General features: G+C 32.5%; 2 protein-coding genes across 2 annotated transcripts; one reads left to right on the forward strand and one right to left on the reverse strand.

Moving 5' to 3' along the window:
- The first annotated feature begins 22,858 nt into the window (after positions 1–22,858).
- Positions 22,859–50,326, forward strand: LOC143074519 (uncharacterized). The gene is made up of 12 exons (XM_076249939.1): positions 22,859–22,922; positions 33,542–33,591; positions 36,117–36,205; positions 37,004–37,134; positions 39,226–39,307; positions 41,474–41,616; positions 42,149–42,394; positions 46,077–46,196; positions 47,019–47,192; positions 47,990–48,114; positions 49,688–49,839; positions 50,151–50,326. Exons 3-12 carry the CDS (start codon positions 36,141–36,143, stop codon positions 50,254–50,256), a joined length of 1,344 nt encoding a protein of 447 aa, XP_076106054.1. The 5' UTR covers positions 22,859–22,922; positions 33,542–33,591; positions 36,117–36,140; the 3' UTR covers positions 50,257–50,326.
- A 2,310-nt stretch (positions 50,327–52,636) lies between these two features.
- LOC143074520 (matrix metalloproteinase-18-like) lies at positions 52,637–61,723 on the reverse strand. Its single transcript, XM_076249940.1, has 7 exons — positions 61,531–61,723; positions 60,389–60,486; positions 59,883–60,016; positions 56,203–56,278; positions 54,896–55,035; positions 53,591–53,833; positions 52,637–52,869 (listed from the first exon to the last, which is right to left on the reverse strand). The coding sequence occupies exons 1-7, from the start codon at positions 61,630–61,632 to the stop codon at positions 52,688–52,690; spliced, it is 975 nt and encodes a 324-aa protein (XP_076106055.1). The 5' UTR covers positions 61,633–61,723; the 3' UTR covers positions 52,637–52,687.
- Between the last annotated feature and the right edge of the window lie 10,366 nt (positions 61,724–72,089).

Below are 72,089 nucleotides of genomic sequence, written 5' to 3' on the forward strand. Positions count from 1 at the left end.
CGTGCATCTAACAATTGACCCGTCATCGTTATTTATGAAAAAGATAAGCCTGAAAAGAATACGCAATTACAAATCAGTGTAAATCTTTATAACTATGTTATCTTAGTAGTTTTGTCTTAAAGATAATTCCCTGTTGATTAAGTCCGTATATTGGGGACATGCATAAAAGGAACTGAGATAAATAAACATCATTCAAGCAAATTGTAAGTTAATGTTGCGAAATTTTAAGGGCGGGTAGTTCGGAGCATCCCGGTGTCATATATTGCAGTTCATTTTCTCAGTATCAAGATGCCGTATAATTGCTAATGAGACAACTCTCCACCAAAGTTATAGGCAACCGTTCGGCCTTCAACAATGAGAAAAACACATACGTATCTTTGTTTACCTCTCTGCCTTACTTTACGTGGGGGAATAGAGGCTAGAGCATAAAAAAATATAAATTTAGAATAAATGCACAATTTACAGATTCTTGATTGGAGACTTTGGAAGATTGTCAATCCAGTTATAATTCGTTGGATATGATTTTTTGTAAATATCCGGGTACCATGAACTCTATCCCCGATGAATGATCTTTTCAATAGGAATAAAGGCAGACTTTGGAAAATAAGGAAATCAAATATCCGCAAAAATGCCAGTTTTCTAAATTCAACAAAATTGGTACTCACAAAAATTGATGAATCCACAACTGATTGAGACCACTGGTGAAATATAGATTATCTTAATTTTCTAAAAGACCACTGGTCAAATATAGATTATCTGAATCTTCCAAAAGACAAGTTTTGACAGTAAAAATACTGTCTGAGCAACGGATCAGCAAATTCTGAGAATAAATTTCATTGTCTGCATTTGTTCCATATATACTTAGCACTCACAACACTGTATTATAATTACAGGCAGTAGGAAAGTTAAGAGTTATCTTCTTTGTAGAAAAAAAATAACGTGGATGTGTCTCTATACATGCATAATGACCTATAATGGTTTTCTTTTATAAATTGTTATTTGGATGGAGAGTTGTCTAATTGGCACTCATACCACATCTTCCTATATTTATATAATCTAACAAAGCCAGTAGATATACATCAAGTGTTTTGTTCTTGCTGAGCATAAATATGTGCGTTGGGCGGATACTTAAAATATGATCTGCATCTTAATATTGGAAGGAAAACAAACACAAAAATAATCAAGTTTGTTTTAGAGTCAGTAGCTATGGATTTAACGTTTAACTCATTTCAAGAATAATAATACCAGAGGGACATCAAACTCATAGATCAAAAGTAAACTGACAACACCATGAATTCAGTTTCAGGTAGAGAAGCCTTGTATCTGTCCTTTACACTCTAACAATTATAATGCTAATAAACATTTCGAAAATACGATATTTGCGCAAAGAGCTTTTTCGAGGCGGACACACCACATGGATTAATCTAAAGTTACAATATGATCAACAACGTTTGCATGATATTGAAAAGTTCACGTGAACACTGCAAAATATCTGACATATTTAGTGTAAATTTAAATGTCAAACAATATTCAAATCCTGGTATATACGAGGAGTTTATTTAGTTGTTCGTTTACAGTGTTCACAACTGAAAGACATTTTAATCTTGAGTTATGTGTTGATATCAAATTGAGAATGGAAATTGGGAATGTTTCAAAGACACAACAACCAGACCATAGAAAAAACAGCAGAAGGTCATCAACATGTTTCATACGAAAATTAAAACGGTAGCACCTAATTGACATTACCAGCTATAATTATAGGTTTAGATATACAGGTCAATAAAAAGAAAGAAAAAATTCAAACTTGGAAACATGGTGAAGAAAAACAATCAGTATGTTCAATTTTCGAAAAGTTCAAATAAATTGCCTTAAATAAACTTATCTTGTTTGTTTTTTTTTACTTTTGATTGATATTTACCCCTTTTCCGAGTCTACTTCTAAGGTTCCTATAGAGCCATTTGTACTGAAATTAAGAATGGATGTTATGTCTGATCCGTCAAGGTTCGATCTCACTAAATCAGTGTGGTTCGACAAGTATAAAAAATCGTTGATAGAATCAACTGCAATACTAAATGAATAATATCCTACTTCTTGATGAAAAATAACTTCTGTGTCATTATCAACGGATGGATATTTGACCCTGAATGTAATATAAAAAAAAACATATACATTAGATAACAATTGCGCAGTCTTGTCAATATTTGCACATCATTACACACTTGTTTTAAAATATAAAACATATGTTCATGTAAAGATATTCAGTCTAAATAAGGACTGAAAGCTAAATTAGGCTAAATTGAAATATGCTGATCCATACAAAAGTCATGTAGAATATATATTTAGGGCATTTTGTCATTTAGGCACGGTCATATGGATTCAAGTCTTCCTAAATTAAATTGTTGGACCTCAGGCGATGTGTCAATACGTAATAATAAGAAGAAAACACGCAGAAAAATGTTGGGCTCTTAAAAATACTTGAACTTTTTGTTTGTGCTTTTTTCTGCTCTCATTATATATTTTAAAGTAATAAAGCTATGAACGTCGGTCCATATAACACAACTAACCTAAGATAAAAAAAAAATAGTGTATTTTATCATTCTGCGTGTTCTACGAATATTTGTTCACAAACCTGGTTATATTTCCATACCAACTCGACCAATATATGTAGTTCTTTGTTTCATGGTAGGCAAAATTATATATATCTAACATATCGTCTTTGGCAATTACTTCAAAGTTTGTTCCATTTTGATCCATCAACACCACTCTGTCCGATGATGCTACTAGAACTCGTATATCTAACAAAAAATGAAATTGTGCTTTAATGACTGTAGTATCGATAGAGCAGACTGTATCTCTCAAAAAAGGTAGAATTATTTTCTCTGAGCAATAATCTGCTCTATCCCCCTTTCAGATATGTGTTATTTATATATTGTTAATAAATTTCAGACAGCACTAAATAAAAAACTGGGAACACAACATGTATAATAGTATAGCTTCATTACAAATGTTACAAACAAATATTATTCAAGAGCTAGCCAAATGTGTCATGCTGAAAAAACTGAAATAACTGAATATAAAATGAAGCTTTTATACTTCCAGAGGTGCAGTAAAAAACCAAGACTTGTAACGTGTCTTGGTCTGAATCGCTGAAATTAACCTGTTTAGCATTTAGCTACATTTTATATGCAAGAAGACCAAGAAGTTCGTTTCTATGCATAGCACACACCTGGTTATAAATTTACGTCATTTGTTAAAAATATATAACAGGAAAATATTAACAGTAGTTTAGTGTACAAATGCCATTACATCGATTATATTTTGAACATAAACAAATTTAAAGATCATTTATCGATCGGCACAACTACATTGTACTAAACGTCAGTGATTTGTTGCCAACTACGTTACAATGTATGTTTAGAATACCAGGAATTTCGTCGTACTCCGGAGTACAAAACTTGTTACAAATATAAGTCATTTAAATTAATATAACAGGAATGTATAAATAGACGTATTCGGTTCACCCTATGCATTGGTCTCAATTTAAACAAAAAACAGATATCTAAAAAATCAACTGACACAACTGTTGACCTTTATATATGTTCTGCCAAAATCATCCCGAATCTGAATTAAATCTGTTGACAATATAATAGAAGATCTTGGTTATATTTCAAAAAAAGATAAAATCAGTATAATATACAAATTGAATATGTTACAATGTATTATTTACAAAATCTTTAAAAACAAATAATACGTTCCAATAATATATTTTACCGATTCAATGTGTTTACTCAAGACTTCCTTCTTTCCTCTTTGTTAAATACTAATGTCCCTTAATTCCATGACTTCACTAACTTAAACACTAATCTAACATATGGTTATAATTATCAAGAGGATGGCGTCTATTTTAAACGAAATTTTTCAAATCAAATATTTTTTAAAAGTGAATCTTCCTATTTAGAAAAAAATAAAAAATATTCATATAATATACATGTTCGACAAATTTTTATACGGTAGATTCGTTCTTTTCGTGAGTAATTTTTTCGGTGTATAGGAGTAAAATGTATCTTCGTTGATATTTTGATCGTTGGTTTAGCCTACACGCTAATAGAACGTTTTATTTCGTTGAGGTGTAATTCCACTTGATGTTGTCCTATCAGTCTTTATATAAAATTTGCACTTTAAAAAAAATGTGCAAAATTTATCTTTGTTTCAAATAAAGAAATACTTGGCATGAGTAAAGTTTTATCCTGTTTTGTATTATAGAAGCAAATTCACTGCATATAACATGTATAAGAAAACAACTACCACTGGAAGTTAACCAATCAAAGTTTCCCGTTTATGTACCTGTGTACCAGCTTTTGTAACCATGTTACCTCAAGTTTCCAAATTATTCTATAGAAACTTCAAATACAAAAAATAATGTTGCTTTTAAATACCCAATATATATAATTATTATGTTATCACCCAAAAATATTTTACTGCAATGAAATGTAGGATTATTTACCTGCAAATATCAAATTCATGAGATTTTTTTTACCTATTTTTGTATTCAACCGGATGTGATATTCTATGATTTGGTGGTATTAATAAAGCTAGGTGTAATACAACCATTGATTTTCCCCTTTTAGTCTTTGCTAAATTTGCACATTTCAAAAATTGTGCAAAATGTATCTTCGTTGCAAATAAACAAAAGAAATACTTGGCATGAGTAAAGTTTTTTTTCTGTCCAGTATTATAGAAACAAAATCACATAACATTTCATTGCATATAAGAAATAATCATAACTGGTAGTTAACCAATCAAATTTTACCCTTCATTTACCTGTGTACAAGCTTGAGTAACCATGTAACCTCAAGTTTCCCAAGTATGCTATAGAAACCCTAAATAAAAAGATATGTTTATGACCCAGAAATGTTTTACTGCAATGAAATGTAGGATTAATTACATACAAATGTCAAATTCCAGAGAACATATTTGTTCGACTTTTTTTCGTATGCAACTGGATATGACGTACTATGATTTAGTGGTATTACATCTAAAACGTTTAAATGTGAGGCTTCCATTTATCCGCGAAATCTCGTAATATTGGTAATCAACGAATACTAATGTATCCACAATAGATTATAAGCAAAATATATCATATACTGAGTAGATATACGAAAATGTGGTATGAGTGCCAATGAGACAACTCTTCATCTAAGTCGCAATTCATAACATTAAACCATTATAGGTCAGTGTACGGTCTTTAACATGGACCCTTGGCTCACACCGAACAGCAAACTATAAAACATTACTAGTGTAAACCCATTTAAACAGGAAAACCAACTGTAAATCAATGTTAAAAAAACGAGAAACGAGAAACACATGAATCACATAGACAAACGACAACTACTGAACATCAGATTCCTGACTTAGGATAGGTGCAATTAATTATTAATGGTTATTAATTGCGGGAATTAACGTTTAAATGGTACCAAACATTCTTTTATATCGGAAACAATAGTGTAACATCACGACATATAAAGATACACTATAAAATATCAATTGAAATGGCTTATATAAAAAAGGAGATGTGGTATGATTGCCAATGAGACAACTGTCTACACAAGACCAACATGATACAGAAATTAATATAGGTCACCGTACGGCCTTCAACAATGAGCAAAGCCCATACCGCATAGCCAGCTATAAAAGGCCCCAAATGACAATGAAAAACCACTCAAACAGTGATAACTAACAGCCTTATTTATGTACAAAAAACATTCAATTTTTTGGGGGTCTAGAATTGACACCTAACATCCACGCGTTCAAACATCAATCCGAAATCCGATAGCAAAAAACAATCATATTCGGATGACTAGTACTCCGTATACATACATGTACTATTAGTATTTTATAGTAATTACATTATACAAAATATTGATCACATGATGATAGTATTACAAGAGTTGAAATTGCTTTACACCAATCCTACACTCATTTAGTGTTTCGGCGGTTTTTTTATTATATGCTAATGATACATGTATAACGTTTATGAATAGTTTTAAGCATTGTTGGCCCACCATCATCAGGGATTTACCTATCAATTTATTTGAATTTTGTCGATGTCAATATATCTGCTATATTTTAATGCTTTTTATAAGCTATTATTGGTTTTCTTGAAAATATTCCGTTGCAAACCGCATCCTGTTTTAGTAGATCCCAATGTTTACTTATTGAATTTCGTTGCGAATACTGAAGGAATTTCCTTTGTGTGTTTTCAATCTAAAATTACGTAATGAAATTGTTTCACTTTGGAGTATTTTTTTCAGTTTTAATGTAAATGTCATATGAAAATAAAAACTTCACAATGAAGCAGTTTTTGATATTTCATTTTTCAGAATGAAATTGAGTATTCATTAAGGTGGGCATTTACAATTTTATACTTTGTCGAATAAGTTGAAAGACAATGTCCTTTTCAAACACAACGACATACACTTGTTTCTTTTAACTTTATTGTATTTTGATGAGTTGGTGATGATAGAGTTGTCTGCATTTTGAACAAGAAAGGCAAAATTCAAAACGGAAATTCCGTAATCAAATAGCGAAATCAAAAGATGAAACACATCAAACGAATGGACACCAACTTTCATTATCCCGACTTGTTATATAATTAAGTATTGCGTAAATGATTGTAAAATATTCAAATTTTAAACGAAGATATTAAGTCAATAAACAAATATGTTATCGACATGCCACAATAAACAGTATATCAATTTTAAATAGTCAAGCGGTTTTGAAAGAATGTCTATTGCTGGATTTTATTGATATGCTGATATGCACTGAGTACTAATTTGTTAAAAATTCATCAAACACTGGCATCTGTACAGATGTAGCATAATAGTTGCACTGTTCAAAAAGGTAATTTACTTTATCTCAGTAATACAATACAACACTGCACAATCAAATAACGGAGAGTACACATGTGATACAGTATAATCTGTCTACCTGTTACTGTTATGCACGCTTTCTTTATAAGTGTTCGTTCTTTTTAATTAAATAAGTTTGCTTTTTATTTCATTTTTATATGTTTCATTATTATTCCAGCTGTAGAAACTTTTTGGATTGTTAAAGCCATATAAAATGTTGATATAATTTACTTGTGTAGAACAGCAAGTTCGAACTGAAGGATGTAAACAAAAAGAGATATGTCATTTAATTCAAAATGTTCAAATACACTGAAAACAGTACATTGCGCAACGATATTTGCAAATTTATTTAGACTAAATATGAGTTAATTCTTTAGGTCTACATCTAAAATATCTAGTGACGACATATTTCATTTTCTTAAGATATCCTTTAAACATATATTATATACATTTTTAAATTTCACACTTATTATTTTCATATTTATTTTCATAATTTTTTCATCATTATTTTACAATAAACGGAAATACTAGGTTCACCTATGGCAGTCATAAGGGCATCACAGGTATGACTATTATAACACAATTTTGATTTACCGTATATGACATATCATATGAAAGTCATATGATGATCATAAGATTTGTCCTAATATATATTCTATGACATAAACTTTGAATAGCAGACGTACATTTGCCCGCTATTGGTTTCAATAATGGCATTTGAATCAAAACAGTTCGAAGGCCGTTTTTAGTGTTTGATCGGTCGAAGAAAAGACGAACTTTGATCCTCAATTCAATTCTATTTCAATTAAAATTTCTGTTTGAAATGTTTCAGGTTAGACGCGTTTGTCTTTGAAAATTTATTTATTTATTTAAGCATATGTGGTGTACACAAAAGTATGAAACAAAAAGAAGGAAAAACCCAAATTGTGCAGTGCCGTCAGGGGGATATGAATTATTTATTTTTTCTATAACGAATCCAAAAAAGTTAAAAAGGCCAAATAGAGTACGAAGTTGAGGAGCATTGAGGACCACAACTTCTAAAAGATTTACAAAATATAGCTAAGGTCACCTATCCTTGAGGTAGAAAAGCCTTAGTATTTCGAGAATTTTACAATCTTAGTATGCACCGATGTTTGCATGATACTGTTAAACAGAAACATTTATGTAAAGAATCCAAAGAAGCAACACAAACTAGACCTACATGAACATCATTTGGAGGAAAACACATATTGGATTCTTCTCAGTTCCTTGAATGGGATGACGAAAGTCTTTCGTTAATACTTTGTACATGTTTTAAAAATTAGTATTTTCTAACAAACAAACTCTACCTATAGAGGCTTGAAAAAAACATTGACTACATCAGGCAAAATTTGGGAATTTGTTTGATTTAAATGATTAACTATTGTTGGTTCTTATCCGTATTTCCAAAGAGGCAAAGATCATTATGATAATGATGCTTTCACAAACAGCTTGCCGTACACATTTATCATGATGTGCCAACGCATTTATGTTATACTTGTCTATAAACATAAAGGTTCGATAATGAAAATAAAAACAATGTCCATACACTTGTTAAAACTCATCAAATAGTATTGGCTTTTTTCTGGAAGAAAAGTGAGTCTCCATTTCTTATCATGATTTTCTTGATAGAGGGTTGCTGGTCACAAAGAAGCTATTAAACTAAGAGTTCCAATTTGTGAAGTTGAAATCATCCCTTCCTAAATTTTACGGACGCCATCACGAGTTGGTTGACCGTTATGGAATAACCGTTTCACAAATTATATCGGATATGTTCCTATCGTCGTAACTCCTTCATGAATGTGACCTACCGAATTAGAATATTTACCGAATGTGTTATAACATAGGCAACACGAAAGGTGCCACATGAGTAGCAGGATCTTCTTACCTTTACGAAGCACCTGAGATCACCCCTAGTTTTTTATTGGGTTCGTGTTGCTTATTCTTTGTTTTTGTATGCTGTGTTTGCTATTGTTGTCTGTTTGTCTTTTTTCATTTTTGGCCATGGCGTTATCAGTTTATTTTCGATTTATGAGTTTGACTGTCCCTTTGGTATCTTTCGTCCCTCGCTTTTATCTCTGTCAATCTGTTAACAGTTTACGTACTTCCTTTGGAATATATTGCTTAAGAATTACCTGTTTTGGAATAAAATTAGAAAAAACCTACCACCCGTTTTGACAAAAAAACTGCAATTACTCTTACCTTCTGCTAAAACTATGTATGTATTCAATACAAATGCTAAGAACCCGAAGAAATATTTCATGTTGAAGTGGATCTTGCTGAATGCAAGAAGACCAGGAAGTTCATGTTTATATGAAGTACAAAATTGTTTATAGGTATACGTCATTTAAATATTACAGGGATATCAATAACCAGTATAATGTTCAAATGTTAATCCATACATCGGTCCTATTTAAAACACAAAAAAATAATTTAAATATCAATCTTCGCGTGCTGCCAGAATCGTCCACAATCTAATTAAAATCTGTTGACAAATTTATCTGATCTTGATAAATATTTTAAAATAAGCTATAGTCACTACTATTACAATATATCAATCGGTTGTGTTGTAATATAAAATTTACAAAAACTTTGACATCAATTATTGCATTTAAATAATATATGTTACCCGATACTTCCTTCTTTCTACTTAAATGTTAACTGCCCTTAATTTAGGGACTTATTTATAATGAAGCTGGTCGTCACTTGCTGAAAGGTGATTTAATAACATTTTATGATTAGCAATATAAATGGTGTTACCTAACTGCACTGATTTATGTAAAAGCTAAAACGGTTGGTTACATTTGTTTAGAAGATCATATACCCTTAATAAAACAAAAACAAAATTAATAATTAAGTGGCTTTTTATTTTATATTATCAAATATTATGATAAGTGCCTAGGGAATAGCAGGGTTTCTTTTAAAATACAGAATATTCATACATTATAAGCGTTTGATACAATATCAATCTGTAGATTCGTCCAATTTCGTAAGCACCAATTTTGGTTGATTTTTTGTTTCGTTAGTGTTGCCAAAGTTTGAATAAAAGCCTTAAGAAAGTTGTATTTCTTTAAAGATTAAACTCGGGGTTGGCAGTTTTCCACGAAAACCAGGCAAAAATGGTATTCCATGATTAATGAGGAATCAACAGTAGATAAGTCGTAAAAAATAGATTATGTATTGAGCTTGTTTTTAATTTTCAATGTAAAATGATCCAAATTGGATGATCGTTTGGTTTTAAATGTATAAATTTCAAAATAAAAAAATAATAATCTCATTGGAGCATTTTTTTTCTTTTTCAATGTATAGAGTATAATTAGTAAGTTAGGCATTTGCTTTTTCCTTTGGGATGAGTGGGCTTTTTAAAATAATATTTTTTTTAAACAAAGAAATACACTTGTTATTTTTTTATTCAGATAATAATAGGTTTGTGTGCATTTTTAACAGGTAGTTATTGTTTCACATTTTACAATAACTGACTTCAACAGCTCATTAAGAATATAGTAAATATTTCAAAAGGTTTCGTGACAGTACAAGTAAACAAACAAAATATGTCCATTGATATTTTCTTAATAAATAAACCGGGAAGCGTACGTATTGCGCAAATAATTGTAAGAAAAATATAATTAAAATGTAACGCAACAATTTAATTGTGACACATACAATAAAAAAAAGTCAGGCTCACTGTATATTGAGAAAACATATTGTTGTTTTTTCTATGGTCGGGTTGTTGTCTCTTTGATACATTCCCCATTTCCATTCTTAATTTTATTTTTCACATAGTTTGTCTTTAGTGCCGTGTGGAGACAGTAGAAAGCCTCATTCTACTATTTAGTCAGCCGTCAGTCGCTACCCTGATATACCCTATCTTTTCCGGGTATTTAATACGAATAGCGTTTGACATTTTTAGCCGAACAGATTTATCTTTTTTACATAACTTAATTTATTGTATGCTGGTTCATATTCTGGACGCCAGTCTTTGCTCCTTTATAATATATTTCACAAACAAAAAACAAATATGAAGCTTAGAAATGGAAAACTATTAAATACTAAACTCGTTCAAAGGGTATCTCAATCTTCAAAATCGGTTATCTAAAAATACTACCATCGCTAACATTTTTAACAATAAAAATCGTGGTTACCCTTCTATCGATAAGTGTCATGCCAAAAAATGACTTACATGTCCCCGTCTTTCCACCAAAAATACGGTAAGGTCCACGTTTATTGGTCGCACATTTTCTTTAAATTTTGAAACTGATATAATTTGAAAAACATACAGTATTATTTATTTACTCACATGAAACAAACCGGGATGTGGTATTCAGTACGTAGGTGGACGATATTTATCTTAACGCACTCAAGAACGTCTGTATCGTTTTAAAAGACCTAATAAATTCAAAAGTATCATTTATCAACACCTTAAGAAGCACAATCATCCTATTAAATGTTTATCAGTTCAACCTTTAGAGGTAGTAAATAAGCAGCCTGGTGAATCTCATTCAAAGTTTGTACGATCACGGAAAATAATTGAATTAAATTGGATTTAAAAATTACAGACAGTCTATCCTCGTGGTCTTAATGATAATATCATGGGAATTGGTAATATATCAGGAACCGATTCCGTTAACATTTTGGATACAGTTTCTAAACCTGTTCGTAAAAGCCGTTCTCACGGTCTTAGAAAAAATCGCAATCAAAAAAAATTTCGGACCATTCATACCTATATTTCGAACTTAATTTTTATTTCAAAAAACAACGGCAGACATTATCTGTTAACAAAGCTCTGTTCATTACCGGTTAATAGGTTAAATAAAATTTTGGAGGATTGCAACACAATTTCATATAACAGTCCTAAGTATGAAATAGTTTAAATTATTATGGCATATTGTTATTCTAAACTATTTCCAAAAATTGATCGCCCTGAAGATCATAAAAAAACATTTTATCAAAATAAAGTATGTCAATAAAGGTTTAGATTTTGTAAATATTGCCGGTATATTTAACGACCATTCTGTTAAAGAACAACTTCCTGGATATTTTGACAATACTGAGCTCCCTCTTATTTGTTATATTTACAAGAAATCTACTCGAAAATTTGTGTTCAATTATAACCAATTTTGTTAAGATGTTAATATCAGTGAAAACACACCTACTTCATGTAATTGTATTAATTCCGCATACATTTATGGACCCGTTTCCCATGTTATAACAGGAGATCAGTTATTAATTGGAATGAGTGTCGTAATATCATCCACGACTCACTCCGTACTTACTGTTTGAAATGAATAAAACGGGAAAAAGCTGACAAAAAATCTTTGGACTCTTTTTTCAATTCAGTAATGAACATAGTTGGTATACGTATTCAACATTTTAAAGAACATTTTATTATTAACAATAACCACAATAAACCTATTTCTCGTATCAAACATAAACTAAAAGAACTAGCCAAGGAATTTGTGTTTGTCCCGGCCGATAAAGCTGATAATAATATTATTATTGTTTGACGTAAATTTTACATTGAGGTTCTGAAAAAAGAAATTACCAATTGACCAACATTCCAACTGACTCCATTTTCAGAAAACGACATCTATAACAAACATAAACGTTTAGCTTCCGCTTTACAATCAGAATCAAATACAATGAAAGTCCCAACTATGTATTGGCTTCCGAAGCTCCACAAAACACCTTACAAATATAGATTTATTTCGACTTCAAGCCATTGTTTCACAACTAAATTGTCTATTCTTCTTACCAGTACACTTGGTACAATAAAAAACCTGATAATAAATTGTTCAAATAAGGCTTTCAAAAATAGTGGAATTAATTACTTTTGGAGTGTCAGGAACTCGTTGGAAGTACTTGATCAATTGCATGCTGATATTGGTGATTTTGAATCTGCTCAAAGTTTTGATTTTTCTACACTGTCTACCACATTGCCTCACATTCTCATTAAGAAAAAAATCACCCACCTAATTAAATGGGCATTTAAAAAGTCAGAATATGAATATATATGTTCAAACTTTTAGGTCCTTTTTTAGTAGCAATAAACAAAAAAAACTATGTTAATTGGACATGCTTTGATACTATATGCCCCTGAATTTTTACTAGATAACATTTTTATTCGCCTTGGAGCTTCCGTATGTCGTCAGGACCTGTTTTTGTATTGCTATGAGTTACAATTGATGACAAAAATCAGCAAAGACCCATCGAAAGAACATCTGATAAACAAATTTAATAATACTTTAAGATATTTGGATGACATTTTGGCTCTCAATAATGACTACTTAAGTATTATACTAAAGAAATTTATCCTGTTGAACTTACTTTAAATAAAGCTAATACTTGTTCCCTTGTCACCATCTTACGGTGTTTATATGTCTCAACTTGTAAGATTCGCTCGTGTATGTAACAACGTTTTAGATTTTAACGTGAGAAATTTATGTATTACTGGTTTTCGATATCACAAACTAGTCAAAACATTTACCAAATTTTATCATCGGTATAAGGACATCATTCGTAAATATAGCTCAACATGCAGACTTCTTATACGTTTAGGTATTTCACATCCAATTTTTTATGGAAATATGCTTTATAAAGCACAAAAATGTCAGTATTCACCGCAGAAACTAACAAAACCTTTAAATAGACTTATTAAGAAGGGATATAGTTACGATACTGTTGTCAGGTCATTAAAAGAGTGCATATTTTGGCGTTAATATTGGTTCACTTATAGGGTCTTTGCATCGGAACTAAATACATTTATTCAAAAACCAGTTGTTGGCATGAAACGGGGTATGTTCTTCTCATATATGTTATTATGGTATGATACTAAACCCCTAACGGAAAGGGTTGTGCCTGTTATTCATATGATGAAATCATAATCTTTCAATCAGTTTAATTGAAGTCTGAAGCTGGCATGTCAGCTAACTGCTAGTAGTCTGTTGTTATTTATGTGTGATTGTCATTTTGTTTATTTTCTTTGGTTACATCTTCTGATATCAGACTCGGACTTCTCTTGAATTAAATTTTAAATGTACGTATTGTTATGCGTTTACTTTTTTACATTGGCAAGAGGTATAGGGGGAGGGTTGAGATCTCATAAACATGTTTAACCCCGCCGCATTTTTGCGCCTGTCCCAAGTCAGGAGCCTCTGGACTTTGTTAGTCTTGTATTATTTTAATTTTAGTTTCTTGTGTACAATTTGGAAATTAGTATGGCGTTTATTATCACTGAACTAGCATATATTTGTTTAGGGGCCAACTGATGAACGCCTCCGGGTGCGGGAATTTCTCGTTACATTGAAGACCTGTTGGTGACTTTCTGCTGTTGTTTTTTCTATGGTCGGGTTGTTGTCTCTTTGATACATTCCCCATTTCCATTCTCAATTTTACAATATCAAATAGAGAAGAAATATTCCCAGGACAACACTCAAATTCTGTTTTTGGTTTCATTTGTATCCTTTTGATATTGATCTGAGTTTTCAATAACAAGTTTTCGAGCCTTTTTATCGACACCACGCATTTGAAATACTACCACATAGTTGGTAGACATGTTGATCTCTCTAGTACACCCAATACTCAAAATTCTAATTAAAGCTTATTTCATGGTGTTAATTAAAGAGAGGCGAAAGATACCAGAGGAACAGTCAAACTCATAAACCGAAAATAAACTGACAACGCCATGGCTAAAAATGAAAAGGGCAAACTGACAAAAAATAGTACACAAGAAACAACATAGAAAACTAAAGGCTGAGCAACACGAACCCTGTCAAAACTGGAGGTGATCCCTAGTGCTCCGGAAGGGTAAACAGGTCTATATCCAAGCAACACTGATTTACACCTGCCAGGACATTTCCCCCTAGAGTGTCAGTGCAATAATTCAAAAAATGTTACATGTGTCTGTGTTTTGAATTTGCACCGATTTTTCCTTTCACTTGTACCGCTTGTGAACAGGTTGATTACAGGTGACTGCCATTTCTTACTTATCATTATAAAATGTACACCTATTCGATAAGCCTATAACACGAACATAACCGGTGTTCCCTGCTCACCACGTGATGGTGAGATAAGAATTTCCAGGAGCGGATCCAGTCATTTTTCAAGGGGGAGCCCCCTTGGATCCGCCACTGAAATCAAGATAATACAAGACAATCTAAAAGATAAAAACACTCTGTTTACAATCACTCAAATCACGTAGCAAGTACTTAGATTCTATTTACAACAGTCAAAAGCACAACATTAAAATCCATAAAGACAGAATATAATGAATTATAAATCTGTCCACGCCGAGTAGTTAAGATAGCCCACCAGCCTAGATTTTACTCCACCAGTTCTGAGCCAACAAACAACAGGGGGCAACAGTTATATATATGCATGTTATAATTAACAATTCGAATCATAAGTACAACTGCCTGACGGAAAAGGATTATGTTGATAAATTAAAATTAACATGTACCTGTAATTTACCTGTGCACAATCGGCGCAAATGAAAGAATCGAATCGACGCAAATGAAAGATCAAATCTTTTGAACATCGGCGCAGATGTCGTACCCAAATTTGTATACAGTTTTGCAAATAACACAATTTAATAGTTTTAAACGCGTATACTAGAACCTATGATATAATACATGTACATACAAGTGCTGTATTTGTATCAAAGGGTTGTAATCTAATTGCAGAAGAAATCTCATTTTCCATTTATTGCTATCAAAATCAGACGTTTTACCACGTTTAATTTATTTGGAAGTTTTGACTCTATACCACAAATGTAATATCTACTTTTAGCTTACCTCCTATACATTTCCAGGAATATGATTGGTTAAAAGCGTCCGCGTTCAAACCGTGTATATTTGTATTAGGTTAGTAGGGAGGCGGGGCTTATCTCATACACGGTTAGTAGTGGAGTTACGTCCCTTTATATTCCATATTAGGTAAGAAGGGGGCGGGGCTTATTTCATACACGGTAGGTAATGGTGTTATGTCCCTTTAACAAAAACAAAACAGTACTTAGAAAAAAACTTAAAAGTTCCAACAGACGAAAAAATTGATGATTAAGATTGAAATAAATTCATAAAACACATTTAAACCTTACAAGTCATTATTGTTGGAATCTGTTTTTGTAGGATCAATGGAAGTATTTTCTTAATGCTAACAGTATTGAAGACTTGCTCATTTTGAAAATCACTAGTCTTAATTTCACACGTTAAGATAGTCGGTAAGATAAATTCGTTACATAGTGTGCTAGTGACGTAATACGGTATATATGGGGTCAGTAAATTCCATATATACCGTATTGGGTCACTAGCACACTATGTAACTAATAATATATGGTCTTCTGATGTATAACTTCAATAAACTTACCTTCGGCTAATACTAGATGGAAGTTCAATATGGTTGCAACGTTCGCAACAAAACATTCTCTATTGAAGTGCATTTTGATGAATGCACGACGACACTCCAATGCGTTTTTATACGTTGTGGAAAAACGGTCATAATTAAACGTCATTTAAATAGTATGTAATAGATGTATATGAAAATTAAACTGTCAATTGTTCTTGAACAATTGAGAGGTCTTTCCTTTTGTAATGTAAAATACATGTTCAAACAGACGTAGAATGTATTGAAAAGCTTTAAAACACACTGAAAAACCTTTAAATAAGGTTAAAAACACCAAATTCGCTATATGGGACATGACCTTGACCTTTGACCTTTTGACCTTTGTCAAGGTCATTAGTCCCCAATGTCATTGCCGAAGACCCCATGGGTCTAGGACCTTTGGTTATATAGAAAAAGATGATTTTGTCTTTCCAGAAACCTAAAACAGGTGTTATGCCCCTTAAAAAAAGGTCAAATCTCTTCGGTCAAAATGCAACAAAGTTGTGCCGTAATGACCCAAACATTTTCCACTATTTAAAACTTCTGTAAGTATAATGGTTTCTGAGATTATCCCATAACAAGGTGTTAGGTCAAAGGTCAAGGTCAACATACAAATTTGACCTTGAGGTATTTTTCAAAGATACATAAATTGATGATGATTGGTGAAGATCCTAGGTGTCTACGACTTACGGTTTCTGAGTTTTGGTGGTCAACCGACACCGGTTAATTTTCATAGGGGCATAACCCTACCAATGAGTCGTTGAATCTTTTCGATCCAAATGTAACGAAGAACCAGGGTCTGGTCCTGAACAAATTTCACCCTTTGTTTTTTTTTCTACCTATTACGGTTACGGTGTTGGAACGATAACAAGGTTTATGGGTTTCGGAGGGATTACTCCGAACGGACAAAATATTTCGACTCACAGGGTGAGTTCTGGATAGGTATTCATTACACCGATACAAAGTGTGAACATGAAAGCGACACGTCTTACGGTTACGGAGGCTAACTTCGTCAAAGTTTGGCGGAACAAAAAGAATAATAATAATAATAATTAAACTGTCAATTGTTCTTGAACAATTGAGAGGTCTTTCCTTTTGTCATGTAAAATACATGTTCAAACAGACGTAGAATGTATTGAAAAGCTTTAAAACACACTGAAAAACCTTTAAATAAGGTTAAAAACACCAAATTCGCTATATGGGACATGACCTTGACCTTTGACCTTTTGACCTTTGTCAAGGTCATTAGTCCCCAATGTCATTGCCTAAGACCCCATGGGTCTAGGACCTTTGGTTATATAGTAAAAGATGATTTTGTCTTTCCAGAAACCTAAAACAGGGGTTATGCCCCTTAAAAAAAGGTCAAATCTCTTCGGTCAAAATGTAACAAAGTTGTGCCGTAATGACCCAAACATTTTCCACTATTTAAAACTTCTGTATTATCCCATAACAAGGTGTTAGGTCAAAGGTCAAGGTCAACATACAAATTTGACCTTGAGGTATTTTTCAAAGATACATAAATTGATGATGATTGGTGAAGATCCTAGGTGTCTACGACTTACGGTTTCTGAGTTTTGGTGGTCAACCGACACCGGTTAATTTTCATAGGGGCATAACCCTACCAATGAGTTGTTGAATCTTTTCGATCCAAATGTAACGAAGAACCAGGGTCTGGTCCTGAACAAATTTCACCCTTTGTTTTTTTTCTACCTATTACGGTTACGGTGTTGGAACGATAACAAGGTTTTTGGGTTTCGGAGGGATTACTCCGAACCGACAAAATATTTCGACTCACAGGGTGAGTTCCGAATAGGTATTCATTACACCGATACAAAGTGTGAACATGAAAGCGACACGTCTTACGGTTACGTAGGCTAACTTCGTCAAAATTTGGCGGAACAAAAAGAATAATAATAATAATTAAAAAGTCAATTTTTCATGAACAATTGAATGGTCTTTCCTTTTTTCTTTTATTAATTGCCTTCTTAATTAAAAAATATATGGTTTCTAAGGACTTTTATGTTCATAAGTGGTTGCTTAGGGCAAAAATCATTCCTAAGGTTAAATATATTAAAATAAGTTATTAAAAATGTCATATGTACTATTCATAGTTTTTAAAGTTAAAAAAATAAGTGATTGCTAAGTACTTGTATGTCGTTGCTAGGGACAAAAATGTCATTTCCAGTAATAAAAATGTCATATTTATATTATTCATAGCCTTCTAAGTTCAAAAATATATGGTTGCTATGGTGTTTTATGTCTTTGCTAGGGACTTGACCTCTGACCTTGACCTAACTTTGTAGATCTTATTATGCTGATCATTTTTGCAATTAAAAGTTTCTTTCTATCTGTAACCACTTTTGAGTTATAAGCAAACAATCATCATTTCGGACCCCAAAAACAGTTTTGGTGCTCTAGTACCATAACAGTTGGTCCAATGATTTTCAACCCAACATAACAAATGTAGATCTCGACAAGACACATATTTTCTCCGTTACATTTTATCAGCCATTTTTTACGGTTATTTAGTAAATCCGATAACAAGCTAAGGTCAAAATCTAGGTCATGACCTTGACCTTTGACATTAAGTCAATTTTCATGTTCATGTGAATTGATGATCATTGGTGATGATCCTAGGTGGCTACAACTTACAGTTTTTGAGTTTTAGTGGCCAACCGACATTTGTTAATTTTCAAAGGGGCATAACCCTACCAATGAGTCGTTGAATCTTTTCGATCCAAATGTAACGAAGCACCAGGGTCTGTTCCTGAACAAATTCCACCCTTTGTTTTTTTTCTACCTATTATGGTTATGGAGTTAGAATGATAACAAGTTTTTCGGTGTTAGGGGAGATAACCCCTATAAAAGAAATGTTACGGGGTCGTGCCCTCACCACAAGATAGCTTTTGGTCAACCGATACTAGATACCTAATATCATTTCAACATGTCGCGTACTTTTTTGGGGAAATTTCGTTAAAGTTTGGCGGAAAGAATAATAATAATAATAAACTGTCAATTGTTCTTGAACAATTGAGAGGTCTTTCCTTTTGTAATGTAAAATACATGTTCCAACAGACGTAGAATGTATTGAAGAGGTCAAGGTCAACCTTAAAAAGCTCGAAAACACATTAAAAATCCTTTATATAAGGTTAAAAACACTAAATTCGCTATTTTGGACATGACCTTGACCTTTGACCTTTTGACCTTTGTCAAGGTCATTAGTCCCCAATGCCATTACTGAAGACCCCAAGGGTCTAGGACCTTGGGTTATATAGTAAAAGCTGATTTTGTCTTTTCAGAAACCTAAAACAGGGGTTATGCCCCTTATAGAAAGGTCAAATCTCTTTGGTCAAAATGTAACAAAGTTGCGCCATAATGACCCAAACATTTTCCACTATTTAAAACTTCTGTAATTATAATGGTTTCTGAGATTATCCCATAACAAGGTGTTAGGTCAAAGGTCAAGGTCAACATACATGAAATTTGACCTTGAGGTATTTTTTAAAGATACATGAATTGATGATGATTGGTGAAGATCCTAGGTGTCTAAGACTTACGGTTTCTGAGTTTTGGTGGCCAACCGACACCGGTTAATTTTGATAGGGGCATAACCCTACCAATGAGTCGTTGAATCTTTTCGATCCAAATGTAACGAAGAACCGGGGTCTGGTCCTGAACAAATTTCACCCTTCGTTTTTTTTCTACCTATTACGGTTACGGTGTTGGAACGATAACAAGGTTTTTTGGTTTCGGAGGGATTACTACGAACCGACAAAATATTTCGACTCACAGGGTGAGTTCCGGATAGGTATTCATGAAACCAATACAAAGTTTGAACATGAAAGCGACTTGGTTTACGGTTACGGAGGGAAATTTTGTCAAAGTTTGGCGGAACAAGAAGAATAATAATCAGAAGAAATACAGTAAGGTCTTTCCTTATAGATAAAGGAAAGACCTTAATTAAAACTTTTAAATATTATCCCATGCATAATAGGTAATATCTATAAAAAAAACATTGAAAAAGAAGGTAAAAAAAACAGCGAATATGTGTTTATTGACATAACTGTTGATCCTTACAGTCATGGACTGCAAAAAAAGATTATTTATTGGGATTAAATCAGTTTTGAAATATACAAGATACTATTTTATGGCAAGAAAATTGATTATGTCACAATATAAAATTTACAGAAGCTGTTACATCACATAATAAATTACCGTTATATAATACCCGAGACTTTCCAAATACATCCTCAATCTTAATTAAATCAGTTTCCAAATATATCATACCCTGATATACATCAACAAACTACATACAGTATACCGGACCAATTGATTTTGACACAATGCTGAAATTTTACAAAAGCTTTACGTCAAATAGTATTTAATAATTATATGTTACCCATGACTTCGAAAAACATCCTTAATCTTAATTAAATCAGTTCTCAAATATATCATATCTGATATGCATCAACAAACTACATGCACAATCAGTACAGTGAATGAACTTATGGTGCCTTACAGTGTAACTTACAAAAGCTGTATATCAAATAATACATTTTTACTACATGTTACCAAAAGGACCATTTTATACGGTTTTTTTTTTAAGTCTTTGGGAACATAACTAAGTCTCCTTGATTGATTGCCATATCAACACGTTGAACCACGTCGCTCGACATAAAATGTAATTTAATGTTTTGTTAGAAATATGCATCTCGAGGGTCGTATCATTTTTCTATCAATTGAAATGTAACTATATTGCACTAAATTAAACCGAATTTAATAGGGTTCGGTACATTAAAGTGTCAGGATCACTATTATCATTACTATATAATTCATTCAACCAAAGGAATGATTTATTATCAGATAAAGTTGGATAGGTTGTTTTTTTTTTGTTTTTTTTTTAAATCAAACGTGTCAATACAATCCTATATTTTAATAACGCACGACGCCTCTTTTGCTTTTTTTAAACAATATTTTTATTTTATATAAGCGTTCGACTAATTGTCATAGATAAAGCGTTCAAAACATATCATTATTAAATTTATTGAATATAAACAAATTTTAAAAACACTAACGTATTTACTATGTATTAAGTAACTCTTAATACATGTACAATACATGATACGCTCAATTTGCCTATCGGGTCAGTTGGTAGTGTCGCCAACGGTAGTGGTGATAAAAAAAACACTGTGCGGGACAAATACGCAATTTCTGAATTGGCAAGTCTTACTTTGCTGTTTTACAAGTTACCTAAAATATTTTTTGGTCAAGTAATGGATAATTGAATAAATTAAATGTCTCCGTATGTCCCAAAATGTCACTGTTGTCACTACAGCTGATTAAAAGTATATTTCCCATGGAAAATTTAGAAATAGCACTTCTTTCTAACACAAACGATGCAAACGGATAATCGCGCACATGTTTTGATCATTTCTTTCAAACACACGTTTGCAAAGTTTACATAAACTTTGACAAACTATGCAAACGCTAAAAATGCGTCTGCAATTTGTCTTTTGTCGTTTGTTCGCACAAACGCTACATTTGTTTCTAACTTCACCCTGATTAAACGAATTTTTTTGTTTCTACGTTTGTAAAAAGTCTGTTTACCAACAACACGTGAATGCATTATTAAAAGTTCAAACAGGGTCAGTAAAGACTTATTACACGATTTATTTATTTCTTCTTTTGTAGAGTTTAGAAAACACCAACAAATGCGACGAAACTTTTACAAAATTTTGGTTAGAAAGAAATGCGGTCATGTATAAACCCACGGTCGACATAAGCGTACATTTTTGTGAAATGAATATTTATATGTTTTAAAATGTCAATTATTATTGACAAGTAGTACAAACTTGCATTTTTCAAATTTGATCTCAATGAATTGATACTTACTCACATTGTTGGTTCGAATTCAAAATCCTTCATTCCACCAGAAATGTATTTCATAAACAAGTGGTAATAATATTTATCAAAGGTACGACTACACGAATGTATAGTATATCACTGTTAGACTCAAGCTACCAAAAAAATAAACACATGATGTATATATTATGAGTGCATCTCTTTGTAATCAAAATTTTGTAAACGTTGTGTGGCGTTTGTTGTTGTTTTCTAAACGCTACAAAAGTTTCAAAAAATACATCGTTTAATCAGTGTTTACTGACTATGTTTGAACCATCTATAATGTATGCACATGTTGTTAGTAAACATACTTTATACAGCAGGGGACCGTCAGGCGCTGAGGTGTATTGCCATCGCCTTATTTTCCGCCTAATTTGCATATATTCATATATTAAAATAAGCTTTGGAATGATAACCAAGCTATACAAATTATAGATCCGCGGACATTATATAGTGCAAAAAAAAATTACTTATCGCTTCTTTTAAATTCATGTTTTCAATGGATACTCAGAAAATTTATTTTCATTAAATACAAATTAATAATATGGAAATATTTTGTCGTCAGAAATATTAGTATACCAGTCAAACTTTACAATCTTTAATATCAATGACGTACCGAAAAATTTGATGTTGCGGATTAATACCACGAAGGCGCATTCATCAAGAGCGATCTTGAAGAAACACGAGAGGCGATCAATACAGGAATTTATGCACAGAAAGGTTTTTATTTCAATTTTTTGATTTTGAGTTACTTGTTTAAAACCGTTTGTAGTATATTTGTCTATTATGGTAGCAAAACCAGGAATATTTAATCTTACACAATATGTAAATAATTTCTCTGTTAGCGTCCCCTGCCGCCATTTTGAAAATACCAGCTATTTGATTTGGAGAAACGAGAACATGCAAGGCCTTTAAATTTTAGTTTACTTTTTGTGTATTCTTTATTGCAACAATTTATTTTTTTTTATTATATCTCGGCAATCTTTGTTGCATTAGTAAGTATGTAAGTATGTCCCTTGTAAAAACTGGAATGATAAAAGGCGGATTTTGTAATGATTTTGAATATGTAAGTTATATGTAATTATTGGTTGATTTATTGTTTATATTATGTCGTATTCAGAGAATCTTCGTCTTACTTTACACTGAAGTCTGAAATGTCAGAGTCTGGGTAAATCACATTTTATAATACTGAATTACATTAGTCCAAATAATTATGACGTCTGGCAAGGCTATTTTAATTATTTTTTTCTGGGACGTAGGAAGGCGTCCCAGAAAAAAAATAAAACAGGATATCGTTACCATAAATTACTTAAAACCTTTACTAAATTTTTCCACAGATATATAAAGATTTGGTTTTGAAGTTTGGTTGTACCTGTAGAAAACTTATTTCAAACGGGATAGCACATCCTCATTTTTACGGAAATGTTGTTAACCGTGCCCAGAAATTTAGAAATGATCCATGTAAACTTGTCGCTCCTTTAAATAAACTTATTCTAAAAGGTTACCTATTCAACACTGTAATAAGATCATTGAATATTGTTTTTATTGGTATAAATATTGATTTTGTTATCAGTAAATTAAAAGCTAACTAAATATTACTAGTATGTTATATACATATACATATTCATGGATCTACAATCTGTCGATACAATGTAACTTGGTATTGCACAAGGTCATGTTTTTCTCTGGCTGTTTATGACGTCTTTACACTAAATCCAATGGATGTTGGATGTGTTCGGATTGATAGTTAAGTCTTAGATGCATGATTTTTTTTATTAGTTAGTGGCTTTGAACTAGCTGTCAGATAACTGCAAGTACTCTAAGATCTGTTAATTGTGTCTTTTTGTGTCGGGATGTATAAGTACCCGGCCACGTCCACTTGTATTTTTGTCCATCTGATGGGTTAAGCCGTTTTCAACTGATTTTTATAGTTCGTTCTTATGTTGTACTGTTATACCGCTGTCCCAGGTTAGGGGGATGGGATCCCGCTAACATGTTTAACCCCGCCGCATTGTTTATGTATGTGCCTGTCCCAAGTCAGGAGCCTGTAGTTCAGTGGTTGTCGTTTGTTTATGTGTTACATATTTGTTTTTCGTTCATTTTTTTAAATAAATAAGGCCGTTGGTTTTCTCGTTTGAATTGTTTTACATTGTCTTGTCGGGGCCTATTATAGCTGACTATGCGGTATGAACTTTGCTCGTTGTTGAAGGCCGTACGGTGACCTATAGTTGTTAATGTCTGTGTCATTTTGGTCCTTTGTGGATAGTTGTCTCATTGGCAATCATACCACATCTTTTTTATATTGCCAGACGTCATAATTATTTGGACTATGAATCACCATGAAGGCATGACAATGCATGATAGTGGCGTAATCGGTACACAGTCACTTGTTTCTGTCAATGTGGGTTTAAATATTGAATCTGAAACCTATGTGGATATAATGTTACTCAATTTACTTGAATCAGGCAGCTACATTTAAAGGAACCTATCTATTTTTAATTCTCAAACATAATTGTTATTACAAAAATGTACTTAAGCAACCTCGTTAACAGTTTAGATTTATATCAAATCGGATGAGAATCCAGGATTTTTAAAGGGGAGGGGTCTAGCAAGTCAACATTTGGGGTAAAACTATATTAAAAAAAAGGACTACACATTAACCATACATGAAGCTCCTTGAAAAGGGCTTGCCTTCAGCTCCCTCTTCCCCAAAAAAATCTGCCTCGGCAATGTTAAACCCTTTTACGCTGTATATACATGTAGCTGTACAGTGGAGCCTGCATCACCGAAAATCAACTTGTATTTTCATGTATAATTTGATAATTAAATTTCAACACATTTATAAAATAAAATACATTTTTTTAAATTTTGCTCTGACATTTTTTTATTCATTTATACATATAGGGACAACAGAGTTGGTGTATGTGGGTTCGATTCCCACCCTAGGCATTCATTTATATTGGCTGGTGCAAAGCGGGCAGTTTAGCTAAGTGGCCCCACGCTGACTCTGTTGTTCATATGTCACTTAAAAAATCAGGCAGCCTCGTTCAGGTCTTGCAATCTTTATTTTTCTTTCCGAAAATCAAACACAACAAAACCATGGTATAATTGTGAAAAATACATCAAAGATAACTATGGAATAATTTTCGGTTATTGATATTTATACTCTTGTTTCATTCTTATAGGTTATATTGTACAGCTTTAGGTTGATTAATATACATAATTTGTGTTTTAGGTCAATTTTGTCCAAAACTTTAATTGTTTTTGGCATAATTAACCTTGGACGCATCCAAGATCCAAAAGTTTTTATATTGATGAATTATATATCAGATTTGGATTATTTTAGTTACAAAACATTTTGGGTCGTAGGTGGCGGCCAAATCTTTATTCATAAAGATTTCAGATCTGAAAATTGCCCAAAATCATCACACTTTGACAAAATGTCCAAAATGGGCCTAATTTGGAACATAAAATGTACTTTTATGAAAAGAACTGATTTATGGAGCATTAAGACATTTGAAATAGACCCATTTACGAACCAAATTGTGAACTTTTTTGAGTTTTATGGTACAGAGTCTATTTTAGGCCATTTTGGGCAATAAGTGAGCCTTGTCCTTTGAATCAGTGGTTTCACCATAACCATAATACTAAGTATATGTTAGAAGATAGCACTTTCACAGTACATTGTTAAACTTAAAGATAATATATACCAACAATGACAAATATTAATGATGGAATGAGATTATATGTATACTGTTTTATATTGTCACATGTACATACATAAATGAAAATTAAAACCAAACTGTTGTAATTATTTATTCAAAAATAAACGAAGAGGGAGGTATGATTGGTAATCAGACACCGGCTCTAGAAAAAATTATGAAAAAGACATAAAGCTTACCATACAATATTTTTACAATCAGGAAAAAACTAAACATAAATCAGTTACAAAAAGCCATGAAATGTTAAATAATATAAACAAGAAAACTAATGGCCACATCAATGTACAAACAAAAAATCAAGATATACACCAACAAATTACAAGCCCTGTTTTACAGACTGCTTACTAAGGACCGAAACATTCATATGGTAGATGTGTTCTATATGTATGGTGCAAAATGTTATCATTGCTAAACCCAGTGGTATCCAAAGAATTTAATCCAGAAGAAAGTAAAAAAATACTAACAGTTGAAAAACTATCCAGATGTTGTGAAATTTAATTAACAAAAATACCATAAAAAAATACATCATTAGCGTAAGACTATTTACATATAAGACATTGTAATATTTACAATGAACCATTTAATAATTAGAAACCTATAGCTCTTGATTTTTTAAAAATATAATGGATAAATGATTTAAAGTGTTACAATAAAACAAAGATAACTCAGTGAAGCTATTTATGAACATTTAAAAAGATTGTGTGGACTGCAACAAAAATATAGAATAAGGGACAGTAATCTTGCTGGGTTAACATTAGAAATTGATCCACAAGCTAAATGTTTCAGAAAATAGAAGACCTGTATACTACATGTACAAACATTTTCAACAATTGCCATTTGTAGAGCAGGATCTGCTTACCCATCCGGAGCATCTGAGATCACCCTCAAGTTTTTGTGGGGTTCGTGTTGATCATTCTTTAGCTTTCTATGTTGTTTTTAGTGTACTATTATTTTTGTATATGTCTTTTTCAGTTTTAGTCATGGCATTGTAAGTTTATTTTCGATTTATGAGTTTGCAGTTCATCTGGTATCTTTCACCCCATTATTACAATTTATCTGTTTTAATATGATTGTCTTAAACCTCTTTTTCATAGTTCAGTGAGTGACTATATAGCTACTCGAAGAATTGTTTGATATGTTGATTCTCTATTATAAGTTATACGCTAACGATTTTCGTATGTACTTAATCTATATGGTCATAATGCCAATATAACAGTTCTTATTTGACCATGAGGTCGTTGATAATTCCACAAAGTTAAGTTTCCTAGTTCAAGTCAGTATCTCAGCTATAATAGCATATTATATTATGTGTACTCTCTTGTAAGGTAAACATATCTGTCCGGCAGGTATTATATAAACACCTGTCATTTATCAATAATTCAACATAACTTGAGGTCCTCTGATGTTCGGTACTTCAGTACTTTGATTTAAAAACGTAGAAACAAATACATTGTTTGATCAGTGTTGACTGACTCTGTTTGAACCATCTATAATGTATGCACATGTTGTTGGTAAACAGACTTTTTTACAAACGTAGAAACAAATACATCGTTTAATCAGGTTTAAGATTTGTAGCGTTTGTACTAACAAACGATGAACGACAAACGGTTGAAGTTAGAATCAAATGTACCGTTTGTACTTACAAACGATGAAGAACAAACTGTAGACGCATTTCTAGCGAGTGCATAGTTTGTCAAAGTTTATGTAAACGTATGTCAGAAACATATGATAAAAAATGAACGTTTTTTTAAAAGAAATGCACTCAGAAACAGATATTTTTTTAATATGTAGTTCCAAATTTCTCTTTTCGGTAAATGGACTGGGTTTTTTTTTTTTTTTTTGGCGCTTAAACTTTCGACTATTTTTTCTTAAATGTCCTATCTATATACGCTAAAATATTCTCGGCCGTTGATAGGGACACTATTTTGTTGAATGAATTAAACATGAATACACATCTTAACATTATTCGGTGTACATTAGGTTATAATAAAATCATCACACGGTTTTGTTCTTACACTCGAAACTCCGAGCCGGAATATGTACATGTACAGAAAGTATATTAACAAAGAAAATACCATAGTTGGCATTTTTTTTTTTAGAAAACCTGCATACTGTAATAGTTCTGGATTTTCAACAAATTTCAATTTTCCTAGGAGAAAACAATCAAAAGGAAAACATGTTCCATCATGACATAAAATATCTGTTCCAAGGGATAGCAAAATACATTTAAACGTTTAATGATTCAAATTAAAGACCCTGTAGTTGGAATTTTCTATTTTACACGCATCATTTTATAGTCAGAGCACACAAAGTTAGTAGTGGTTGTCCAGCATATAGTGGCAAATATATCTTTGTAAGCCAGCAAATTTAAAGTTCGATGTGTCAAGCAAGTATATAACAGCCATGAACTTAATTAAAGGCTGTATATGCATGGTAACCTGGACTTCTTCCGACAGACAATAAATCCCTCGCCAAACTTAAAAGGCGTCTTCAGTTTAGTCTATATGGGATGTATAAATACCCACCCACGTGCGGGGAAAATCGTTCAATGTCTTCTGTGTGTAAAATAACCATTGCAACAACTGTCTGGAAGGTCCATAGGCGGTTTCTTCCTATCAAAATAACCATAATTTTTTATCGTTCTGTGTATGCATTAAATTTTCCGCTGGACGCCACACAACAACATGTCCCATCATTCGTGTTTATTAGTGAATAGTCTGAAAGATTGCAATTTTCTAGGTAAATTTCACTGGCAACGAAATGTTATGAATGCAGGGAAGGCAAAACATGACGATGAATGGCTATTTTGCATAGACAATGACTTCAACAGATTCAAAAATCTATGTAAATCCGTATCTAAACCTCGTGTGTAATTATGTTCTTCGAACTTCAAAAATCGGCTCTGTTTATTTGCATGTTTTATTTTTTTATTTCTACAGTGCATCAACTCGTAAATGATCAAATCAAACTTGTAAAATATGTAAATGCATGTGTTGGCTGAAATAGTAATAAAAAAATTTTCATCGAAACTCTTTGCAGAAAATAAGCAAATATGATGATGAATCGCAATTTGGAATAAATTTAATATAAATGTTTTTCTGGACTTTTTTTTACTTAGAAGCATTTAAACAACAGGGCTGCAACCGCCGATTCCATTAGGAAAATGAAAGGTGTAGATAAAATTAGAACAATCAAATAATATACAATGTATATAATCCCCATCTAAAATCTTTAACACCGAGAAGTTAACAAGTGTTGTATATCCAACACCATTCCCTTTTACATTTACATACATGTATGTATACATGTACAACTGTTCAGAATTCTAACATTGTTATATTCTGTAATTAAAGCATTGATAAAAAATGATTGTTCATATTTGTTCAAGTGATGTAATCTCCATAAAGAGAAATTAAACAAATGAGTTAAAAAGTAATAAATGTATAAATTATAAATATTAACTTATTTTAAAAAGTTCAAACAAATTAATAACTAATTTTAAAAAAGTTCGAACACGGAATTGTATGTTTAAGGATAAAGTCATTAAGCTAATCGTTAGTTCCCGGAGCAATGTTTCGTTCGGTCGCACAACATATATATAAATACGGCTAATCTTCGTGTCAGGGACATTTAGCATTTAGCATTTTGCTCCATTTCATCAAGGCAATTCCGTTTATTAGCTGTGTGCATGCATTTTACAAGTGATTAATTCAAACTTTTGTCATTGATTTTAAACTGATTGCAAGTTCGCTTTGTTTCAACCTTTAGTTATTTAATGTGAATTGTTGCAAAATTCCAAACCTTTTATCATTTGGTAAATGTTATGGCTTATATTCGCACCCTTATCCGCAAGGGGAAGCACGAGTGGAAAGTGTTCAATTGGTTTTTTTCTTTGTTTGATCTATCTCTAAATTAATGGTCTTTGTAAACTGAACAGTACTGTTTGTATACTGCGCAGTTACACCACTGTAGTTGTTAATGTTAATGATGCCAAATCCTTTCATTTCTATAAACATGTAAAGAGGAACATTTTTAGTTTTAATTATAATAAATATATACAGCGGGTGATACCATAGCAACTATTATGTGTTGATCATTTTTTTTAAATTGTGTGATTTGATTAATAACAGAAATGTGTGCGTTGAAGAAATAAACGCAATTAATCAGGAAATTTAAAATTGAAAATAAAAAAGGGGAACATGAGTTAGAGAAAATAACCCGACCAAAGAGCATACAGCAGCCGAAGGCCATGCACCAACGGATCTTCAACACTGCGAGAAAATCGCGCGCCGGAGTAGGGCTTCAGTTAGCCCCTGAATATCTATAATACATTAATATATAATGTACTAGTTTAGTGAAAATGGACGTCATACTAAACTCCGAAACATGTAAATGAACCAAAAAGTTTTTAAAAATACAAGACTAACAAAGGCCAGAGGCTTCTGACCAATATTAGTGGTAAATAGTAAACACACTTGCAATACAACAATTATAATAACTTCAGCTTTTTTAGAAGATTTTGGTATATTGTTTGTGTCAGATCTATACATATTTCGAATCGAGACTTCGGGAAACTTCAAGTTTTTGAAGCAAATATAGATACACGAATATATAGTAACGCTTGTCCTCATACACATAATTTTCACCAGATTGAAAATATCGAAATTTGATCTCATATTAAAATCCAAACAAATCATTAACTCTTTCAGCTAAAAATATACCAAAACAACATTTCATTCATCAGAAGTTCTTTTATGAATTTACCTTCAAAATCCAGATAAAGCTGTACACAAGTTTGAAGGACATATACAGTTAATAATTTAAGTACAACTTAGGTCGGAGGACATTGACTTGGAGCTTCCGTCGTATGAATTTGTAATTCCTTTGATTAAAATGGCTTTGAATTAATTCATTCTGAGTGCATTTCTTTCTAACCAAAGTTTCGTAAACGTTGTGTGTCGTTGGTTACAAAAGTAGAAAGAAATGCAGTTTCATCAGTGTTTACAAAACCTGTTTGAACTGTCGTAAATGCATGCACATGTTGTTGATATAATACATGTATTACGCGGGAAAATAGCTTCAGTTAATCTGTAGAAGATGTTATAGACACAGATGACATCGCTTCTTTTGCATATTCAATGTTATTGTCAGTTCATCGTTTCAGCAAATGAATGTATGAAGATATGGGATGATAAAGCCTTTTTATTGAAAATAGCAGCAATACTTATGTACCTAAATATGAGTAATTTAAGACATTGATTTGAGTTATAACAATCAAGAACATACCTTTTTTAAGCTGGAAAAACATGTTTAGATAATTCATTAAATGTTATAGTTAGACGGAAATGCAGCGTTTGTACTACGACAAACTGTAGACGCATTTTCAGCGAGTGTATAGTGTGTCAAAGTGTATGCAAACTTTGCAAACGTATGGTAGAAACAAATGATCGAAACATTTGCGCGCCGAACCGTTTATATCGTTTGTGTTAGAAAGAAATGCACTATAGTAGAAACAGCGCGATGACATTCATAATTCTATTCCAAACTGTTTCTTGTAATTCAAGGACAACATATTAAATGATTCACCAGATCGACAGACAAAACTAATGTTGATGTAAGTAACACTATATTATATTATTTGTATGCACTGTATAGGCGCAGGTCTTAATTAACAGGTATGATGGGGTCTGTGACCTAGAGAGAAAGTTTAAGCTTCGAAGTAAAACAGTTTCTTAATATTTTCTAAATCTATTTATTAACGAATACTTTAAGAAGGGTCCCGCACTCAGTTATAAATTATGCCAATGCCAAAGTACTTACTACTGGGGTAATGATACCCACGAGGAATATTATAGCCAATGAACATCGATATCGACACAGAACTGTAAAACATGAAAATAACACGTCATGCATTTCTTACGTCATGAAACGCTTCTCTGAATTCTCCATCCTCAGAAAAGCTCAAAGCCAAATATTGAAAAGGGCTCGGAACTTCCTTACCTCTAAAGTGTTTTATAAATCGCGCCTTTTCTATTGGGTAGCTACATTTCTCTCTGTTCACGAGAATCTGAATTAGCTTCTGATTTGCAAACCTGCAGTATGTAAAGTTGTAAACTGTAAATTATCTTTTCGATTAAAAGAATTCGTTCAGATTACTAAGACAGTGGCCATAATAAGATATTAACAAAAAAAAAAAAATCTAGCCCAAAGTACACTGTCACAACAACGTTTAAAAAATGTTCTATAAAGAAATTGTAAAATTATATTGAGGAAAACATTCCAAACATTTCATCTAGTCAGACAATGTGGCTTGCGCACTAATCTATACCATCTAAACGGTATTCATTCTCATTTATAGCATTAAACCAAAAAAAAAATAGTATGTAAATCTCGAAAAGAATACGTCACCAATATCGTGCGTAACGTCTGCCTCAAGAAATGATCTGAGGATTAACCGAGGTCTAAAATCGTCATCCATCACCAGCTTTAACATCACGGAAGTACTTAGAATATGATTGGCGATATCAACTTGGGGTCAATATAACATTGGTCTTCAACTATGAGCAAAACAAATATCGCATAGTAAGCTATAAAAGGCAACGAAACGAACAATGTCAAACATTTCAAACAAGAAAACTATGTGCAAAACAATAAACAAAACAAAAATATGATATACAGCAACATATGACAACCAATGAATTACATCTTCCGGATTTGGGACAGACATACAGAGAATGTGGCGGGGTTAAACATAATTATTTATTGGCGCCAACCGCCGTCCCCTTTATTAATTTTGACTGATTATATTCTGAGACTAGAAGTTTGCTCTATCTTGTATTACAATGCAACATTTTTAAAATCGTTTGCAATGTCACCTTGCAAATATGAATACATGTACTTTATGCAGGGGGCGTAATCATACTTTTATACAAAAATGGTTTGAGTAAAATTCTGTTAACCCAGTTGTGTGTCCTATAGTTGTTTACTACCAATTGTTAATACTTTTTTATTTACAAGAGTGAAAAAGACTATGTTGGAATACGGGTAAAATATACACCATATTTTAATTCAGTGACAGTTCAGTAAGCCTGGTATCAACCTCTATAAACCTTGATTTGTACACAGATATTGGAATTAAGTGTCAATTGTTCCTATTATGTAGTATATTTTTCTCATGCAAAAACTCATAGGTTGTCTTAAAACAGTGGTTCTTATAAAATATAAAGCACAAATAGATTTCATTATTATTGCAATTGACTTCAGGGCTTTCGGTACGTATTCAAAGGTTAAATATTCATTCAGTTCGATCAAGAAATATCTTCGGTAGATTTTTTTTTTTTTATTAAAAATGAGTTTTTATAAAAAATATTTCTCGAAACTCTTTTAACCTCTGACTGCACTATATTAACATCCCGGATGAAGCATGTATGTGTTTTAAGGACATATTAAGTTAATGCAAACGTAGCTATCAAAAGACGTAGGACGTTGACTAGGAACATCCGTCGTATAAATTCTTAATGCGTTTAATTAAAAATTACTTTGATTTAATTCTTGATATTAGAAACAGCGCGATGAAATTGATAATTTTATTCCAAACATTTGTTCTTCTAATTCAAGGACAACATGTAAAACGATTCACCAGATCGACAGACAAAACAAATGTCAATGTAAGTATATGTGTAATATTTTAATGAACATTCTGGCATTGATGTGGAACATGATGTTTCAGGGGTTAAACATGGGAAAATAGGGGGAGGTAAAGTTTAATACATTCGTTGACTTTCGTTAGACTTTTAAGAACAGTTATAGAATAAATAATCGAAGAATTCAAATAGAGAAAAATTTTCAACGAGTGACCGAACAACACACTAATTCACGAATGGACGTAGTGGATTATCAGTGTTGTCCTATCACGAGTTATATTTTTCGATATTTGAATTCTTTGATTAGTTATTATTTTTGTATTCTATTGGCAATTTTTTTTTATATAAAATTCAAGTAGAAAATGTAAGGAACTATATCTTTTTCTATGCATTCACAATTTGTTTTGATCCGACTTAATCGACAACGCCTATTTTTTGTATGACGTCAGAGGCGTGAAATAACCACGTTTATTTCACATGTGAAATTATCGGTTTTTATTTCACTTTGAAATCAATGTTATACATTGCAACCAATATAATAATAGAAAAGAAATGCCCTTGCTGTAATGATTCGAGTGTCACAGTTAGCATGTTAAATTAATAAGCTAACTTAAAGTATTCAGTTAAAATCATCAAGATTTTACTATTTCAATAACAAGGTATTTTTTTTTTTTTTATTTTATTAATCTTTTTCTAGTATTATGCTTGCTACAATTTGAATAATTCATATAGCTTTTCATTTTCCCTGGGGAAATATATGAATTTTAAGAAAATATAGGTAATGCTCGCGCAATTTAACTTTCAACCTAAACGCAAGTTATTGTCGACACATATCACATTTTCAACATCATCAACAAGCTAGCTCAAAAGTGTAAAACTGACAATTTCTTAAAGAATGTTACGTCAATACAAGCATCAAGCAATCGTATGCTTTTAACATAATAAAATATTTTTCAGCGAAACTAGAGTTAAAATCCGGAATACATGTTTATGTTTGTGTTGCTTTGTTTAATACATGTAACACCACTGTCGCAAGCTGATATGGAAAGGGTTTGACGCCAACAAACTAGTTTCACCCCATCCCATTCTGTATGTGTCTGTCCCATGTCAGGAGCCTGCAACTCAGTGGTGTACGTTTGTAGATGTGTAAAACATTTTGTAAATTGTTTTTTTAAGATAGATATGGCCGTTAGTTTCCTCGTTTAAATTGTTTTACATTTGTTATTACGGGGCCTTTGTCGACTATACGTTGTTGGTTTTGCTTATTGTTGGAGCCGCAATATGACCTATCCTTGTAAACTTCTATGTCGTTTGTTCTCTTGGCATACCACATCTTCTAATTTATATTTCTCATTTTAATAGGACCTTGGTTTCATAAAAGATTGTTTTGATGGGGTTTTAATACACAATAGAGAATAATGATTCAAATCTACAGAAAAGGGACAAAAAGTGAGAAAAAAAATGGAAAACATATTATAAAAAATTAAGGTACCAAAATATAAAGAATGGAGAAGCATAGCCAAAAAATAAAAAAAGTATCGAGAAAAGTTATCTAAAAAAATAAAGAATATATATAATACGGAAATGGGGAACCCCTTTATCAGACCTTCAAAATAAAATCAACGTTGTATGTTTCTGTGAAAGTAATATTATTTAAAGAAATGTTTTTTAGACTTGTTGAAGAAAACAAAAAAAATAGAAATTCGTCAAATTTTACAATTTTTTTATTTTTGGTAATGCAATAAATGTAATGAATTGTAAATTCCTACAGCAATTTTTTTATGCACGAATTCTTAAAATCGAAATAATTAATTTGTAGAACAATCGCAATAAAGTATGCACGTTATTTTGTTTTTGAATTTTCGGTATAAAAAAAATAAGAAGGCGTAATTATAATATCAAAATAGAAATTAAAATCAAAAAGGCGGAAGTTATTAACACCATATAAGTGACAATATGAAATAATTTAATCTTAAACGGAAGAATTGGTTATTAAATGTTTATCATAAGAAAACATCCTTCTTATGTTTACGTCAATACATGAAGATCTATTTTAAAAATAATTTTTATAATATTCTGCATCTTCGAATGCACTCCAAACTATTCGTTTACTATATGTAGTACTCATATCGCCGCGATATAATATTTTGGTTCTTCATGATCCGGCGTAAAGTAATCACAAATCAATCAATGTTTTAGTCATATGTTAATCTTATGCTTTAAAGGCCTTTTTTTTTTATCTGTGACCTTGTTTATAGCCGATACTAAAATTACAATATATTAATGATGATAATGTTTAAACTTATAATCACAGAAAAACATGTAATAAATGTATTGTCCAAGCAAAGTACCAAGTTAATAAAAGACACAAACGCCTTTTCTTTTTTTCGCCTAGTACTTTATTAATTCGTCCTTTATTTGCGTCTTGTAGCCCCCCCCCCCCCCCCCCCTTTTTCCCCAGTTTTTTTAGAATATCATTTTCTAGCAAACGTAAATTGTGGTTCATATAATTTTTTAAAATAATAATTTATTGTGTTTCTACATTTCAGGACTTTTTACAAAAATTTGGATATATGCCAAGATTGCGATCCTTAAAAACTTCAAATACATCAGACGAATCGACAAGCTATGCATTAAGGTATGATATCCTTCTTAGCAAAAACCCAAATGAGAAGAACAAAACACACTCATTGGCAATTTATAGAAAACTTCTCAATACATTTACTTTAAGATTAAACGGATGTGCCAGTGTCCATTGGCACTCGACAGTGTAAGGTGGATCTGCTCAATAAATGACTCAGGGAAGGGCAAGCAATGTCAGCCAGCTCCATATATGAATCGGGGTTGGGCAAGCAATGTCAACCAGTTCCATATATGGCACACGATCGGGTTAACAATCATTATGGCTTAACCAAATATGGCACACAACGGGGTAAGCAGTTTATGCTTAATTTATAGCACAATTGTGCAATTGCATATAACACCAAGACAATCGGACAAACACCCAACAAACAAATCATAATGTAAACCGTAAACCGTAGAACTCATTCATTTCAACTCTTAGCTTTAGAATGACCGGAACTAGGCAATATATTTTTTTAGAAGAACATGGTTGTAGTCATCATTTCTGTTGTTTTAAAGAAAAAAAAATCAAATAAAATTCATTATGTCTCTAGAGGTATCAATATATATATATATATATATTTAACGAATTCGAACTTGTATAAGTTATGGTTTTTAAATGGTTGCTATGGCACTAGTGCTAATTGCCATACAATGTGCGTTAAAAATTATTTCTTATCATGCAAGAATTTGAAGATTACTGTATACCAAAATGAGTGAAGATATGACGACCTTTTCAATAAAATGTACTTTTAAAGAATGTGGCTTCCTTTAAATATCTTTTTTTTTTAAATGCATTTGCAAATATCAACAGAACCTTTCAAGAATATAATCATCTGCCAGTAACCGGTGAATTAGACGACAAAACGGTGAAACTCATGAATACTCCAAGATGTGGAATGCAAGACAAACCTACACCACACGGAATGCCCCTGGCATTTTCAGGTATAATAATATAATTTTTATTGCAAAATAACACCTATAAGGGTCAAGCAATAAATTAATGTGATTTACATTTACTCTCCTGCTTCAAAATAAGACTGAGAATGGAAATTGAGATGTGTAAAGAGTCGACAACCCGATCAAAGAGCAGACAACAGCCGAAGGCCATGCACCAATGGGTCTTCAATGCCACGAGAAACTCCCACGCCCGAAGGTGTGCTTCAGCTGGCCCCTAAACAAAAATGTATCCTAGTTCAGTGATAATGAACGGCATACTAAACTCTAAAATATACCCAAGAAACTAAAATTAAAAATCATGATACAATAATAACAGAGGTCATAGGCTCCTGTCTCAATGTGTCTTGGGACGGGCTAGCTCAAAAATGCTGCGGGGTTTAACATGTTTATTGATATCTCAACCCTCCCCCTTTACCTCTAGCCAATATAGAAAAATACAAACACACAACAATATGCACAGTACAACTCAGTTTGTATCAGTATTGCATTGTGAATGCTCACTTAAATCATTAACAACAACTGTCGAATCGTCTGCCATTATTGTCGGATTCGTCAGGAAGGTAATGTTGCACCTGTTCTAATTCAGGAGCCTCTGGCCTTTGTTAGTTTTGTATGTTGTTGTTTTATATTTAAGTTCATTTATATGTTTTGGGGTGCAGTATGAGATCCATTTTCACTAAACTACATTTACATGCAGTACACATTTTTATGTAGGGGTCATTTGAGGCCCAATTCCGGGTGCGGGATTTTCTCGCTGCGTTGAAGACCCATTGGTGGGTGGTCTTCGGCGGTTGTCTGCTCTTTGGCACATTTCCTATTTCCATTCTCAATTTTATTAAAAGGAATTTAATGGGCAAAACAGAAACAACTAACGCGCGATGTGTTACAAAATGTTTTAAATAGGAAAATGTTTCTTCAGCCTCGATGTAGAAAGACGTCATTCATATATCTGTTTATATAAAATGTTTATGAATACGATACACTAATGTAATTGCATGATACAAAAGTTGAAGGTTTGGTTACCCGTAAATTCACTCTGAATATTCGAGCCACTCTAGATTCATTCCGATTAATCATACCTAACTTTCGGGTCGTAATTGTGTTTTCCTGTATTTTCGCGATAACTGTAAGTTAGTCTAATCGATATGTAAGTTATGTTTTTTTTTGTTTTTTTTTTAATTAAACTTATTGTAATTTTAGATGATACTGATGCACTATGATTTTTTTTATTTCTTTTTAAAAGGTGTAATATTATTTTTTAATTGATTATTTGTTGTGCCTTCTTTACGATGATTTTATATGATAATACGTTTGTATTAGTATCTTTAGTCGTACATGTATGTACATGTATACTACTCAAGGTTTAGCAACTCAGTTTTTGACTGAAAATAAAGTAAATCAAAATGTCGGTTTATCTTTCAAGTTTGTGTTAAATCTTATTTTAATTAAAAGTACTGCATTGATGTTGCCACGGTTACACTTTCGCACAGCTTCACTGTTCGCAAACTTTAAAGGAAGGGGTCAACATTGAAAGTCTCAGTTGTACAACGAATTTTGCACATGGTCTTGTTACAAATGTACAAACAAAATGTACAAGATTGAATCTGATTGCATAATTTACTGTATCAGGATCTAATGCATTCTTGGTTATATTTCCAAAACTGCACCAAAACGTTGGATTAATTTAAAAGCTTGCTAAACAATCGAAACTTAACCAATGCCGCTCATTTTTCTGTACGAACAATGAGATTACCCATAGTCCTTTGGAATATGAAAAGCCGAATTGATATGAACAGAAAGTAGCAAATATTTTATATTTTTTTATATTCAACAATATATTGCTTGCTGTTAACAATTTACTTCAATAGTCCAGCATTCTAGTTAATGGTCTCTTTTTTTAACAAGAAATCCAGGATTTCTCTCTGTTTTATAATAATACATTCAACCGTAAAACAAATAAGTATATATAGTTTCTTTTAATCGTCAAAATTTGAACCCGCCCCCGACCCACTCATTCTCAATAGAAGTATTGTAAAATTGTTTTGTTTAGTATATGTATCAAAATATTATTTACAGCTGGCAACGGAGATTGGGGTAAAAAAGTCCTGACGTATAAAATTTCAAAAAGCAGTACAAAAGTGACTGCAGATACTATAAGGTAAGTAACGTAGTGTATTGAAAACATTGTCAAAGAGGGACGAAAGATACCAGAGGGATAGTCAAACCCATAGATCGAAAACAAACCGACAACGCCATGGCTAAAAATTAAAAAAAAAGACAAACAACAATTAATTATAGCACAGAAGAAACAACACAAAAAACCAAAGACTAAGCAACACGAACCCCACCAAAAACTGGGGGTGATCTCAGGTCGTCCAGAAGGGTAAGCAGATACTACTCCCTGTTCATGCCTTAAGTATTTGAAATCATTGATCATGTCGAGTTCCGCTTTTCCAAAGATAAGTTGGTTTTAAATCTTTTTTTTTTAATTTTCAGCACTCCCGATTAAGAAATTACGCGAGTTACTCAGTATGCACCATACTTTTGGTGTTATTTCTTCGTAGACGGAAACATATTACAGTCATTCCTTTAACTTGCATTAGGGATTAAGACAAAGCTAGTCACATGCGAAAACGTGGTTTCATAGGAAATATTCGTACATTTAGAAACCTAGTTAAACGCGGGATTCATTGAGCAATAGTACATTTAATATTTTTGTAAATTGTACGAATATTGTTTTAATAAAAAAAAATATATATCTACGATTCAATGTGTAGTTTTTGTCTAAAAACATAATGAAGCTGTCAAACTGAATTTATACCCCCTTAACATCGAATTGTCAATATTTTCAGAAAGAGCTGGTTACTTATTAATAATTTTGATGTTATGTTTCACAGTAATAGTCAACTATACTGTACAAATCTTCTTGAGAAAGAGCAGGTCAGTCAGGATTCTACTTCGTCAAAATTATCTCCCCATTACGCCAGTTCATTTTCACACTCGTAGAAATGGAAGCCATTGTAGCGATGACGCGCTACCAATTTTGCTCTCCGAAACCGATAAATTTATCCACATTGCACCATTACGATCCTTATATGTCAGTTGTATTTTAAAAGAAACATATATCAACTAGCTAATGAGCATCAGTTAATGATCTTGACTGCATTGATTTAACTTAAAACTATTGTCTGATCGGTCGTCAGGTGGAATTTTCGAAAATTCATAAACATTTAAAAAACATCTAATTAAATATTTCGTGAAAGGGCAAACTAGATTTTTTTAGTGGTTGAAGACTATAAACCCTAGTTATCACACACAACAAATTATAATTTTTCGAAGATATGCATTTTCATCATAAAACTTGAAAGACTGTCGTCAAGTACTTTCAGTAAAAAAAATAGCTAGTCGAACACGCCTACTCTGTTTTTGTGATTCATTAGATAGGTATTTCACTTGACCCATACATTTCATCGTTGAGTACTGTGATTTTTTTTATGTTTTAAAGTCAACCTGTAGCTTTGATTTATAAAAATGATAGAATCTGAAGCTTGACGATGTATGAAATATGCTTGCTTTGTACGATACCAAGACAAAATATTCAACTCAAACACGCCCTAACATAAAAAGGTGCACTCGATTTTCTCTTTTCGATACAATTGTAACCCATCTTTTGGAATTTTTTTCTTGAGTTACATAATGGAAGGACAGACACGAAAATTACTGAACTAATAGATTGATATGTTTTTTCGTCCGTAGTAATTTTTTAAAGGTTATGCATCTTCTACATGATGTCATCCAACTTGAAAGATACCCATGTCGTCGACTTGATATATAATTGTTCTGCTTAACTTTGTACTAGATAAATTGAAAACTTATGCAAATGGTGTTTTTAAAATAAAGCACTTCGTAATTGAGAAGAAAATTGTAATTTTGTTTGTTTCTAATAACTTTTAAAATTTTGGTCACTATAGTAAACATTATAGTAAGCATTTATTGCCCTCTCTAACAAAGAGCGTCGATTCTTTTGTACTATTTCAACCAGGTTTCCGACTGAGGTGCGATTGTTTAAATCTAAAAGAATTTTTTTTGAAGCAATTACCGGCTATCCTCGCTGATACTAGTAAATCTTTTATATGATTACAATATCATCTGTAAGATAGGTCTTTTGTTTTTAATAGCAGAGAAAAACAGGATGCCCGATCTTTATTTTAGATATTTCAGTATTTAAGATAATTTGCTTCGTATTGGCTAGGAAACACGCTGTTAAATGTCCTGCAATGGATATTTTGCGAGGTTTTCTTAGAAATCCTAATTCTACTTATAGGAGTACTATAGCAAGTTCTGTAGCAGTATGGACAAGCGTAGCAGATATAACAATAACTGAGGTTACAGGAGCCGCTACTGCTGACATAGATATTCGGTTTGAATTCGGTGCCCATGGAGACGGATTTCCATTTGATGGCCCAGGTATGTATTTATTTCTTAAAGGGCCAGCAAGGGTCCACCTACGAGTGCGAGCTGCATCGAAGATCCGTGATTTTTGGACTTCGGCTGTTATCTGCTCTGTGGTCGAGTTGTTTTCTCTTTGAAATATTATTTCACTTTTAAACCGGATTTCCGAAACATGTAGTTTGGTGATGTACGGTGGGCGGACGTGACGACGGCTGCCAAACATTATCCGTGCAATAACACAAAATAGCTTTGACGATTTTTTTCTTCAAAATAAGATACATGTGCTTATTTTTTCCCCGTCTCTTGATGAAAGTCATGTACAATTTTCACGGTTTTAATTGATATTGTTTTTGAGTTATCATAATAATAGACCTGAAATTTGTGAGAAAAAAATGTTACTTAGAGCGTTGTGGGTGTATGATAACTTGTAATGGAATGACGTACATTCTTTTTGAATTTAAATTATTCCTTATGTTATTTTTGGATCCGATCATCAAAATACGAAAAGACTCAAAAAATCATTTGTAAATATCTAAAATTTATTCAGGAGGAATTGTCACACATGCTTGGTATCCACCTGATGGGAGACTCCATTTTGACGACGCTGAGGCTTGGGATGTTGGTGGAAATGGCGCAGAGCTGTTCCCAATCTGCGCACATGCAGTAGGACATATTTTAGGATTGGGTCATTCCAATGTTCCAGGATCTATGATGTATCCATGGGATCCTGCTACGGGAAATCCAGCTGCCGTTCTTTCACCAGATGATCTTGCCGGAATACAAAGCTCATTCGGTACTGTTCATTTAACTGTGCATATATGTATATTCATTTGTATAAGAAATAATGACGTCATGGTCACATGACAAAATTGTGTCTATGATATGATAAACAAAACGACGTCAGCCAATCAGAAGACGCGTTACATCCAAAATTAAATATAAATGATATATTATATAACGATGAACATGCATACTGTCAGGTCATTAAAGATTGCATTATAAAGATTTGGCGTTAATATTGAGTCACTGATAAGGTCTTTGCATCGGAACTAAACACATTTATTCTAAAAACAGTTGTTGGCATGACACGGGTTATGTTCTTCTCATATATGTTATGATGGTATGATACTAAACCCCTAACGGGAAGGATTGTGCCTGATGTTCATATGATGAAATCATAATCTTTCAGTCAGTTTAATTGAAGTCTGGAGCAGGCATGTCAGTTAACTGCTAGTAGTCTGTTGTTATTTATGTATTATTGTCATTTTGTTTATTTTCTTTGGTTACATCTTCTGACATCAGACTCGGACTTCTCTTGAACGGAATTTTATTGTGCGTATTGTTATGCGTTTACTTTTCTACATTAGTTAGAGGTATAGGGGGAGGGTTGAGATCTCACAAACATGTTTAACCCCGCCGTATTTTTGCGCCTGTCCCAAGTCAGGAGCCTCTGGCCTTTGTTAGTCTTGTATTATTTTAATTTTAGTTTCTTGTGTACAATTTGGAAATTAGTATGGCGTTCATTATCACTGGACTAGTATATATTTGTTTAGGGGCCAGCTGAAGGACGCCTACGGGTGCGGGAATTTCTCGCTACATTGAAGACCTGTTGGTGACCCTCTGCTGTTGTTTTTTATTTGGTCGGGTTGTTGTCTCTTTGACACATTCCCCATTTCCATTCTCAATTTTATCTTTATTTATCGATCAATTGTTTCTTTATAGTACTGTGATATTTTTGTATTTTTAAATTGACAATTTGCATATAAGCAAAAGGGAGGTTTGTGTAATAGCCCTAATGTACAGAGATATCCGATTCCGGAGAAGGGGTTAATAAATAGTTTGTAATGGTTTGTAATAAAGAAATATGAGGGGGTCGGATCAATATTTTACTTACTGCCCTTTACAAACTTTGCATTGCTAGAGATCTTCGGGAATCGGATTCATCCGCGGTATTAAATCGGAAAAAAACCGGTGTAGTACTGCAGCTAAAAACTTAGTCTTCTCGAACAAAAAAGTACATTGGACAAGTGATCGGACTGCAGTTTATCGTGCAATTTGTTGTAGTAGTAAGGCTTTTAGTTACTTAATAACTGGTTATGGATAACAAAAAATATGCGATTTGTTTGTTGGTGGAATATACTATTTTTTTGTCACGTTTATAATAATAAGCGCAGATGATTGCATTGAGTGTGTAAGTAAAGGATTAGATTATAGTATTAGATTGGGTAAACTATCCTTCTTTAGGTGTCAGACCACCAATTAAAAATCCCTATCTGTTCAACCAAATTTTGCAATTTTCACAGCTTTCTAAATATTTTACCTTAAGTTTAACTTCAAGGAAACCAGGTATATCCTGAATTGTACATGTGTCACCTTTCTACATGCCAATTTTCAACCAATGTTTAAAGTCTTGTAACAAATTTCTGATCTTGAAAAGACAGGTACTACCAAAATAACTCCCGGTTTTCTGGAAATCTTAAATTAGTGTACTATGTAGCGCATTAATCCTGAATTTTTAATGCAAACTCATAGACAAGTGAATTTTGGCTCAAAATGGTCTAAATATATTTCCCTTTCACCAAAAGTTTCATTTCTGCAAATTTGTGGGTTAGTTTAGGTAAACAATGACATCAAAAGCACTATTTTGTGTCAGAGTAGGACTACTTTTACGTTCTAAATTGGAGGGAGTAATTGGTGGTCTGACACCTTTAAGAGAAGACTAGTCCAACAGATAACCAATCTATATATCAGTAGCACCAGGCTACATCCAATGAGGGTAGTATTATACCTTATACCTAATAATACTAGTCTTCACGATTCATATTCGTACTTATAAACATGACAAAAAATAGTGTATTCCACCAAAAAATAAATCTCATATTTTTATGCCCCACCTACGATAGTAGAGGGGCATTATATTTTCTGGTCTGTGCCTCCGTTCGTCTGTGCGTCCGTCTGTGCGTCCGTTTTTCCGTTCGTCCCACTTTTATAGGTTAAAGTTTTTGGTCAAGGTAGTTTTTGATGAAGCTGAAGTCCAATCAACTTGAAACGTAGTACACATGCTTCTTATGACATGATCTTTCTTATTTTAGAACAAAATTTGACTTTTGACGCCATTTTCATGGTCCACTGAACATAGAAATTGAAAGTGTGAGTTTCAGGTTAAAGTTTTTGGTCAAGGTAGTTTTTGATGAAGCTGAAGTTCAATCAACTTGAAACATAGTACACATGTTTCTTATTAGTAGATCTTTTTACTTTCAAGCCAAATTAGATTTTTTACCCAATTTCACGGTCCATTGAACATGGAAAATGATAATGCGAGTGGGGCATCCGTGTACTTTGGACACATTCTTGTTATATGTTGTGATGTTATGCTAGTCTATTGCCTCAGCAAAAGAAAGAAAAGTTGGTACCATTGAAACGTTTAATACCGCTGCAAATGTTTGCACCTGTCCTAAGTCAGGAATCTGATGTACAGTTGTTGTCGTTTGTTTAATATGTAATTTATGCGTGTTTCTAGTTTCTCATTTTTTTATATAGATTAGACCGTTGGTTTTCCCGTTTGAATGGTTTTACAATTGTAATGTTGGGTCCCTTTATAGCTTGTTGTTCGGTGTGAACCAAGGCTCCGTGTTGAAGGCCGTACCTTGACCTATAATGGTTTACTTTTTAAATTATTATTTGGATGGAGTGTTGTCTCATTGGCACTCATACCACATCTTCCTATACCTATATTATCTTTATCTTCACACTCAAGTTAATCGGCTGTAACACAAATATTGTTTTGTTTGTTTATGCAATGAATTTGTGTTCAACTATATAGCTATTTGTACTAAAAAGGACCAGAATTTCAAACTACAACCCAGTTCCTCTGAAATTACTTGATGAAAAAATATACCACTAAAGTTTTAAGAGAATGCAGATTATAGAAATAAACCGGTAAGCCATGTGAATTTACAAATTAACAGGCAGACAAAATCTAAAAATTAATGCATGAAAACAAAATTGATCTCCGTCAAGAAATCACGATCAGATATGACACCAATCAATATCAATCGGCAATCCTCGGGTGACTCCGTTCAGAATCGGTCGAGTTGTGACGAATGTAATCAATATCTTAAGATTAAACAAAAATATGAAAATGATATACCTACATGTAAGAGATCTGCTGGTACAAGGTACGATGACTGGAAACCATGATACACGTCCAAGCAAGGACCGAACCTTATAAACTCGGCAATGTTCGGTGAGCCGACAACATTGCTTCGGAAGTTGTCTTTACTTCATAGAAACCAGGATTAAATTTTGTATTTGAAACCATAATATTTCAACCCAAAAGTTATGAATTATTTTCGGATGTGAAATATATATTTTTTTGTGTTTTCATAATTATAATCAATACACTTATTTTTTGTTTGTTCTAATGATTTGTGTGTTTCTATTTTTTTAATTATTTTTTTATTTATACAAAATAGGAACAACTCCCGACCCAGTTACTCAAAACTTACTTGATGCAAATGATCTACAAAGTAGACCGGCGGGACTTGTTGGAAAGCCAGCTGTTTGTTATATGTCATTTCAAGCTGCAACTAAATGTAATAAAATTATATATTAGAACTTGCACGAATATATACTGCTAGTATCTAGAGTTAAAAGTGTTGATTTTGAATGCTTAATATCAAAAGTTGGTTATTTCTTGATTTTTCTGTGGTGAATTGTTAAAAAAAATATTGGTTTGAAACTCAATAATGAATTTAGTGGCGGGTGTAAATTACAAGATAAACACATTATATGTACACTGTCGGATATATATATATATTTTCTAATTCTTCGTCAATTTATCCCTTTCTGCCGAAAAAGTGGTTCGTTTGATGTCAGTACTTCATTGGTTAAAATCAGATTATGACGTCGAATTTTCTTGCTTTCCTCTAAATTTCCTATTGTGACGGCATGAAAAAAGGCGATCATGCATGATGACGTCACATAGAAAGAACACAACTGTTTGCAGATCATTCGAAAAGAAGGAATAAGTTTGCCTGCATAATGTTAGAAATAAAGGCAACATTAGAGAAACAGATTTCACCACCAAATCTCGTATAATACGATATTTATCCACTCTCGACAGTTAAATTTTAAATATTTAAAACGCTCGGGCAAGCCTCGCGTTTTAAATTTGAAAATTTAACTTTCTCGAGTGAATAAATATCGTATTACACTCGATGATAATCTATATATATCAAATGTATTTGTACTCGCAATAGAAAAGCTCGGCGAGCCTCGCTTTTCATCCTGTTTTTAAAGCTCATACAAATACATTGATACATTTCCGACAATGTACATAAATATATCATTGAAACACATAAAACATATGTTACTCATAACAGTTTAATATATTGTAAGTATATGTTATCTTACAGCCCCAGCAATGGATATGACTATAGCTTTTGTAGAAGATGTATATGTATTGGTAATTGATGACGATGTTGGCTTACGAAGAATAACAAGAACAGAATCAATATTTTCCGGGATCTTCTATAATCCTGATGCTGCTTTCACTAACCCCAAAACTTCATACACATATTTTATAAAAGGTAACACACACATATTTCATTAAAGGTAAACTTGATACACATACATGTATGGCGTTATATATCAATAAGTTACTGCTTCGGACGCATCCATTTTGTACTGGTTGAGTTTCTTTCAAGTTTCAGGTTGGCTTACAAAAATGTATTATTCGATGGCAAAACAAAACAAAAATCCCGGGAAAAGACAATAATAAAATAAAAACAATATAATTTAGTTATTGTTGTTTATGTAAAAAAAAATAGGAGATGTTGAGTGATTTCCAAGGAGGTAACTATTATAATTGATTGTGTTAACAGTTTTGATAATTTGTGACAGCAACAAACATTTTAAATTCTGTATGTTGCTTGTTTGTTTGTTTGTTGGTTCGTTCGTTCGTTCGTTCGTTTTGTTTTTGTTTTTGTTTTTGTTCTTGTTTTTTTTTCTTTTTTTTCTTTTTTTTTCGGGAGGGTATTAGATAATAAATCGAATGACATCTGCACCATAATGAATAAGTTAGTATCTGTAAGTCACATTACAATATATATAATTACTTCCGGTCGGTAGCTATTCATTCAAGGTCAACTTTGGTTACAATGATCTTCAAGTACAAATACACATTGAATGGTTCTACTGCGAACGTTTTGGAAAGTTGATCGTTTAAAAATTACCCTGTTGCGAGGTGAATTTACGTAAAATTTTGTTATTTTTTTGTTATTTGACGTTGAATTTGATTTTAATTTTGACGTTTAAAAAATTGAACGATTTGAAAACAACCGGGGTGTGCAGTGAGTTTAAGAAACTGTCGTAATTTTTTTTCCAGGAAAGTATGTCTATGAATTTGATTATAACCTGGATCCTGTTTCAAGAAATATGATAACAGAGGATTTCCCAGAGGATCCACACGCTGCGTTTGCGAGAAGTGAAAATGAAATATATATTTTTGGTGTAAGTAAAATTATTTAATTCGGATAGATTAAGACGCATATAAAAACTGTTCACGTGTGAAATGTATGTCCTTAGAATACCTGCTTATTCAAGTTGTCAGTACTGTGAATTCTGTTACAATTTAATTTCCTGGAAATAAATCAATTAATCAGAATTGAAAACAGAAAAAGCTACAAAGTATATAGCTACATACACGTACATATTTGTGATATCGATTTCGATTCAACCAAAATGAACTTAAAGATCATAACGTATAGATAATTGCTTGCTATTGGTTCAACATCCAGTGTCATATATCAGTCATGATCTTAAATATAATACTAATTTTTATAGCTGTATTCTTTAGTGTTTTTAGCCTTTTTTTGAGTATTCTTTATATTTCAGCATCCTAGCTATTATTTATTAAACTTTTGCAAACTTTTCTCTATTCTTAATAATTTTTGTTGGCCTATGTTTCGATAGATTTGGCTCATCATCCCTTATTCTATTAGCCCCAACCTGGCCCTCTCAAATCATATTTCTGTCCATCACATCCTGTCGATAGAAGTGTGCGATGCACTTACCTTAACGGTTATTGTAATGGGTTTTTTCATACAAGTTTTTATTTGGTATGTTGTCAATGACGGCAACTATCCAATAAAGTCAAAATGACGTGAATTGAAAGCAACAGTATATTCTAGTATAGCCTTCAACAATGAGTAAAATTCATACAGTAAGGCCAGCTTTAAAAATCTTTACCAGATAAAAACAATTATATAAATGGGAAACACGTTGACATGCATATGCAGTAACTAATAACCAACGATATGTACTTTTAGTTGATTATAGAATATGATCATGAACGAATGGATCTGAACAGAATGTAGATCTATATAATTGACCTTTACTGAATCTAAAATACAATTTTGATAGTAATACCACAAAATCTGTTGGTACTAGGCTCTTTCCGGATAAAATTAAAAATTATATTTAAATAACATTCTGCTGTTTCGAGACTTTAACTGTAAACGTTTATCTCGTTTGTTTTGTAAATTGGTCCCAATGGAAATAATCAAAGCCTGACATGAATATGCAGAAATCATTGCAAAAACTACTGTATTCCTACCATAAAACTTTATAAGCATGGAACTCTTTTAAATATTAAATGAATATTAAAAACTCTACAAACTATAAGTTAGCGGTTTCACTATACCAATGAGTTATTAGATATAGTATATCTAATAATTCATTAGTACTAGTATAATATGAAGATGTGGTATGAGTGCCAATGAGACAACTCTCAATCCAAGTAACAATTTATAAAAGTAAACCGTTATACATGTAGGTCAAGGTACGGCCCTCAACACGGAGCCTGACTCACACCGAACAACAAGCTACAAAGGGCCTCAAAAATTACTAGTATAAAACCATTCAAACGGGAAAACCAACGGTCTAATCTAAATAAAAAACGTATAGTACGGTACATGAATTTCATTTCCCGCTGTGGAGCAATTTCAAAATGGCACGATATATAAGGGTAAGATTGTCATTCTTCTTTTTTTAATACATTTCTGTATTGTCATAATTATTATAGGCAACTAAAGTATGGAAGTTTGACTTACAAACAAAAAGCGTTGTTCCTGGATCGGAATCTCTTATCAAGGATGCGTTCAAAGGGGTACCAGACGACATTGACGCAGCAATTTACGATAAACCTAACACAGTTTATTTCTTCAAAGAACTAAGGTCAGTTTCACGTGTTCCTATAGACATTGTTTTATGTAAGAGATAAAATATATCAAATATAGCTATGAAAAGCTTTTACCTTAAATGAACTTCTAAAAAAATGCATCCCCCTAAAAAAAAAACAAAAAAAAAAACAACAACAACAACAAAAAACACAATAGAAACAGAGAAAAGAAAAGAAAATAAAACACACACTTGCATAATATAAATGGTTTATGTCTTAATTGCATTTGCACAATATTGAATTTGTAAGAAATTTTTATATGTTATATTTTTCTATTCTAATCGATTATCATGTTGCTGGTTTTCAGCTACTATGTTTATGACTTGGAGACCAACAGTGTTACAGAAGGTGGACCTGAATATGACGCTCCTGCCACATTTCTTCAAGACAAATGTATATCAGATGACCAGTAAACAATATATTTCTACATGTTCTTACATTTAACATTAGCCCTTAGTTGTTAACAGAAGGCTTAAACGTTTGTGTAAGATAAATGACTGTCATATTAAAGAGTCCCACCCTTAATCCTCGTGTATTATTTGGTTGGCATTTTGTCTTTCTGTGTATTTTCCCCTTATATTACATCAAATTGACTATTATAGTGCTATTACGGAACATTTTAATTGTAAAGCTTAGCACCGCTTTAATAGGAAAGCGTGTTATGGGCTAAAATAAAATGTTTATCATGATAAACTTCGAATATTGCCATGAAACTAAATAAAACACCATGATTATACACTTACATGTACTACAAATGTATCTCTTAGTTTTCGACGTTAATTGAATATTTATATCGAAAGTACGGACATACCAATAGCTCAAACGGTAAACGATCAAAAGACAGATTGAAATGGAAAGTTTACAATAGATAGGTGAAATCATATATTTTGTCGTAAACATTTATTATTTTTTAAGACGATCATCATGTGGCGTACTACACTCTTTCGTATTCTTGGTTTTATATTCGAGGGGCTAGATGTGGACGTAGTCTCTTTACTTTGAATAATACTGTTGGCGAACATATTCTATATACATATTCGAAATTCGAAGTTACGTGATAGTTTTAGCCTCTCATTCTTCAAATTGATGACACCACGATATTTGTTAAGGAGTTATAATTGGTGTTACTAGTAAACTAAAAGTTGGTCTTTGAAGCTAGATATAACAACAGTGTAAATAATATAAAAAGAAGAAGATGTGGTATGATGACAAATGAGACGACACTCCATAAGAGACAAAATGACACAATAATACTGTAATAGAAATAGAACATTAATATTATTGAATAATTAAATCAACTTTTAGTTCTGATTTGAATCGACGACATAACAGCCTCAGAATGTCAAGCTTTTACGGTGTTTTTTTTTACTTTCCACTTGTTTTCTGCATAAGAATAATAACAATGAAAATCAAATGGTTGTAAACTTTTATTTGCCTCTTGTTTTCTGTATAGGAGGAATGATCACATAATGAAATTCAAATGGTTGTAAACTAGTGTTCTATGTGTGGTGACTTACAAGCTGATTGATTTTGGTAATGATCGATTTGAGAAGACGCAAGGATAATTATAACTTTATGAATCTCATAAGAATAAAAAAAAAAGATGTCTGACATAAGGCAAATCAACGACACATGACAAAAAGAACTCGCAATCATTTATTGTGACCGAATGTCTTTTTCAGAGCATGCTTTACAATTTCCCAATGTAGTTTTAATGCATGAATACATTATTTGATATACATGTAATTGTATGAATGATTTTTCATTAGTTTTTTTTCTTTTCCTGATAATTATGATAGGTTGGCTCTTTGTGTTTAAATTCTACATTTCTGAATTGTAACATATACTGATCTAACTGGAAGCAAGACGAACAGTGGTTGTTATTTGCTAGCTTTCATATTTATCTTTTCATAGGTCTAGCCTTTGGTTTCTAGTTCGGTTTGTTTTCGGGAACTTAAATAATAGCTGACAATTTTTTGGCATTACTGAGGGTTGTACGGTGACCTATAATTATATAGATGTTTTTATTAATTTTCAAGCCTCTCATAACTGACTATGCGATATGGTTACCTATTGCTGGTGTTTCTGTGTGATCTGGTCTCTTGTGAAGAGTTGTAATATTGACAATCATACCACACCTTTTTTTATACCAACAAAGAGCTGTCAATGATATCAAGACATGGGGTGCGGTTTAGACCTCAATCAAACAGCTACCCAACGATACAAAATTATCTGAAGACAAATAAAAGACACGCATAACATTTTCAATGATAAATTTAGTTTTTAAATCGTTAAGCGGAATTCAAAGAAGTATTGTGCATCGTGTATATACATGTACTACATCCTAACAGAAAACCGCCAACGTTGATATAACCAGTAACATTTTCAATTTCATCAAATTCATGCACATGTAAATTTAAGGAATCACGAATAGTATACCTTCCTAGAGAATTTGCAGAGTGCTTACCCTGCTGATATGAAAACTTGTCGTCCTACTCTCTATGAGCTTAATCTGAATTTGTTTGTTTGTCTTTTTATTTTTAGCCATGGCCTTGTCAGTTTATTTTCGATCTATGAGTTTGACTCTCCCTATGGTACCTTTTAATCCGTATTTTTTCAAATTATTGACTTACTCTTTGTGTTTGATATTGGCCTATAACTTTTGATTCGAGAGTCATTGATAATTCTTGGTGAACACACCTACCCGAAAGCAAGCAGAGAAAACAGAACATTAGTCGAATTTTGTAATAACTGATAAAATATTATAAACATACATGTACCATTACTAAGAAGTACGAGAAACTGTTTTATTCGTAATGATTAAATAACATTGATCCACTCAATCTATGAAATGTTGAAGACGTCAAAATGATACAAGATAGTTAGCATGATGAGTGAGATGACGCGATGTCCACTTATTACTTGTGATGCTGAACTGGTTGAACCTTTCGTGACCATATCATTGGTTGCTTCTGTAGTCATAGCACTTTGGCTTTCAGTGACGCCATCGCTTGTAGTTCTTGCACCTGTAGAAAAAAATGTTTGAAATTTAATAAGGAATACATGTAAAGATGCAGAGTCGCTGATTTCAAACTAGTTTCATCATTAAACCATAAGTTAAGTAACTATATGATTGTTACATTTGACACTTCGCTTTATTGACACAATGGGTCTGATGCACCACTAAGCAATCGACATAACCTAGAATTAAAGCTTACAACAGTTCAGAGAAAGACATAAGAATGGGTGTGATACGTGTTTTTTTTTTTATTCCATTACCCACACTCTTTTCGAAAAGAAATCCCGAAATACATTTTACGGCACGGTGTGGCAAGGTAATATTATTGTTTTAATTAATCTGAAACAAAAAACGTTTAATCACATTCTATATTGTTAAGGAAATATTAAGCTTCTCAAAGATCAAAATTAGTGTTTGTCAATTTTTTCTGATGAAGTGTGTGGTTCAAGTTTTTTTTACATTTTAATATTTTTTAAAAGGGCTAGGGTCAAAGTAAATATTTGGTCATAATCTTATGAAAATTAAACGAGCCAAATTTTAGTCAAGGTGTTTGGAACCACCTTACTAGAATGTTAAAATTTCAATTAATCTAAAACTAAAGTAGTACGACGAGCGTTTTAAGATTTTTTTTACCTACATGTACATCACAACATCTTGCTAGGTACTATGACCGAAGTTTTACAGAAACTAGTGACATGTGCACTAAGATGATTATATAATTATTATACCGTAGTGAGCAACAATGGCGGCTCTATCGTCTGCTGGTATGGTATAATCTGCTACAAATCCACCATAAAATGGATACATTAAAGCTGCTCGATCATTAGAATGGTCAAGTCCCAAGAGATGTCCTATTTCATGCGCACCAACAGTAAAAAGGTCTATTCCTGTACCATTTATCACCCATGTTTCACCTTCATCAAAATGGCACACTCCACCTGTCGGAAAGAACGCGTGAGCTAAGACTCCACCTGAAATACCAGACTTTATGTTATTACTGTTCTGTTTCCACAGAAGATACACATGATTACTGTGTTTATACGTTTGCCCCATGCTAATGTTTGTTAACAATGGTGAAGGATACACGCACGCAGGGAAAGAGAAACGTTGGTATTTCTGATCTGAACATTGTCACGTGGTTCATTTGTTTGCACTGTCTGCGAAACATGATTGGAGGATGAGCGCAAATATGATAGAAATCGGCGCGACGTTCTTTGCGTGCCTGTCCCAAATCAGAAGCTGTCGTTCTGTCTGTCATATTTGCCTTTTAATTTTTTTTAACATAAGACCATTGGTTTGTTTTAGCTTTAATCGTTTCAATTTTTTTATGTTTGAGCAATGTTTAATTAGCATTTTCTTTTATCTATTAGACTATTCGGTATGTGTTTTCTGAATGCAATGTTTAATGACCGGTTGTTTCTCGAATCTACTTCATTTTGGTCTTTGTTGAATAGTTGCCACCTTTGCAATAATACCACATCTTCATATAGTATCCTATTGGAAGATCTATAGGAAGATGTGGTATTCTTGCAAAGCCGCGGTGGCAACTATTCAGCATAGTTACTAACTGAAGTATCTAATACGTCTTAAAAACAATAAACCATCCAAGAACATGTATTGTAAAACTGACAGTGTTCAGTTTTGCAGTGCTAAAATTTTAAAATTTCTACATGTATTAGGTATTATTTTCCTAAGATTTTATTTGTTGCATTTTTTATTTTTGCACCTTTCCCAAGTCAGGAACCTCTGGTCGATGTTAGTCCTTAGCTATATGTTTTTCAATTTTAGTGTATTTATATAATTTAGAGTTTTAATAGTATGACATCCATTTCCATTGGCTGTTATCTGCTCTTTAGTTGGGTTGTTGTCTATTTGACATACCCGTATTTCCCTTCGCAATTTTATGCATGTCATGTCACATACTCTTAGACTAGCATTTTTCACAAATCAAATGTGAAATGGCAAAACAAACCTCACGCAAAAATTCGCCACTTGACAGTCTTTCTAAAATCTCTTATACATACACATCTTACCTGCTCCATCAAAAGGAGAACCATCATTATGATCACCAGTTTCAAACGATATAACAATGTCACTGTTAGAACTGGAAGTTTCTGTTATCTCAATATCTGCTACATCTGTCCAGAATTTGAATGCTCTAGCAAGCTCGGACCTAAAAAAAAAAAAAAAAAGAATTTTTGTTTGCTCTTCAAGCAGTGGCGGATCAAGAATTTGTTTATAAGGAAGCCCTCTGACTGACCTAAGGGGTCCGCTCCAGTCATGCTTCAGTGATTCCCTATGTAATCCACCAATATGAAAGTTTTCAACACGGGTGGCTCCTAGCCACCCCCACCCCCATGGATCCGCCTATATGTCAAGTCTTCCTGTGTTATCATGGTCATAAATTATTTTATTTTTGAATGTTTCAAGTTCTTGTTCTAATTTATAATTACGATTTAATTTTGGAAAAGATGCGTTATCATTAATGTGAAAATATTTTTGATTAGATGGTATAAATATTAAATTAATGATTTTAATATGACGTGCTTCTTTTGCTATGTGAATAAACCCATGCTCTAAATCCAATAAAATTGTTTGCACATGCGTATATTGACTACTGCGGAATAATGAATTTTATCAAATTGGCATGCATATAATATATTTCATTAACTTAAAATACTTCCAAACTCATAAATGATAAACATGTTGTTACTAATTCATTTATTAATTATGACTGTAACGTATTGCAATTCGAAACTAACATATTTGACCTAGATACGACAACCGTTCATGCTGGCTGTTTAAAACTCCTCCCTATGAACAATCACATTGCCAGTCGTTTGCTCGGTACACAAACAAAAACGAGAGGTGCATGAAAGAGCCGAAACAAACGCTCTATCCTTATACACATTGGACAAATAAATTTCCTTAATTGTCCTTATTACAATCGAAATAATTGATGCAATCTATACTTTATTGTAGTTTTAACATGGTTAGGCATTATATTCGTGTTATTTTAGCCCTCACTATCGCTCGGGCAAAAATTAATCACGATTATAATGCCTACCCATGTTAAAAATTCAATAAAATATAGCTTGCATTAATTATTTCTTAATTATTTTCTTGATGCGTATAAATGAAGATAGGAGCCAACAAGGAGATGAAAAAATCGCAAATGTATAGCTGACTGGATTTACATGACGTCTCGGGATTTCATTAGATAGACGTTCTTTCCAAAGCAAACTACATGTACAATGTACATGTAGCACAAACTACATGTAGCACCACGATTTTAAATCGTTTCCCTATGATTTTAGAATTTAATGCAAATAGGAAATACCTGGCTGGAGCTGCGGATAAATCAGAAGTAGTACTTATTATTCTGTATGTAAGAGACTTTTTGTTCCATTTCGGACCTGAAATATAAAGAAAAATATTATTATTAAATTAAGACTAGTGTGCCTGCCATGGCATTTTTGAAAGCAATTCATTTGAGTCAGACGTTATACATTTACTGTACTAATGCTCAATCATTCAGTACTTGGAATGGGTTTTTAAATTTTGAATATTTTGTTGTTTTTGACGAAAGATGTAAGTTCTAGATTCAATATAAACTAGAAGACACCCGCGAAATCGCGGGCATTCAGAGCGTAGTTTAAAGTATGTAAAGTGTTGTTGGAATAATTTTGTAAAATATTGAATGACTGGAGAATTTCATCAAAAGTATCGTTAGTCATATGTTATTGGGGACAGGAAAATGTTTTTTTTTTATCCCTCCTCCTTTATTTCCAAAATTCCCAATTTTTGGTTTTCTATCAATTGCAATATAAACATACATTTTTACCTTTAGTATGTTATGAACATTTAAGTAAGGAGCCTGTAATTCAGTGGTTGTCGTTTGTTTATGTGTTACATATTTGTTTTTCGTTCATTTTATGTAGGGGGTCTCATTTGGGGGTTCCGCTGATCCCGGATCCCGCTTACTGTTTGTCAGATTCCCGTATCCCGCTTACACTACGTACGAAAGCAATTCTTATTTTTTTTGTAATTTCCCGTGTCCCGCTAGACTTCATTTCCTGTTTTCACGGCACAATAATTTGACTTTCACGTGTCACGCTTACAAAACAATCGGCAATCCCGCGTCACGCTTAGACCCCAATGAGACCCACTTTGTACATAAATAAGGCCGCTGGTTTTCTTGTTTGAATTGTTTTATATGCATCGTCATGTCGGGGCCTTTTAAAGCTGAGTATTCGGTATGGGCTTTGCTCGTTGTTGCATGAAGGCCGCCGTACGGTGACCTATAGTTGTTAATTTCTGTGTCATGTTTGGGCTCTTGTGGAGAGTTGTCTCAACATGGCAATCATACCACATCTTCTTTTTTTGCAATCAATGAATTTTGTAAAAGATTTAATGACTGGAGAATTTCAGAAAGGTATCAAAAGTTCACATGAATTATTTTAGCGCTTATCTGTATTTTATAAAGTGAATTTACTTTCAATTCTAAGTTTACTAATCGATCCATGGTGGTCATTGATATAGCATACAGACCCTCTATTTAATAAACTCTGTGACCGCCGTGGATAGAAATTTTGAAAATGATAGCAAATAGAATTAAAATACACTTTATGTATGTTAAAAGAAAAACGCAAACCGGAAGTATAATCTGACTTAAAATTTTGTCCAATGACGGGACAATATCCGGATGCCTTTTTTCTCGTTTTTCTCCCAAAATAACTCAATCTGAATAATCATATGAATGGATGACAAATACAACTATGCACTGTACCTATAGGACACAGAGGCGTGTTGATTAATTTATTGTGGAAAGAAGAGAAGCGACACACAAAATGAGGTCTTCCCGTTTAATAGTATAGAAGATAAATAGACAGCCCTTCTTTATACACACAACTGTTGATACATTTATAGTGCCTTTTTCAGAACTAACACTTAACAACACTTATTTAAATAAACTGATTATATTTACAACGGATGTACACGATTATTTTCTATCATACATTTTTAAGTAATCAAAATTAATCCCGTCTTTAACGATTACTATATTTTATCATACATTAACCCTTGATAGAATATATCTTTGTCCGTGTGAAAGAAATTGAGGTAATCATGTTAGACTAGACCAGAGTCATGTTATAACTGTATCTATCTCAGCTAGTGCAAAAAAGACTGCATGATATATCAATGTAATGTTCGGTCAGTTAAGAAAAAAGAAATGATTGACCCCACCAAGACCCTCATCAGGGGCGGATCCAGGATTTTGGAAAAGGGGGGGGGGTGAAGTAACTAAAAATATGCGAGCGGAACGAGGCGAAACATTTTTAGGACCTTTTTTTAGACTAAAAACATAAAATAAGTGTAAAATGCACTTTTTAAACGGTTCTTGACTTTGGGCATGTATATTTTATAGTTGCTGTAAAGTGTAAGGGTTGGACATTTTTTATGCCGTATTCTCCACATTAATTGTCTATTATAAAATGATGGGATGGTCCAAAGCTATGTACTAATATATTTGATGTGGGACTTGCCAGTTAAAAATGGACATGGAAAATTCTCGTTTGTTGTATGTTTAGTTAGTATCAAGATATACGCCGGGCTATTCGATGAAATTTACAATACGACCGACACGAGTTAAGAAACAAACAGACAATTTTTATCCAAATGTTTGGTAGAAATGTTTCCGCCGACAAGGGAAGTGAGGGGTTCCAAATCAAACAAAGGCTACGAATGAGTCTGAAATGACAACGAATTTATGAATCGGACGGTCGAAAAATGGAGACATTAAGGCAACACCCAGCAGGCAGGTTGCAGTCGGGCCTTGAACAAAGTATTCAATAAATCAGTTCGGCGAAACAGACATTCCGGTCAGATATGGGATTTACATGCAAAACCCCGGCCACCAAAAAATTACGCCCGTTTATTAATCATCATGTTCATTTAATTCTAAAAAAAATCTGAAATTTTGGTTTCAAATGGCAAAAAAGTGGACAAGATTAATGTTTTCAATTTTGATACGATAAGATTTTTTGTTTAAGGCAAAAGAGTGTCAGAACTTTTCCTCTCATATATCTCAGACTGCCCCCTCAAATCAAATGGTCCGTACCTTAGATCTTAAGCTTACTGACAGAGGATCATTATTCAGCTATGTTATTAATAGGCTTGGCCGTGTAAATAATATTGCTGTGGAACTTTTTTGTTCCTGACATTATAATAGAGTATTACTTTCTGTTTGGTGGAATTGTGAAATAGAAGTCAATACGTTCTTGCCCGATCCTTGTCACTTTGAAGGTGTCATTCTTGTAAAAAAAACCTCTCAGCATAAGCAATTTGTTACTGTAATTTGATTTTCAAATTGACATATATATATAGTGACGTTTTTCCGACGCACTGGTTTACTCCACCGTAGCGAATCACAGGACTTTGACATAACCAATAATATATTACAGTAAGTACGAGCGAAAAATATCTTTATAAGTAAAGAATTGCCACATTAAAACTAAATACACGGGAAATGTCAAAGTTCACGAAGTCTTGTCTGATTAATCTTTTACAAAAAAAAAGGTCCAAGCAAGGGGGGGGGGAGGGGCGTACGCCCTCTGCGCCCCCCTCTGGATCCGCCAATGCTCATACAGCAAAGATTCAAAAATTGATGCCTCATACGATCGGATGACTGAAGTATAAAATAATGTTTTTATGGGACATGCATAGCTAAAAGTTTACAATAAACTATGGTTGAACATTGAATGCAATAATGCCTTTAAATCAGTAAATAATAATAAACAATGCGTATACTTATAATCATGTTCAATCTTTCGTGTGTGTCGTCACATTAATGTAATATTCTACATCCCCTTGTATGCATGTAATACAGAGAAAATGCAACACATACTTCTAAGATTAGTCACAATATCATCCCTCGACCTCAGGTCTCGGGACATTGGTAGTAATATGAAAACGATTGAACAGAATATGGATATGATGAGAGTGATTTAACAAATATACCTAATACGAAAGGTTTGACCTCTCCCATAGGTATTTTAGGGTCTGGAAGGCCACAACGTGGTCTATTCATCAACTCCATTGTCGCATCGTCAAGAGTGCCGGTTACGGTTAAGCTATTCCATCGTTGAAATTCCCTAAATATATATATATATATAAAAAAGAAGAAGAAAAACGCTCTATAAATGTGTATGTATATGTGTGTCTTAGTGTATTGTTTGGTAGCCTTTTGTAAGCGTAAAATGTCATTACATATAATGACTACATGATACGATATGCAACTTATTGCTAAAATGTGTCCTCGGGAGAGTTTGAAAAAAAAAGAAGTGATACTTGACATATTTTCGTCGACGTCGCAGCAAAAAAATCTAAAGGGTCAATTTTAAAATGACTAATCTTATTTTGATTAAAGATCGGGCATATAATTTATGTTGCAAAATTATAACGTATTGATATAACATTATAGCTTGATGTTTCATGAATTCTCTATTATATTGTAATGTATGTACCTAAGCGACACTGCACTGCTTGGAGCAGAACCAAATGTCCCGCCAGTTCTTTCAGTGACATTTTGTTTTTCCATGTACCCAAATTTCTGTAGGTATTCCTGTAAAAGAGATGAGAGCATGAGTAGAGTGTAAAATAGAAACAAATACTTTAAAAAATTGTTCATGCCACACATAACTTAAGGTGGTACTTAACACTACAGGGAGATAACTCTGTAAAATCAGCTAAACGTTTTAATTACATTGTGTTTCAAGGGAATATTTAAAAAGCTTCTGAATGATCAAAATTAATGTTTGTCAAACTGCTATATAACCATTGTAATTTTTCCGATAAATTGGTTGATTCAATTTTTTTTTATATATATTTGTCAAAGGGTCAAAGTAAATACTTTGTCAAAATTTTATGAAAATTTAACGAGCCAAATTTATTTAAGTGAAAGTGTTGGGTACCACCTTAATGATGTTCATAATATATTACGCTCTCAGAAATTTAATATATCAATCGTTTTATACCTTGAAATACTGATCGATAACCACATCAATTTAAATTGAGAATGGAAATTGGGAATATGTCAAAGAGACAACAACCCGAGTAGAAAACAGCCGAAGGCCACCAATTGGTCTCCAACGCAGCGGGAAAATCCCGCACCCAGAGGTGGTCCTCAGCTGGCCCCTTTGAAATTGTGTACTAGTTCAGTGAAAATGGGCGTTACACTAAACTCTAAAACATATAAATGAACTAATTAAAAATTCAAAAACATACAAAACTAACAAAGACCAGAGGCTCCTGACTTGGGACAGACGCAAAAATGCGGCGGGGTTAAACATGTTTTGTGAGATCTCAACCCTCCCCCTCTACCTCTAGCCAATGTAGAATAAAGAAACACATATAGCAATACACACAGTAAATCAGTAAAAAGTATACAACTTGTAAATTATTTTGTATACAAAATGTAAGACTAATTTTGGAGGTATTAGGGCAAGCACCACTGTCTGGATATTATACAAAACAAATGAATACTTCTACAACTTCGTAATGTGTGGATATATTTGAGAGAGAAAGAAAAAGAAAACAACAACACTTAACTGTAACAAGACAAATGTGCTCTGAATAATAACAAATTCAAACACTATTTCATACTCACGTCCAAATTGAATTCGCCTGTTTGTCGGGTCCCTCTATGAACCGAATTTCCATTTGAAAAAGAATATATAAAACAAAATATAAAACAGTTGCAAAATCTCATATTTGATAAGTATTCTTTCACAAGTTTTTATTTCTTGAAATAATATTTCTGTATGTCCTGTTTTGAAACAACTTAATATATTTTCTTAGTTCAAGATCCTGTTTGGAATGATAGATATTTGGTCATGTTAAATCAAATCAAATGTAATACGTACATGTATGTAAATCCGTTACTTAAGCTCGGTGTGATTTAAAAAGGAGGATTAGCTCAGCATACTAACACTTTGTGCAGTGCCCTAGCAAAGAGTTTATATTATTAACATTAATATTCTAATAGTTATTTTTTTTCTCTTGCCGTTTAATTGAATTATTTTGATTCCTTAAAACAGTTATTTTGAAGTCTCTACTATTATTTATTATAGTCAATGATGCGAGTCATAGTCATGTGTGTGGTGGGGGGATGGTACAGTCGTCAATAATGCAGCATTTCAACGATGAAAACTATCTAAAGACATTTAAAGGGAAACATGTGATCACAGTCTTTAGTCTTTTTTCAATATTTAAATCTCTAAATAGTCACGTGTTTATAAAAATGTGATTTTTTTTCTTCAGAAAAAATCCAAGATCTGGCGTCAACACAAAATACTGATTTATCATAAAAACTCGAAAAAGCAATGGAGAAAACGCGAAAAAGTAAAATCAAACTCAATTCGCGTTTCGCTTTCGATCTTTTGTTCTTTTGCGATGTACAAATGTAACTGTTATATTAGAGACAAAAGTCATATACAATACATTTCTCTGGTTGTATTAATATGATATATAACAACAAACCAGTGTATACTGATTTGTATCACTACAATATAATAGTAATTACGGTGAGGTTGACTTTCCTGTCATTCATTCATCATCAACGCACGAACTTGTTTAGAAAAAAGTATATCTCTGTACACTAATCTCAATTTCAGGTATAGTGATGGGATTTTTTTCTGTAACAAGTGCTTTTGGCCATCCACAAGAATTTGTGGTCATCTGTAGACTGGTTCTCTGTCCTTTATCTGTTTGGCTGTTATACCCGTGTGATGCAAGGGAGAGGACCAGCCTACGGTCATCTGATGTTCAGTACTTCAGTACTTTGATTATGTTTTAACAATTACTATGTACAAAGAAACTAGATGTATCCAAAGTCGCGTTTAGTCGCATTTATTTTTCAAAAAAGATAGAATTAATTTCGCATTTTTCCGATTTCGCGTGTTCATGTTTTCTCGGTTTTAAATTGTCAATCGCTTCCCACTTGTATCAGTCATCTGTGATCTGATTTGATCATGCTTATCAATTTGAATATAACGTGACTGGATATATATATATTGTATTATTGTCAAGTACATGTTATATTAATTGTTAATAAATAATCTTGTACAATACGACTTGACAAATAGCTCCAGAACATTTGTCAAATCTTTTTGTATCAGCTTCTGCAAACCAAAAATACAATACGAGATTTTCGTCTTTAGATAATTTTAAAATATTAATACCAAATAAATACAGAGTTGTAAAGTCTAGTTTCTCGAACAGTGGACGAACAGTAAGTAAAGCTCTTCCTAATACAATTAGTTCAACCAGATATGAACCAGAAGGAGGTACTAGCCATACCATTATTTTATTCAATCGCCATGACATACCTGACCTGCTCTGAAAAATGTTATGTAGTCACCCTGCATATTCTGTGCTATGATCCAAAGATAGAAATTGAAAACATAATGCATGTGAAGAAGATTACAGATAGAATCATCGATGCGTAAAAATATTTTGGCACAATTAAGCAAACTGAAGGTTTTAATGTGTCTGTTCCAGACCATATAAGTATTTGGACCGTACGCGTACGGTCCGGACCGTATACGTATACTCGTACGGTCCGACCATACGCGTACGGTCGGACCGTATGAGTATACGCGTACGGTCCAGCTGAGCAGACATGTTTTGGGATCATATGGGTTAAATTTAAACAAACATTTATCAAAATCTTTATTTTTAGTTAATCAAATTGTTATTATTACAAATAGATGAATAAAGTGAATAAGCGAACAATTGACATTAAATATTTGTTTAATAGTATATCTGAATCCTATTTTGTTACTCTGGACCAAGGTGACACTTGCTACAAATGTAACACAAAGAACGTCATATTTTCTTTTACATTAACATGATTTGTTCATGCATGTTCCTTTGTCTTTTTTTGTAAAGTTCCTAAATATTCTATAACAATTGTCTCCCCACATTATGTTTACTTCCGATAACTTCAATTTCAATGAGCATAATGGGCTGCATGCAGTTAACGAATTACTGACATGCTAAATACAGGAGATTAACAGATTAAATAAGCGTGATTATTTTAAATAGTTAAAATAATAAGTTTTTTATTAATTTGAGACATAAGTTCTGTTGATCTGTTATATACATTTGTATCTAATAAACTTGACTAACTTCTTAATATTAATCAGACCGTACGCGTACGGTCCAACCGTATGCGTATTTTGAAAAAGTACGCATACGGTCCAGACCGTACGCGTACGGTCCAAATACTCATACGGTCTGGAACATATCAATATTTATCGCTTTTTTGTGCATTTTTCCTTTGATCTTTTTTGTAATAATTTTCATATCATGCTACTCGCTTTAGAAGGAAAATTATCGCTAGAAACTAAGCATGCGGGTGGCGTTGCTAACGAAATTGACATGAAATTGACAACGTCGTCATAAGTAAAATAGCGATAAAAAGATTATCATTGTTCATTTTGCAAAGGTCAAAACAATTCAAAATTTGGTGACTATGTGGAACGCATCTATCCCATCGAATAGGAGATAAAGGATACTACAGATACAGTTAAGTCGGCTTCATATCTTGACTTACATCTAGAAATTGACAAATGAGGGTCGGTTGAAAACAAAACTTTACGACAAAAGAGATGATTTCAGCTTTCCAATTGTGAACTTTCCATTTCTAAGTAGCAACATTCCAGCAGCACCTGCATACGGGGTATATATCTCCCAATTGATACGATATTCCCGTGCTTGCATAACATATCATGATTTTCTTGATAGAGGGTTACTGCTCACAAGGAAGCTATTAAACCAAGAGTTCCAAATGGTGAAGTTGAAATCATCCCTTCGTAAATTTTACGGACGCCATCACGAGTTGGTTGACCGTTATTGAATAACGGTTTCACAAATGATATCGGATATGTTCCTTACGTCGTAACTACAATCCCCTTCCCTTTCATGAATGTGACCTACCGAATTAGACTATTTACCGGATTTGTAATCACATAAGCAACACGACGGGTGCCACATGTGGAGCAGGATTTGCTTACCCTTCAGGAGCACCTGAGATCACCCCTAGTTTTTGGGGGTGTTCGTGTTGTTTATTCTTTAGTTTTCTATGTTGTGTCATGTTTACTATTGTTTTTCTGTTTGTCTTTTTTATTTTTAGCCATGGCGTTGTCAGTTTGTTTTAGATTTATGAGTTTGACTGTCCCTTTGGTATCTTTCGTCCCTCTTTTCAACTCGATTGCCTTTCTCGCTTTCGCCGTCCCGGCTCAAGCGAGAAAATTAATCTCGTTGAGATGATCACCGGCAATCTATAAATACTGCATGTACGTTGAAACAAATAGACATGGATTCCTTTGAGTGCGCACTGTTCTTTTGGTATTTATATACTGGTTACTTGTATTTTCTTTGCACTTTGTCAAGCATTCTATATAACTTAAAAATCAAAAATTATAAAGTATATCTGCATTCAAATGCAAGTCATTATATTTTCAAAAGTTAAGCCACTATGTACACTATAGGTGTTTTTTGTTGTAATTGTTATATTTGTGTGTATATACATCTAACATGAATGTTTATATGTGTGTAATAGTATTATTTTCATATTTATATGTGTGTAATAGTATTATTTTTATATTTATATGTGTGTAATAGTATTATTTCTTGTAGTAGTAGTAGTAGTAGTAGTAGTAGTAGTAGTAGTAGTAGTAGTAGTAGTAGTAGTAGTAATATTGTAAGTACGAGATCTTGATAGATAGAACAGAGAACACTATTACTAGTATATTGTTTTGCACACGATACTGTGTTTCGATAAGTTCAATTGAGATCTAGATATTGCATGTCAGTAACTGTTTGTTGTCCTTTGTTAATTTATTGTAACCGGAAATCATGTTTTGACATATAAAATCAAGTTTGTCTCCTCTTTGACTCTAACCAGGGTCCTCGGTGTTACAAGGCAGCGCTCCAATTGACTAAGCTAAGGAAGTACTTACAATGTAGCTCAACTGACTAAGTAACTAATGACGAGAAGCAATCCCTTCACACCTGCCCAATCTCGAGAGTTATCAAACAGTTGTGACAGCTTGTATAAGTGTTTGGTATGACTACAAATGTTCACTTCTGTTCTATGAACTATGAACAACACATTTTTTTAGTTTGTAAAAAAATATTTCCGTTCTCCATTTATACTCTTTACCTCACAGCTAAATTATTTTCTTTTACCTGCGTACATTATTTCATTTGGTGACATTTTGTTCAATTTTGTTTTTTTCTGAAATTGTTTAACATATAACCCCTTATTAACCAATTTATTCGTTCAGTGTTTGTTCACTTGTGTTAATATGTCTTTTGATTGAGTTAAGCCATTTTAATTGATATTTCAAAGTGTGTCTTTTTATGTTGTGATGTTACACTATAGTTTTAGATAAGGGCTAATGTGAGTAACTAAACTGTATTTACTAAGTTTCGCGTTGATCGGACTTCAACTTCATCAAAAACTACCTCGACCAAAAACTTTAACCTGAAGCGGGACAGACGGACGGACGAACGAACGAACACACGGATCTTCGGCACAGACTAGAAAAACATCATGCCCACAAATAGGGCATAGAAATTTATTGTTGAAAGTGAAAGAAGTGATTTGGCAAAAATTAAAGTAGGGTATACGGGATCCAGGAATATATTTTTCGATTTCGGGATAAGAATATTTTTAAATTCTGCATCTCGGGATTTCATGTTTTTAAGCCCGGGATTTCGGGATCAGGACCAGAGGACCACCCGTCAAATTAGCCTAAGTCGGTCTTAGTCATTTATACAAGATTCATATCCTTCCAATGGCATGTTAATAAGGCTCTCAAAAGAAAAAGCACTGAAGGGTCCTAGAAGCATATTTTATTGGACTAATAATGGTCTATATATAAGCAGTAACATTTATTTCACGTTTAAAGCGGTGCAAATTTTTAATTTAATTTGACTTTTACCAAAAGATGCATTGTACCAAAAGAGAAGAATAATTGTGGTCTGAGGACGGAAACACGAAAATAATTGAATTTAACAGAAAGGAAACAAATTATATCAGACTTTGGAAAAAGGGAGAGGGCTTTTGATACCTTTATAAAATTCTCCATACATAATTTCTTTTACAAAAAAATCATTATACAACAGTTCACAAGCTGTATATGCCCTCGATTTCGCGGGTGTGCTCTAGTATCAATAATATGTTAATGCATAGCCTTTAACCCCACCGGTAACTCGGTTGAAATCAACCGTGGACACAATCTTCAACTCGAGAACACGACGAAGCCTCCAACTAATCAACAAGCTCAACTTCCAATTGATTTAAAGCCGACGTAGTCCCATACTCAAACTCTAGGTCAACGACCATTTCACCTACCAACAGAAAATGTAAGACACAACCCAATAACCGATTCAACCTGCAACACAACATTGAACTGAATTCCTTATAGTTTAATCGACCAATCATCATACTCAACAATCAACTAAAAAACCAACTAAACAATTATTCAAGTCTCCAACTCTCAACCAATTCAAGTCATTCTGTAATAGAAAAACCAACTCAATCGCCAACGCAAACACTATGTTAACGATCTTGTAAACCGCGTATATAATGTGTAGCTCAACCTCAAACTCAACCTCTAACTCATTCATGCTTGTTTTCTATATTTTCAAATAATTTAGAAATGTTTTTTAAACAGGTAGACTTAAAATGAATATCACAAAACATAGAAATGAGCTGACAGTATTTTAAAAATAAGTTCACTCTTATACACGTATGGCACTATTTTATTAGTAGATTTCAGCACTGGTTTACAATACAATGTTGATAAACTAAAGTTATGATATATACAAGTGGCAGAATGCCAGCAAATCTCAAGTGTAACAATATTGGAATCGAAAAGAATATATATATTTAGGTTTTATTTTCAAGTGTATCATGTTTATAAGACAACAAAATATTTAAAGTAACAAACCGCAAACGCCATGTATAGTGTATTAACAAAATGTAAAGAAAAGTATTAGACGTAATGGTAACTGAAAAGTCACAATAGTAATATGCGTTTCTCTCATTTTTTTAAAGATTATTTATCATTATTCATCTTCAAAGAAGCAGGTGGAAGGTTTTATTATTACTTTGTTACCTTAGATATCTATGGATTACGTTTTTTAAGAAAACAACCATGTATGTGATCATTTTCTGTATGGTATTTTTGAAAATGAAATTAACTTCTTCACCATACAATAAAAGCAATCACATGTATCAATACAACTTATTAATGTGTTAAAACAGAATTTTTAGAAGAAATTTCAGTATCATTGTGTAATCATTTTAAGAATAAACCTACCCGCGTATACATGTTACATGTATAACAAAAGACACGTAACCTTACAATTATAATATGCATTTATTTGAAGATAGTACCAGTCAGAAATGTCAGATAAATGGAAGAACAATAAAAAATGCATTAAAAAATAAAAACCAATTCTTCAGAGAACAATTGAAGGTCAATCCACTCAAATTAACTCAATATCAGAAAATTTTGATAAAAAAATATATGTTCGGAACGGCTTAAATGATAGCTTATCACACACTGATTTTGAAAATGCAATGTTTAAGGATGTACTTATGTGAGGTTTTGGAACAAGTGTCAAATTTTCGGACTGTGGTGTTTTTCCATACGATACAAGGTAAAATATTTTGCCTCATATCACCTATTTATCTTTTAACAAAATTTAAGCAGATTCTTGACTTTCTTTCGTTTGATTTGTGACCCAAATTATACCAATGAAAATATAAGGTAAAAGTCCGAGACAGCCTCTTCCCACCATATTTTATAAATCAAATATCTCGAAAGGAGCTCCATGAACTATAAATATTTTTAGCTTATTTTGATCCTTAACATATACTCTTCCATCTGAAAGTATCAATTTTGAATTCTTGATTTATTTAATTTTACCTTAGATCACCCTATTACATCATATAAGGAAGATAATAAGCCACTTACGGTTAAATCAAAGTTACATCCGGTGATAAGCAATAGCTTATTTTACTCTGTTTCTAAAACTATATAGCAAATATCAGTTTTGTAAAACTATTTTGTCAAATCTCATACGGCTTCTAAAAATAAGCAATATTAAGCCAAAATACAAATTCAGAATCTGACCTTGACCGTTGAACTTGAAACCATTTTCCCTTTAGGGACTAAGTTCCTAATTTCAAAAGACCCTGGTCTCTATCACTTATGGTTTACCAGTTACAACTACATTTTTCTTAAAAATTTAAAAATACAAAAGGGATAAAACTCTCAAATTGAGTCTCCGGACCGTTTCGGTTAAAATTATTCTTAAAATCCTGAGGGTAAAATAATTTTTCGTAATCTTTAGTGGTTGCGAAGGAGATTCGCAGTCATAAAGAAGTGTTTTGGGAGATAACACTTACAGTAAAAAGTGTTAAGCTAAACAGGGTCAGTTTCAAAATTGCAATAACTGTTCGATATCACATGCAAACAATCTACGCGATATCTTGCGAAACCACAAAGCAACGTAAGAAATAATTTGATGAAAGAAGAAAAGGATAATAATCAGAAGAAAACAAAACAGAAAAGTGGAAAGACCTAATTAATAAATAAAAAATCGTATTTTGGTTAATTTAAATGTTATATTTTTTCTCAACGATTACTTTTGGGCAAAACATACTAAACCAGCATATATCAAAGTTTGCCATTATTTTGGGTTGCTGAAATTAATATTCAGTATTTGTTTAATGTTTATAATTGACCCTGTGAAGCTGAGACAAACTACGAAACAGTATTTGTTGCCTACATCAAAACAACAACGAAGAATTATTTCTTTCCAATATATGTACGTACTAAATTATAATCCTGGTACTTTTGATAACTATTACAAAAGTTATAGTTGCTGTATATGTTTGTTAACATTAAGTGTACAAAAATGCACATACTTAATTATCCCCAACATTTTTCACTCTACCTAATGTGGATATACTGTAATCAGGTGCACACACTATTTCAATATTTGTCTTAAATGACAAATTTCTAGTAATTATTATATTGACATTCATAACAAATGAATTTGGGTGAAAACTTTAATTTGGCATTAAAATTAGAAAGATCATATCATAGGGAACATGTGTAATCATTTTCAAGTTGATTATACTTCAACTTCTTATTTTTTTTGTTTTAGTTTTACAATTTATTACATTCTTTTCTTTCTTTTTTATATTATTATAACATGTGTTAACATATACATTCTTTCACATACAGAAAAAAACTACGTTGAACAAATACTTTAACCTGAAAGGATCGGACGAACGGACGAACGGACGCACAGACCAGAAAACGTAATGCTCCTATACTATCATAAGTGGGGCATAAAACTATTTGTCTTAATTATATCATTTCTACTTTGATAGAAAGTAGATATATCTCCTGTTGGAAACAGAGGAATATTCTTTTTTTTGGCTGTTCTTCATTTCTTTCTGTAGACGATTACACTCAGATTGTTTTCATCAAATGTCTTCCGAATCCAAATTCCTGTAAGTATCATAAAAAATAGATTAGTTTCTTCACAACTTTGACATGTTGAAATGTTGTTGAGAAAAAAAAATCTTTGTTTTAAGAGAGAGAACAGAGAACTGTGTAGGGGTTTGTTAAAAAAAATAAAGTATTTCATTCTTTATTTACAGTTTTGTTTAATGGTTATTTGAAGATGACTGGCGTTAAAAAAAAGTATAAGTTTAATTGATCACTTGAACAACTTAATTCTTTTACGAACTTCTTTTCATTATTTCATTGTGTGTTTTTTATTTATTATTTTGTATGCATAAACTATATCTAAATGTATTAAAATACTCAGGACAAAAACTTCAGCTTTCTTTCTTTTTTAAATGTTAATTAGAAGCTGAATTGAAGTAATGTTTTTGTAATCGATGTCCAAACTGTAATCTCTCAGTTTACACAACTTATCAATTACCAATAACGTCAATTGAATAGGCCTCAACAGTTCAGTAATACTGTAGTTTTGACTTCACACTTGTGATATTATAAGTTGTTACCTTAAAACATAATTATTTAATGAAAACAAATTCTACCACCAAATAATGTTTTGCACTGTTTGTTTCTATTTTTACTTTACATTCTGAAATTAAATATGACTTTCTGTGACTTATCGGATACTTAAATTCAGATATGACTCTTATGAATACATGCATACATATTAGACCGTTCATTAATAGATAAACAGACAATACAATTTATTTAAGTTAATGTCCTCAGTTGATAATTACAAATCTAAATACACTACCTATTAAAAAGGAATGCGTTCAGTAACCGAAATTATTAGAAGTTCCTTGATTATCCTTTACGAATCATAGATTTGCTGTTATTGATCTTTCACGTTGCCCGAGAAAACAACCATTCATAATCAAATAGACTTTTAATTTAGATATCAAGAAAAGTACATTGAACGGTCAAACGCAATCTAATGATATTGTCATGATTAAGTTTGAAACATTAAAATCGACATTTAGAGTGAAATAGTTTTTCGAACTCATATGCAATATAAGCATGTGTTCGATACATTGCAATATCACATTCTTTCCCCCCTCAAATATTGGAATAAAGATTCATACAAACGTATATACGAACAACCAAAATCGCGCATTTGCTGAGGTGAGAAACAACAAGAGACTAAAGCAGCGTTTGCATTCGAAAACTAAAGTAAAACGCAAGTCTTGTTTTCCGAATAAAGATGCAAATAATTAGCGTATCTATTAGTTACAGTTTTACATCTTGTGTGTAAAATCTATTATTAAGAGTAAATTTCTTTTATTGTGAAATATTCATCGACAGTGTTTTCAAGCAATTTTCATAAATTAAGAAGGACAACGTCGTTTTTTTTTGTTATCATGAGGTGAATAGAAATGGTGTATATTCGGAATTATTGTAACCCCCGTTGCTTAAACTATATATTAGTGATAGTGATAAATAGATAAAACATTATCTTATTAAAGATAAAATATGTTGTTCAATAGGGCAACATTATAGCAAAACATATTTTACAATATTCCCTTGGTGTAAGATAATAAAAAGTGTTCACTATAAATTCCCATATGGCCATTTAAATAATTGCGAACAAACGTAATATTTGTGAATATAT

The sequence above is a fragment of the Mytilus galloprovincialis genome, chromosome 5 (assembly GCF_965363235.1).
Source record: "Mytilus galloprovincialis chromosome 5, xbMytGall1.hap1.1, whole genome shotgun sequence".
In the NCBI taxonomy this organism is placed as follows: Eukaryota; Metazoa; Mollusca; class Bivalvia; order Mytilida; family Mytilidae; genus Mytilus; species Mytilus galloprovincialis.

Bases quoted from the DNA above. Each gene is read 5' to 3' on its own strand.
- LOC143074519 (XM_076249939.1), top strand. From the start codon at position 36,141: ATGCCAAGATTGCGATCCTTAAAAACTTCAAATACATCAGACGAATCG. The intron at 48,115-49,687 runs GTAAGTAAAATT...TAATTATTATAG, and splicing joins ATGAAATATATATTTTTGGT to GCAACTAAAGTATGGAAGTT. The intron at 49,840-50,150 runs GTCAGTTTCACG...GCTGGTTTTCAG, and splicing joins TATTTCTTCAAAGAACTAAG to CTACTATGTTTATGACTTGG.
- LOC143074520 (XM_076249940.1), bottom strand. From the start codon at position 61,632: ATGAGATTTTGCAACTGTTTTATATTTTGTTTTATATATTCTTTTTCA. The intron at 60,487-61,530 runs GTGAGTATGAAA...TCTCTTTTACAG, and splicing joins CAGGCGAATTCAATTTGGAC to GAATACCTACAGAAATTTGG. The intron at 56,279-59,882 runs GTATATTTGTTA...TTTATATTTCAG, and splicing joins GGTCAAACCTTTCGTATTAG to GTCCGAAATGGAACAAAAAG.